General features: G+C 46.6%; 1 protein-coding gene across 1 annotated transcript; it reads right to left on the reverse strand.

Moving 5' to 3' along the window:
* Positions 1 to 31,054: 31,054 nt before the first annotated feature.
* On the reverse strand, positions 31,055 to 54,391 carry LOC130367232 (olfactory receptor 6B1-like). The gene is made up of 2 exons (XM_056569635.1): positions 53,513 to 54,391; positions 31,055 to 31,138 (listed from the first exon to the last, which is right to left on the reverse strand). The coding sequence occupies exons 1-2, from the start codon at positions 54,389 to 54,391 to the stop codon at positions 31,055 to 31,057; spliced, it is 963 nt and encodes a 320-aa protein (XP_056425610.1).
* Positions 54,392 to 72,089: the final 17,698 nt, after the last annotated feature.

The following is a 72,089-nucleotide window of genomic DNA, read 5'->3' on the forward strand; positions in this document are numbered from 1 at the left end:
CAGTCAGGCTTTTCACCGCGGCGGTCCCGAACAGCCCGATGGAATAGCATGCTTAGTGCTTACAGGACACCGGGAGGGACCTTACCTGCCTCCTCGGTGTTTTCTCCGTTCAGGGATCCGCTGTATGGCCGGCGCTCTCCTTCCTCATCATCACGTCGTCGCGTACGTGCGTCGGCGTGTGTAACGACGTGATGGCTGCGATGGAAAGCGAGGATACCCGGCCGGCAGCAGAGACGTTCCGGAGCGACGGGGACACGGCGACAGCGATGGAGTGACATCCAGGGCAGCCGTGACGGGTCCGGAGCAGCGGGGACACGTGAGTATTACCTCCTATGCAGTGGTCTTCAATCTGCGGACCTCCAGATATTGCAAAACTACAACTCCCGGCATGCCTGGACAGCCAACGGCTGTCCAGGCATGCTGGGAGTTGTAGTTTTGCAACATCTGGAGGTCCGCAGGTTGAAGACCACTATTGGGTTCAAAATCGTATTTTTTTTAGATTTTGCACCTATAAATTGGGTGCGTGTTATACGCCGATGCGTCCTATAGTCTCTGTTCTTCCCCAGTAACCCATCTGCAGCCTGCAATTATATCACAGAGCTGCAGATGGGTCCCCCAGACTAGTGATGAGCAGCATAGGCCATATTCAAATTTGCGACATTTCGCACATATATTGACGAATATTCGTCCTATATTCACAAATTTCTGCATTACGTTCACTTTTTTTCATGCAAAATTTGTAACGAAATTCGCAAAAGCAGGGAGCAGCAGTGTCAGCGCAAACTATCCATCGACATTTAAATGAAATGAAACTCTATAGCAGGAGACCCAGGAGACCCCCACTATGGAGGAGACCCAGGAGGACCCCACTATGGAGGAGACCCAGGAGGACCCCACTATGGAGGAGACCCAGGAGGACCCCACTATGGAGGAGACCCAGGAGGACCCCACTATGGAGGAGACCCAGGAGGACCCCACTATGGAGAAGAGCCAGGAGGACCCCACTATGGAGGAGACCCAGGAGGACCCCACTATGGAGGAGACCCAGGAGGACCCCACTATGGAGGAGACCCAGGAGGACCCCAGTATGGAGGAGACCCAGGAGGACCCCACTATGGAGGAGACCAAGGAGGACCCCACTATGGAGGAGGCCCAGGAGGACCCCACTATGGAGGAGACCCAGGAGGACCCCACTATGGAGGAGACCGAGGAGGACCCTACTATGGAGGAGACCCAGGAGGACCCCACTATGGAGGAGACCCAGGAGGACCCCAGTATGGAGGAGACCCAGGAGGACCCCACTATGGAGGAGACCAAGGAGGACCCCACTATGGAGGAGACCCAGGAGGACCCCAATATGGAGGAGACCCAGGAGGACCCCACTATGGAGGAGACCCAGGAGGACCCCACTATGGAGAAGAGCCAGGAGGACCCCACTATGGAGGAGACCCAGGAGGACCCCACTATGGAGGAGACCCAGGAGGACCCCACTATGGAGGAGACCCAGGAGGACCCCAGTATGGAGGAGACCCAGGAGGACCCCACTATGGAGGAGACCAAGGAGGACCCCACTATGGAGGAGGCCCAGGAGGACCCCACTATGGAGGAGACCCAGGAGGACCCCACTATGGAGGAGACCGAGGAGGACCCTACTATGGAGGAGACCCAGGAGGACCCCACTATGGAGGAGACCCAGGAGGACCCCAGTATGGAGGAGACCCAGGAGGACCCCACTATGGAGGAGACCAAGGAGGACCCCACTATGGAGGAGACCCAGGAGGACCCCACTATGGAGGAGACCCAGGAGGACCCCACTATGGAGGAGACCCAGGAGGACCCCACTATGGAGGAGACCCAGGAGGACCCCACTGCTGACAATGAGACATAAAAAAGTAAGACTACATTTTGCCAAAATGAACTTGAGTAACCAAAATCCTTCTGGGAAAACGTCTTGTGGACAGATGAGACCAAGATAGAGCTTTTTGGTAAAGCTCATCATTCTACTGTTTACCGAAAACAGAATGAGGCGTACAAAGAAAAGAACACAGAACCTACAGTGACATATGGGGGAGGATCAATTATGTTTTGGGTTGTTTTGCTGCCTCTGGCACTGGGGGCCTTGAATGTGTACAAGACATCATGAAATCTGAGGATTACCAATGGATTTTGGGTCGCACTGTACAGCCCAGTGTCAGAAAGCTGGGTTTGCGTCCGAGATCTTGGGTTTTCCAGCAGAACAATAACCCCAAACATATGTCAAAAAGCCCCAGAAATGGATGACAACAAAGAGCTGGAGAGTTCTGAAGTGGCAGCAATGAATCCAGATCTAAATCCCATTGATCACCTGTGGAGAGATCTTAAAATTGCTGTTGGGAAAAGGCGCCTCCCAATAAGAGAGACCTGGAGCAGTTTGTAAAGGAAGAGTGGTCCAACATCCCGGCTGAGAGGTGTAAGAAGCTTATTGATTGTTATAGGAAGCGACTGATTCCACTTATTTGAAGGGTGTGCCACCAAATATTAAGTTAAGGGTGAGAATAATTTTGTCCAGCCCATTTTTGGAGTTTGGTGACATTATGTCCAATTTGCTTTTTTTCCTCCCTTTTTTGGTTTAGTTCCAATACACACAAAGGGAATAAACATGTGTATAGCAAAATGTGTGTTACTGCAATCCTTTTCTGTGAGAAATACTTAATTTTCTTCAAAAATGTCAGGGGTGCCAACATTTACGGCCATGACTGTATATCTTTCAACTAACTGCTTTCCTATTGGTTTCTGGGTATGTTGCTAACCTCTGACAACTGTATTTGCATCCTTCTCATTGACCCACAAGCTAAAAGATCGGATGGATCAGTGACCTCTGGGCGTTTTGAAGTTTTGAATTTTTGCCTTCTTTTGACCACAATCTGGAAGCAGGGAGGGATGATCACTTTTTATTTATACAGTACACATCATTGTGATGTGTACTGTGGGGAAAAAATGAATTTTCGTCATAATGAATATATTTCGCTATACTGCAAATGTTTGTTAAATCGCGAAGTTCCGATATTCGCAATAAAAATTAGCTATTCAAATATTCGTGCTCAACACGACCTCAGACACCAGGGATGACTGGCATTTAATGTTTAACCTCTTCAAGACGCAGGACGTATGCATACGCCCCGCATCCTGAGTCCTTAAGGACGTAGGGCATATGGGTATGCCCATGGGAATTATGGTCCAGGATGACTGCTGATATCTACCAGTAGGCATCCCATGCATATGCCCAGGGGAGATCGCCGGAAATCACCAGTCAATTCATGAAAATCCGACGATTTTCGTGGTTTCCGAGTCATACAGGTGTCTGTTGACCTGGAAAATCAGGGGGATCGAGGGTGTCCAGGACACCACCAGGTCCCCCTGAAGGGATAGGATTTAGGTGGCAGGGGTGCCAACCCTCCTATCCCTGCTATTGGTCAGTCAGAAGACTGACCAATAGCAGATCGGGGGCGGGGGGGGGTTAGGTTCATTCCCCCGTTCTGCCCACCGACGGTAATCCGGGCAGAACGGGGGAACTGTAGCGTGACCGCGGCGGTGGAGGTCCTTTATCTGATCGGCAGCGGGCAGCGATGACGTGCAGCTCCCTCGTGCGGCTCCCTGGTGAAGACTACAAAAGCCAGTGAGTAGTTGCCTAGCAACATTTGGGGGGGTTAAAGTTTGGAGACGGTGGTCTCTAAACTGTAGCCCTCCAGATGTTGCAAAACTACAACTCCCAGCATGCCCAAACAGCCGTTTGGGCATGCTGTGATTTGTAGTTTTGCAATATTTAGAGGGCAACAGTTTGGAGATCACTGTGCAGTGGTCTCTAAACTGTGGCCCTACAGATCTTGCAAAACTACAAATCCCAGCATGCCCACACAGCAGTCTGCTGTCTGGGCATGCTGGGATTTGTAGTTTTGCAACATCTGGAGGGCCACAGTATGTTATAGAGCCCTCCAGATGTTGCAAAATTGCAAATCCCAGCATGCCCAACAGCAAACAGCTGTCTCGGCATGTTGGGAGTTGTAGTTGCGTATCTCCAGCTGTTGCATGACTACATCTACATCTTTTGAAACAGCTGGAGGCACACTGGTTGGAACATACTGAATCAGGTAACAGAACCTAACTGAAGATTTTTCAACCAGTGTGCCTCCAGCTGTTGCAAAAGTACAACTCCCAGCATGCACGGTCTGTCAGTGCATGCTGGGAGTTGTAGTTTTGCAACAGCTGGAGGTTTGCCCCCCCATGTGAATGTACAGGGTACAGGGTTAATTCACACTGGCAACTTTACAGTGTGTTTCCCGCTTCAAGTTTTAGCTGCGGCACATTTTCTGCCGCGGTGCAAACTCCTAGCGGGAAACTCACTGTAACCCCCCGCCTGTTTGAATGTACCCTAAAAATACTACACTACACTAACACAAAATAAAGGGTAAAACACTACATATACACTCTCTTACACTGTCCCCCAAATAAAAATAAAAAACATATCGTATGGCAGTGTTTCCAAAACTGAGCCTCCAGCTGTTGCAAAACAACAACTCCCAGCATTTCCGGACAGCCACTGACTGTCCAGGCATGTTGGGATTTTAGCAACAGTTGGAGGCACCCTCTTAGGGGTATTCTACGCCAGTGATTCCCAATGTCCACCCCTATGCAATCCCTATTTTAGTCCTCAAATGCGCATGGCGCTCTCTCATTTCGGAGCCTTGTTGTATTTCAAGGAAACAGTTTAGGGCCACATATGGGGTATTTCCGTACTTGGGAGAAATTGAGTTACAAGTTTTGGGGGGCTTTTTCTCCTTTTACCCCTTATGAAAAGGAATAGTTGGGGTTTACATCAGCCAGTTAGTGTAAAAAAATTTTTTTACACTAACATGCTGGTGTTGCCCCATACTTTATTTATTTTCACAAGAGGTAAAAGGAAAAAAAAGACCCCAAAAATTTGTAACACGATTTCTCCTGAGTACGGAAATACCCCATATGTGGGCATAAAATTCTCTGTGGGCGCACAAGGCTCAGGAGTGAGAGCGCACTGTGTACATTAGAGGCCTAAATTGGTGATTTGCACAGGGGTGGCAGATTTCTGACATAAACGCAAAAAAATAAATACCCACATGTGACCCCATTTTGGAAACTACACCCCTCATGGAACGAAACAAGGCTTATAGTGAGCTTTAACACCCCACAGGTGTTTGAAGAATTTTCGTTAAAGTCGGATGGGAAAATAAAAAATAAAATTTTTTTTACTAAAATGCTGGTGTTATCATAAATTTTTCAGTTTCACAAGGGGAAATAGGAAAAAAGCCCCCTAAAATTTGTAACCCCATTTCTTCTGAGTAAGAAAATACCCCATATGTGGATGTAAAGTGCTATGCGGGTGCACTACAATGCTCAGAAGAGAAGGAGCGCCATTGGGATTTTGAAGAGAAAAATTTGTCCGGAATTGAAGGCCACTACAAAGCCCCCATAGTGCCAGAACAATGGACCCCCCCCCCCACATGTGACCCCATTTTGGAAACTACACCCCTCACAGAATGTAATAAGGGGTACAGAGAGCATTTACACCACACAGGTGTCTGACAGATTTTTGGAACAGTGGTCCGTGAAAATGAAAAATGTAATTTTTCATTTGCACAGCCCACTATTCCAAAGATCTGTCAAATGCCAGTGGGGTGTAAAGGCTCACTGCACCCCTTATTAAATTCTGTGAGGGGTGTAGTTTCCAAAATGGAGTCACATGTGGGAGGGGGGGTGTCCACTGTTATGGCACCACGGGGGGCTTTGTAAATGCACAAGGCCCCCAACTTATATTCCAACCAAATTCTCTCTCCAAAAGCTCAATGGCGCTCCTTCTGTTCTGAGCATTGTAGTTCGCCCGCAGAGCACTTGATGTCCACACATTGGGTATTTTCATACTCAGAAGAAATGGGGTTACAAATTTTAGGGGGCATTTTCTCCTATTACCCCTTGAAAAAGTGTCAAATTTGGGGAAAAACCAGCATTTTAAAAATGTACACATCCAACTTTAGCTAAAAGTCGTCAAACACCTGTGGAGTGTTAAGGCTCACTGTACCTCTTGTTTCCAAAATAGTATGCCATGTGTTTTTTCTGCTTTTCTGGCACTATAGGGGCTTCCTAAATGTGACATGCCCCCCCCAAAACCATTTCAGAAAAACCCACTCTCCAAAATCCCATTGTCGCTCCTTCCCTTCTGAGCCCTCTAGTGCACCCACAGAACACTTGACATAAACATATGAGGTATTTCCTTACTCGAGAGAAATAGGGTTACACATTTTAGGGGGATTTCTCTCCTTTTACCCCTTGTAAAAATTCCAAAACTGGGTCTTTTCTCCTTTACCTAAAGGGTTAACACACTTACTGAATGTCATTTTGAATAATTTGAGTGGTGCAGTTTTTATAATGGGGTCATTTATGTGGTATTTCTAACATGAAGGCTCTTCACATTGACTTCAAAACTGAACTGGTCCCTGAAAAATTCAGATTTTGAAAATTTTGTGATGAATTGGAAAATTGCTGCTGAACTTTGAAGCCCTCTGGTGTCTTCCAAAAGTAAAGACTTGTCAACTTTATGATGCAAACATAAAGTAGACATTTTGTATATGTGAATCAATAGATAATTTATTTGGAATATTCATTTTCCCTATAAGCAGAGAGTTTCAAAGTTAAAAAAAATTAAAATTTTTCTAATTTTTCATAAAATTTTGGGATTTTCACCAAGAAACGATGCAAGTATCGACAACTTTTTATCACTAACATAAAGTAGAATATGTCACGAAAAAACTTTCTCGCATCCCAAATTTATTAATGCTTAAAGTGATAGTGGTCAGATTTGCAAAAAAGGGCTGCGTCCTTAAAGGGGTACTCCGGTGAAAACCTTTTTTCTTTCAAATCAACTGGTGGCAGAAAGTTAAATATATTTGTAAATTAAACAAAATAGAGAACTTCGGCACTGCCTACTTCTGTACCTCTCGTCGCTGGATACAAAGTCACTGCCGCAGTTATACTTGTGGATAAGTGGTGCTCTGACTTGTAGAAGTGTAATATTGAAACAGATTTGATAGAAGAAATGAAAAAGTCAGCAACTCACCAATCTTCCAACTTCTGCAAATTTATTTGCACGTACTCACAACAATCAGTACATCATGGGGGGACGCATATAGGGGAGTACCACTGAGAGGCCTCTCAGTGGTACCCCCCTATAACATCAGTGCATCCCCCCATGATGTACTGATTGTTTTGAGTATCAAATCTGTTTCAATATTTGTAAATTACTTCTATTAAAAAATCTTAATCCTTCCTGTACTTATTAGCTGCTGAATACTACAGAGGAAAATATTTTGTTTTTGGAATGCTCTCTGATGACATCACGAGCACAGTTCTCTCTGCTGACGTTATTATAATAATAATAATAATGCATTATTTATTGTTGTCCTTAGTGGGATTTGAACCCAAGGCTGCAGTGCTAACCACTGAGCCACCATGCTGCCCTTAGCATACATCTGCTATGCATGGTTGCTAACATTGACAGAGATGTCAGCAGAGAGCACTGTGCTTGTGATGTCATCAGTGTTCAAAAAAGAAATTAATTTCCTCTGTAGCATTCAGCAGCTAATAAGTACTGGAAGGATTAAGATTTTTTAATAGAAGTAATTTACAAATATGTTTAACTTTCTGCCACCAGTTGATTTAAAAGAAAAAAGGTTTTCACCGGGGTACCCCTTTAACCCCTTAAGGACTCAGCCCATTTTGGCCTTAAGGACTCAGACAATTAAATTTTTACGTTTTCATTTTTTCCTCCTCGCCTTCTAAAAATCATAACTCTTTTATATTTTCATCCACAGACTAGTGTGAGGGCTTATTTTTTGCGTGACCAGTTGTCCTTTGTAATGACATAACTCATTATATTATAAAATGTATGGCGCAACCAAAAAACACTATTTTTGTGGGGAAATTAAAATGAAAAACGCAATTTTGCTAATTTTGGAAGGTTTTGTTTTCCCGCCGTACAATTTATGGTAAAAATGACGTGTGTTCTTTATTCTTAGGGTCAATATGATTAAAATGATACCCATTATTATATACTTTTATATTATTGTTGCGCTTAAAAAAAATCACAAACTTTTTAACCAAATTAGTACGTTTATAATCCCTTTATTTTGATGACCTCTAACTTCTAGCTCATTTTTTGCGCCATGATCTGTACTTTTTTTTGATACCACATTTGCATATAAAAAACTTTTAATACACTTTTTATAATTTTTTTTTAAATAAAATGTATAAAAAAAGTAGGAATTTTGGACTTTTTTTTATTTTTTTTCGTTCACGCCGTTCACCGTACGGGATCATTAACATTTTATTTTAATAGTTCGGACATTTACGCACGCGGCAATACCAAATATGTCTATAAAAAATGTTTTTTACGCTTTTTGGGGGCAAAATAGGAAAAAACGGACGTTTTACTTTTTTATTGCGGGAGGGGATTTTTCACTTTTTTTTTACTTTTACTTTTACATTTTTTTACATTTTTTTTACACTTGAATAGCCCCCATAGGGGACTATTCATAGCAATACCATGATTGCTAATACTGATCTGTTCTATGTATAGGACATAGAACAGATCAGTATTATCGGTCATCTCGTGCTCTGGTCTGCTCGATCACAGACCAGAGCAGGAGATGCCGGGAGCCGCACGGAGGAAGGAGAGGGGACCTCCGTGCGGCGTTATGAATGATCGGATCCCCGCAGCAGCGCTGCGGCGATCCGATCGTTCATTTAAATCGCGAACTCCCGCAGATGCCGGGATCTGTATTGATCCCGGCACCTGAGGGGTTAATGGCGGACGCCCGCGAGATCGCGGGCGTCGGCCATTGCCGGCGGGTCCCTGGCTGCGATCCCTGGCTGCGCATGACACGGGCATCGCTCCGATGACCGCGGTTATGCTTAGGACGTAAATGTACGTCCTGGTGCGGTAAGTACCACCTCACCAGGACATACATTTACGTCCTGCGTCCTTAAGGGGTTAAGGTGAAAATGAGCTGCGTCCTTAAGGTGAAAATGAGCTGCGTCTTTAAGGGGTTAAATGCCGTGATCGCTATTGATCACAGCATTTAACCATTTAAATGACAGATATTGGAGCCAGCTCCAATTTCCATCATTACTGGTCAGCTGCTGAAAGCAGTGGGCATCTGCCGGTTATGACGCAGACCCAAACCAGACCCAACGCCCGCGCCATATACCCCTCACCCGACCCATGATATACTGGTACTCATGGGTCAGGAAGAGGTTAAAAATCTTCTAAGGGTGGTAATTTGCTGCCCCTGTGAAGGTGCATTGTAGGGCCGGCACTGGCTGAAGGCACCCTGTTCCAAAACTACAACTCTCATGATGGGAGTTGTAGTTTAGCAATAGCTGGAGGTAACCTGATTCTTAACTACAACTCCCATTATGGAGGTACAATGGTGTAAGAATGCCACTTGCCCGCTGTTGCAAGACTACAACTCCCAGCATACTTTCACATTAGGACATGCTGGGAGTTGTAGTTTTGTCATAACTTGGCCCTGGTGGGTAAGGCCTACTTTCAGTGACTCAACACTCCAGGACCGGACCAGCAGCAAGTCATATGCAGGCCGGCGGCACAGCAAGCTCCTCTATGGGCACCCTCAGGCGACATCACAGTAGGACGTGACCTCAGCTCCTCTGCCAGGGATCCACTGCGGTTCTCTTAAAGGCCACAGTTGCTGCCGCTGCGGAGGGGGACGCAGCTCCACAACGGCCGATGTGGGCCCTCTCTGCTCTGCTCCCCCCATATGATCGGTGGCTCCCTCATGTGATCGGTGGCAGCGGCGCTATAATGGAAAAAATCTCGGGCAGCAAAGTGCCGTCTCTGACAGAGTTCCCGTGGGACAAATAGACCTACCGGTACCCATGGTAGGGCCAGACCTGCATACACAACCTATGCACATCACCAGTCCAGGAACCATATTATTGTTGTTGTTTTTTTTTATTTCAAAATTACAATAATAATTAAAAATTTTCAAGTCTAATTTAAAAACCACCACCTTCCTGCTACTACTAGTCCGCCATTCCATGCTGTATGCTAGTGACATCAGTAAGCCAACACCTGCTGTTCGCTGGCTCCTACTAATAACACCAATCCACCATTGGAGGGGGGACTTAGTAATGTACCCAGGGGTGGAGCGGAGGGAGGGGTTAGAATAGTTAATAGGGATAAACTTCATAGGAAGAAACAAAATACACCATTGTATTGCATGATGACAAATGCCAGAAGTCTGACCAATAAAACTGACGAACTGGAGTGGTTGATGTCTGAGGAGAATTATGACATAGCGGGTATAACGGAGATTTGGTTGGATGATAGCTGTGACTGGGCAGTGAACATACAGGGATTTAGTCTATTCAGGAAGGATCGGACAAAAGGGGGAGGAGTTTGTCTTTATGTGAAATCAAGTCTGAAGGCCGCACTGCGGGAGGATATATGGGAGGGAAACGATAATGTGGAGTCATTATGGGTAGAAATATATGGAGATAAAAATTAAAAAAATTCTGATAGGGGTTTGTTATAAGCCACCAAACATAATGGAAGAGACAGAAGATCAATTACTGAGGCAAATAAACAAGGCAGCAAATCAGAATGAGGTGATAATAATGGGGGACTTTAAAGGGGTATTCCAGGCCAAAACTTTTTTTATATATCAACTGTCTCCGGAAAGTTAAACAGATTTGTAAATTACTTCTATTAAAAAATCTTAATCCTTCCAATAGTTATTAGCTTCTGAAGTTGAGTTGCTGTTTTCTGTCTAACTGCTTTCTGATGACTCACGTCCCGGGAGCTGTGCAGTTCCTATAGGGATATTTTCCCCTCATGCACAGCTCCCGGGACGTGACATCATCATTGAGCAGTTAGACAGAAAACTTCACAAGCTAATAACTATTGGAAGGATTAAGATTTTTTTAATAGAACTCATTTACAAATCTGTTTAACTTTCCGGAGCCAGTTGATATATAAAAAAAAGTTTCTTGCCTGGAATACCCTTTTAACTATCCTGATATAAACTGGGAGACTGAGACCTGTGAATCTCATAAAGGAAACAGGTGTCTGACTATAGCTAAAGACAATTATCTGTCCCAAATGGTGCAAGGCCCGACCAGAGGGGGCGCCCTACTAGACTTAATATTAACCAACAGCCCTGATAGAGTTACTGATGTGCAAGTAGAAGGACACCTAGGAAATAGTGACCATAATATAATACATTATAACTTGTCCTTCAATAAGGGAATCTCTCGAGGGGCCACAAAAACAATGAACTTTCGGAAGGCAAAGTTCAATCAACTCAGAGAAGCCCTTAACAATATAAAATGGGATAATGTCCTCAAAAACAAGAATACTGACACTAAATGGGAGACTTTTAAAGATATCTTAAATTCTCACTGTAAGATGTATAAACCTTATGGGAATAAAAGGGTCAGAAAAAAAAAACAATATGGATGAATAAAAATGTTAAGGGGGCAATAAAGGACAAAAAGAAAGCATTTAAAATACTAAAACTGGACGACAGTGAGGAAGCATTAAAAAGCTATAGAGAAAAATGTGTAAAATATGTGAGGAGAAAAAACACAGAAGTGGCGCCTTGATGGTGCCTTTACCTTTCTAGTTATAGGAGGTAAGGGGGGGGGGATTTAGCAGGGAAGGACAGGGAGATTTTCTGCTCACCTTTCAGAGTTGTGCTGCATAACAGGCACAACTCTGCGATGCGTATAGGCTGGTATGCGGCAAGGTTCCGGGGCCGCTGACTGCTGGATCTGCTGGCTGATGTTCTTGCTTGTCTCCGGTGCTGCGGGGTGGGTGTCACCTGGTGCGGGTGATGTGGAGCGCTGCTTTTCTGGAGTAGACACCGTCCTCTGGTGTACTCCAGATGTTCAGATGTGATCCGCTTGGCAGAGTCGGCAGATGCGGTCAGCTGGATGATCCCCTCGATGTGTGCTGGTACCTTGCGGCCAGTGCGCGGTGGAGATCAGGGTGAGCAGTCGGGTGCCACTATCCTTTAAGTCCCGATGATGTGGCGAGGAAAAGAGCCTTAGGTTGGTGATCGGGAGCAGTTTTCTGCCGTGACCGCTGGCAGGCGGTGGCAATAGTACAGGAGCAGGTTGCGGGAGATCCCACACGGGGATTTATCCCAGAAAAAACCTCGGCGTGTGAAAGCGCTTCTCCGTTGCAAAAAATAAGGTTGCTGGAAACTTCTTGGATAAGAAGGGGGGATTTATTGACGGTTGGGTTTACAGAAATAAAGAACACAAAAGGTAAAAAATAGAAAATAAAAAAATATAAAGCATAAAGCAAACAGGATTGGACAACGCGTTTCAAAAGGGTATCCCTTTCTTCTTCAGGTCTGCTGGCTTAATGTAACAAGTGTGCTTATATACACAGTGTGAGGGGTGTGGTCACAGGAGGCTGGGCTGTGACGTCCGCCCATCCAGGCTTCTGGGGGGAGTGTCTGGAGACTAGAACTGAGGTCCCTTTAACATAACTGAAATCTCTCCATTAGAACCAATAGACTAGTGTGGGTCTATGGTAGATGCTGTGGGCTGGGAAACAAGCTAAGCAGTACTTGTGATGGTTTGAGGCTGTATGGGAGATGTCTGAGAGCTACCTAACTAGAGGTATATTCTTTAATTGAAAATTACACTTAGGGTTAAAGGTTAATTGGTATGTGGCTCCTGTGTAGTAATGGTTACATTTATACCATTGTGGTAAGTATGATTGACAAGTGAGGAAGTAATTCATAAACAATGTTACATGGTAATCGATAGTGGAAGGATATGGTTGACATTATAACATTGCAACAGATGTATGAGTATGATGGACATGACTGGGATGTAGTCAATAAGGTTTTGGTTTGAACTATTGTGGTAAGTGCAGTTGGTTAACAAAGAGCTGCAGAGGCTAGGTTAGCCCTTTTAGGCGGTGCTAAAAGGTTGGAAATGGATGGCAGGAGAAAAAAGATTTTTTTGCATGGATTCAGGTTTCCTTTTTATGTGATCAGTTCTGTGGCATCATTAAGCCCATATGGCTGCAAAGTTTCAAGGCGGTAGATCCAGAACATCTCTCGTTTTTAGAGTGGAAAATCTATCATTTTGGTGTGGTGGGATATGGTCTATGGGGCAGATTTTAATTGTTTTTTTTTCTTCTCTATGCATTTCTGAGCAGTGTTTGGAGAGACTGTGCAGAGCGAAGTTCCGTTTGATGTTATTCCTGTGTTGGTTTAGTCTGATGTGGAGTTCTTGGGTGGTCCGACCGACATACTGTTTGTTGCAAGTGCAGGTGATTAAGTAGATAACGAAACTGGATTTGCAGGTGGGTGGATATTTGATGTTATGTTTTTCGTTGGTTCTTAGATTTAAGAAGGTGGTTTGCTTGTGGTCAATTGTGGCACAGCAGAGGCACCTTTTTGGTTCCACATCTGGAAGCACCTTTGGTTTTTGTACTGGAGTGGTTGGTGTGGCAATTGGTATGTCGCTTGAGTCTGCTGGGGGCGATTAGATTTTTGATGCTTGGTGCTCTCCTGAAAGTTACTCCTGGATTGCTCGGTAGGGATTTTTGTAGGATGGGGTCATTTTGAAGAATGTGCCAATGTTTTTGGAGTATGGTTCTGATTGCATTGTGAGATGAGTTGTAGGTAGTGATAAAGTTCAGTTTGATTTGGTTGTCTGGGTTTTCTGTGTTTTTCTTTGGTTGTAAGCAGTCATCTTGCGTTAGGGTTTTGGTCTTGTTGTAGGCTTCGTTCAGAATTTGTTTTGGGTATCCTTTTGAGAGAAAACGTTTTTGTCGAATCTTCGCTTGGGATTTGAAGGTGTGATCTGAGGTACAGTTTTTCTGGATACGTTTGTACTGGTTGAATGGGATATTGAGTTTCCACTTTTTGTAGTGTCCACTGTTGTAAGGGAGGTAGCTGTTGGAATCAACTTTTTTGAAATGAGTTGCGGTGATGATGCTGTTGTCCGTATGAGAGATTTCGAGGTCCAGAAAGTCTATGGTTTCTGCAGATATGTTTGATGTAAGTATGATCCCCCAGTTGTTTTTATTGATGCTGTTGATGAGTTCTTGGATGAGTTGGGGAGGTCCATTCCATAGCATGAACAGATCATCTATATATCGACGGTACAGTACCGTGTGTTGTTGGAAGAGTGGATGTGATGTTATGAAGGTTTTCTCAAAGGTGCCCATCACTAGATTTGCATACGACGGTGCCACCCGAGTCCCCATCGCGGTGCCCCTCGTCTGGTGGTAGGTGGCACCATCGTATGTGTAGATTTCAGTTATGTTAAAGGGACCTCAGTTCTAGTCTCCAGACACTCCCCCCCAGAAGCCTGGAGGGACGGACGTCACAGCCCAGTCCCCTGTGACCACACCCCTCACACTGTGTATATAAGCACACTTGTTACATTAAGCCAGCAGACCTGAAGAAGGAAGGGATACCCTTTTGAAACGCGTTGTCCAATCCTGTTTGCTTTATGCTTTATATTTTTTTATTTTCTTTTTTTTACTTTTTGTGTTCTTTATTTCTGTAAACCCAACAGTCAATAAATCCCTCCTTCTTATCCAAGAAGTTTCCAGCAACCTTATTTTTTGCAACGGAGAAGCGCTTTCACACGCCGAGGTTTTTTCTGGGATAAATCCCCGTGTGGGATCTCCCGCAACCTGCTCCTGTAATAGAGAAAAATGTAAAATATGTAAAAAAAAAAAACAGATAAAATAAATAAAGGGGTACTCTTTTGGAAAACTTTTATTTATTTATTTATTTATTTTTAAATCAACTGGTGCCAGAAAGTTGAACAGATTTGTAAATTACTTCTATAAAAAAAATCTTAATCCTTCCAGTGCTTATTAGCTGCTGAATACTAGAGAGGAAATTATTTTCTTTTTGGAACACAGAGCTCTCTGCTGACATCATGACCACGGTGCTCTCTGCTGACATCTCTGTCCATTTTAGAAACTGTCCAGAGCAACATATGTTTGCTATGGGGATTTTCTCCTACTCTGGACTGTTCTTAAAATGGACAGAGATGTCTGCAGAGAACACTGTGGTCGCGATTCAGCAGAGAGCTCTGTGTTCGAAAAAGAAAATAATTTCCTCTGTAGTATTCAGCCGCTAATAAGTACTGAAAGGATTAAGATTTTTTAATCAAAGTAATTTTCAAATCGGTTTACTTTTCTGGCACCAGTTGATTTAAAAAAAAAAAAAAAGTTTTCCACCAGAGTACCCCTTTAATAGTAAATTAGCTGTAGTGACCAGTGGGGGCATCAATAGGGGCATAGATGCCCACGACAAGGTAATAATTCTACTACTGTACAAATCACTAGTCAGACCACACATAGAATACTGTGTACAGTACTGGTCAGACCACACATAGAATACTGTGTACAGTACTGGTCAGACCACACATAGAATACTGTGTACAGTACTGGTCAGACCACACATAGAATACTGTGTACAGTACTGGTCAGACCACACATAGAATACTGTGTACAGTACTGGTCAGACCACACATAGAATACCGTGTACAGTACTGGTCAGACCACACATAGAATACTGTGTACAGTACTGGTCAGACCACACATAGAATATTGTGTACAGTACTGGTCAGACCACACATTGAATACTGTGTACAGTACTGGTCAGACCACACATAGAATACTGTGTACAGTACTGGTCAGACCACACATTGAATACTGTGTACAGTACTGGTCAGACCACACATAGAATACTGTGTACAGTACTGGGCACCAGTGTGCAAGAAAGATATAGTGGAGCTGGAGAGGGTTCAAAGACGGGCAACCAGAGTAATACGGGGAATGGGAGGACTACAGTACCCAGAAAGATTATCAGAATTAGGGTTATTTAGTTTAGAAAAAAGAAGGCTTAGGGGAGACCTAATAACTATGTATAAATATATCAGGGGACAGTATAGAGATCTCTCCCATGATCTATTTATACCCAGGACTGTATCTATAACAAGGGGGCATCCTCTACGTCTAGAGGAAAGAAGGTTTCTACACCAGCACAGACTGGGGTTCTTTACTGTAAGAGCAGTGAGACTGTGGAATTCTCTGCCTAAGGAAGTGGTTAGAGATGAATAAATTTTAGAAAAATTTCATTCGGCTAATTCGCCAAATTTTTCTAAAAAATGTGGCTCAATATGAATTTATTTGTGGCAAATATATATTAAAAACTGCTATTTCTGGCCTACAGAGAGCCTCAATAGGGGTGTCACGATGCCGGCTGGCAGGTAGTGGATCCTCTGTGCCAGAGAGGGATTGGCGTGGACCGTGCTAGAGGATCGGTTCTAAGTCACTACTGGTTTTCACCAGAGCCCGCCGCAAAGCGGGATGGTCTTGCTGCGGCGGTAGTGACCAGGTCGTATCCCCTAGCAACGGCTCAACCTCTCTGGCTGCTGAAGATAGGCGCGGTACAAGGGAGTAGACAGAAGCAAGGTCGGACGTAGCAGAAGGTCGGGGCAGGCAGCAAGGATCGTAGTCAGGGGCAACGGCAGGAGGTCTGGAACACAGGCTAGGAACACACAAGGAAACGCTTTCACTGGCACGATGGCAACAAGATCCGGCGAGGGAGTGAAGGGGAAGTGAGGTGATATAGGGAAGTGCACAGGTGTAAACACTAATTGGAACCACTGCGCCAATCAGCGGCGCAGTGGCCCTTTAAATCGCAAAGACCCGGCGCGCGTGCGCCCTAGGGAGCGGGGCCGCGCGCGCCGGGACAGAACTGACGGAGAGCGAGTCAGGTACGGGAGCCGGGGTGCGCATCGCGAGCGGGCGCTACCCGCATCGCGAATCGCATCCCGGCCAGAGGCGGTATCGCAGCGCCCCGGGTCCGTGGAACCGACCGGAGCGCTGCAGTGAGAGGAGTGTAGCGAGCGCTCCGGGGAGGAGCGGGGACCCGGAGCGCTCGGCGTAACAGTACCCCCCCCCTTGGGTCTCCCCCTCTTCTTGGAGCCTGAGAACCTGAGGACCAGACTTTTGTCCAGGATATTGTCCTCAGGTTCCCAGGACCTCTCTTCTGGACCACAACCCTCCCAATCCACTAAAAAGAAGGTTTTCCCTCTGACCTTTTTAGATGCTAAGATTTCTTTGACGGAGAAGATGTCCGAGGAGCCGGAGACAGGAGTGGGGGGAACAGATTTGGGAGAGAAACGGTTAATGATAAGTGGTTTAAGAAGAGAAACATGAAAGGCATTAGGAATACGAAGAGAAGGAGGAAGAAGAAGTTTGTAAGAGACAGGATTAATCTGGCGCAAAATCTTGAAAGGACCAAGATAGCGTGGTCCCAACTTATAGCTAGGGACACGGAAGCGGACATATTTAGCGGAGAGCCATACCTTGTCTCCAGGGGAAAAAATGGGAGGAGCTCTTCTTTTCTTATCCGCGAATCTCTTCATGCGTGAAGAAGCCTGTAAGAGAGAATTTTGGGTCTCTCTCCATATGAAGGAAAGATCACGAGAAATTTCATCCACAGCGGGCAGACCAGAGGGCAAGGGGGTAGGGAGGGGGGGAAGAGGGTGACGGCCGTACACCACGAAAAACGGGGATTTGGAGGAAGATTCAGAGATTCTGAAATTATACGAGAATTCGGCCCAAGGTAGAAGATCTGCCCAGTCATCCTGGCGGGAGGAAACAAAATGTCGTAAATAGTCACCCAAGATCTGGTTAATTCTTTCTACTTGTCTATTGGATTGAGGATGGTATGCAGAAGAAAAATTTAATTTAATCTTGAGTTGTTTACAGAGAGCCCTCCAGAATTTAGACACAAATTGGACGCCTCTATCCGAGACGATCTGCGTAGGCAACCCGTGAAGACGAAAAATGTGTACAAAAAATTGTTTAGCCAACTGAGGCGCTGAAGGAAGACCAGGAAGAGGGATGAAATGTGCCATTTTGGAGAATCGATCAACGACCACCCAAATAACAGTGTTGCCATGGGATGGGGGTAAGTCAGTAATAAAATCCATACCAATCAGAGACCAAGGTTGTTCGGGGACAGGCAGAGGAAGAAAAAAACCAGCGGGCTTCTGGCGAGGAGTCTTATCCCGGGCACAGATAGTACAGGCTCGCACAAAGTCCACCACATCAGTCTCTAGAGTCGGCCACCAATAGAAGCGAGAGATGAGTTGCACAGATTTCTTGATGCCCGCATGACCTGCGAGATGGGAGGAGTGACCCCATTTGAGGATTCCGAGGCGTTGGCGTGGAGAAACAAAGGTCTTTCCTGGAGGAGTTTGCCTGATGGAGGCTGGAGAAGTGGAAATCAGGCAGTCAGGAGGAATGATGTGTTGAGGAGAGAGTTCAATTTCAGAAACATCTGAGGAACGAGAGAGAGCATCGGCCCTAATGTTCTTATCAGCAGGCCGAAAGTGAATTTCAAAATTAAATCGGGCAAAGAACAGAGACCACCTGGCCTGACGAGGATTCAGCCGTTGGGCAGACTGGAGGTAGGAGAGGTTCTTGTGATCGGTGTAAATAATAACTGGAAATCTTGATCCCTCCAGCAGATGCCTCCATTCCTCAAGTGCTAATTTAATGGCTAGAAGCTCTCGATCCCCGATGGAGTAGTTCCTCTCCGCCGGAGAGAAGGTCCTAGAAAAAAAACCACAAGTAACAGCATGCCCGGAAGAGTTTTTTTGTAGAAGGACAGCTCCAGCTCCCACTGAGGAGGCATCAACCTCCAATAGGAAGGGTTTAGATGGGTCAGGTCTGGAGAGCACGGGGGCCGAAGAAAAGGCAGACTTGAGTCGTTTAAAGGCGTCTTCCGCTAGAGGAGGCCAAGACTTGGGATCGGCATTTTTTTTGGTTAAAGCCACAATAGGAGCCACAATGGTAGAAAAATGTGGAATAAATTGCCTGTAATAATTGGCGAACCCCAAAAAACGTTGGATGGCACGGAGTCCGGAGGGGCGTGGCCAATCTAAGACGGCTGAGAGTTTATCTGGGTCCATTTGTAGTCCCTGGCCAGAGACCAAGTATCCTAAAAAAGGAAGAGATTGGCATTCAAACAGACATTTCTCAATTTTAGCATAGAGTTGATTGTCACGAAGTCTCTGAAGAACCATACGGACATGCTGGCGGTGTTCTTCTAGATTGGCCGAAAAAATTAGGATATCATCTAGATATACAACAACACAGGAGTATAACAGATCACGAAAAATTTCATTAACAAAGTCTTGGAAGACAGCAGGGGCGTTGCACAGGCCAAAGGGCATGACCAGATACTCAAAGTGTCCATCTCTGGTGTTAAATGCTGTTTTCCACTCATCCCCCTCTCTGATGCGGATGAGGTTATAGGCGCCTCTTAAGTCCAATTTAGTAAAGATGTGGGCACCTTGGAGGCGATCAAAGAGTTCAGAGATGAGGGGTAAGGGGTAGCGGTTCTTAACCGTGATTTTATTAAGACCGCGGTAGTCAATGCAAGGACGTAGGGAGCCATCTTTTTTGGACACAAAGAAAAATCCGGCTCCGGCAGGAGAGGAGGATTTACGGATAAAGCCCTTTTTTAGATTCTCCTGGACGTATTCAGACATGGCAAGAGTCTCTGGGGCAGAGAGAGGATAAATTCTGCCCCGGGGTGGAGTAGTGCCCGGGAGGAGGTCGATAGGACAATCATAAGGCCTGTGAGGAGGTAGAGTCTCCGCTTGTTTTTTGCAGAAAACATCCGCGAAGTCCATATAGGCCTTAGGGAGACCGGTTACTGGAGGAACCACAGAGTCACGGCAAGGGTTACTGGGAACCGGTTTTAGACAGTCCTTGGAACAAGAGGGCCCCCAACTCTTGATCTCCCCAGTGGACCAATCCAGGGTTGGGGAGTGAAGTTGAAGCCAGGGAAGTCCAAGGAGAATTTCCGAGGTGCAATTGGGGAGGACCAAAAGTTCAATCCTCTCGTGATGAGATCCGATGCTCATTAGAAGGGGCTCCGTGCGGAAACGTATGGAACAGTCCAATCTTTCATTGTTTATACAATTGATGTAAAGGGGTCTGGCGAGACTGGTCACTGGGATGTTGAACCTGTTGACGAGAGAGGCCAAAATAAAATTTCCTGCAGATCCAGAGTCCAAGAAGGCCACAGAAGAGAAGGAGAAGGCAGAGGCAGACACCCGCACAGGCACAGTAAGACGTGGAGAAGCAGAGTAGACATCAAGGATTGTCACACCTTTGTGCGGAGTCAGCGTACGTCTTTCCAGGCGGGGAGGGCGGATAGGACAATCCCTCAGGAAGTGTTCGGTACTAGCACAGTACAGGCAGAGGTTCTCCATGCGGCGTCGTGTCCTCTCTTGAGGTGTCAGGCGAGACCGGTCGACCTGCATAGCCTCCACGGCGGGAGGCACAGGAACAGATTGCAGGGAACCAGAGGAGAGAGGAGCCGAGGAGAAGAAACGCCTCGTGCGAACAGAGTCCATATCTTGGCGGAGCTCCTGACGCCTTTCGGAAAAACGCATGTCAATGCGAGTGGCAAGGTGAATAAGTTCATGAAGATTAGCAGGCATTTCTCGTGCGGCCAGAACATCTTTAATGTTGCTGGATAGGCCTTTTTTAAAGGTCGCGCAGAGGGCCTCATTGTTCCAGGATAATTCAGAAGCAAGAGTACGGAATTGTACGGCATACTCGCCAACGGAAGAATTACCCTGGACCAGGTTCAACAGGGCAGTCTCAGCAGAGGAGGCTCGGGCAGGTTCCTCAAAGACACTTCGGATTTCCGAGAAGAAGGAGTGTACGGAGGCAGTGACGGGGTCATTGCGGTCCCAGAGCGGTGTGGCCCAAGACAGGGCTTTTCCAGACAGCAGGCTGACTACGAAAGCCACCTTAGACCTTTCAGTGGGGAACTGGTCCGACATCATCTCCAAGTGTAATGAACATTGGGAAAGAAAGCCACGGCAAAACTTTGAGTCCCCATCAAATTTATCCGGCAAGGATAGTCGTAGTCCAGAAGCGGCCACTCGCTGCGGAGGAGGTGCAGGAGCTGGCGGAGGAGATGATTGCTGGAGCTGTGGTAGTAACTGTTGTAGCATAACAGTCAGTTGAGACAGCTGTTGGCCTTGTTGCGCTATCTGTTGTGACTGCTGGGCGACCACCGTGGTGAGGTCAGCGACAACTGGCAGAGGAACTTCAGCGGGATCCATGGCCGGATCTACTGTCACGATGCCGGCTGGCAGGTAGTGGATCCTCTGTGCCAGAGAGGGATTGGCGTGGACCGTGCTAGAGGATCGGTTCTAAGTCACTACTGGTTTTCACCAGAGCCCGCCGCAAAGCGGGATGGTCTTGCTGCGGCGGTAGTGACCAGGTCGTATCCCCTAGCAACGGCTCAACCTCTCTGGCTGCTGAAGATAGGCGCGGTACAAGGGAGTAGACAGAAGCAAGGTCGGACGTAGCAGAAGGTCGGGGCAGGCAGCAAGGATCGTAGTCAGGGGCAACGGCAGGAGGTCTGGAACACAGGCTAGGAACACACAAGGAAACGCTTTCACTGGCACGATGGCAACAAGATCCGGCGAGGGAGTGAAGGGGAAGTGAGGTGATATAGGGAAGTGCACAGGTGTAAACACTAATTGGAACCACTGCGCCAATCAGCGGCGCAGTGGCCCTTTAAATCGCAAAGACCCGGCGCGCGCGCGCCCTAGGGAGCGGGGCCGCGCGCGCCGGGACAGAACTGACGGAGAGCGAGTCAGGTACGGGAGCCGGGGTGCGCATCGCGAGCGGGCGCTACCCGCATCGCGAATCGCATCCCGGCCAGAGGCGGTATCGCAGCGCCCCGGGTCCGTGGAACCGACCGGAGCGCTGCAGTGAGAGGAGTGTAGCGAGCGCTCCGGGGAGGAGCGGGGACCCGGAGCGCTCGGCGTAACAAGGGGTATAGAACACTTTTTTTTGTGCTAACACGCATATGGAGTGTGCTGGGGTAGTGAAATAATTCTGTTATCGCTCTTAGAATCACTGCCGCACAGCAGCACAATGACAGAGCCTGGAAATGGCATCAGTGTCAGGAGACCATATAGTGACTGAAGGACACAGCGTGGAGGTGTTGGCAGCATGAGGAGACCATATAGTGGCTGAATGACACAGCGTGGAGGTGTTGGCAGCATGAGGAGACAATATAGTGGATGAATGACACAGCCTGGAGCTGGCAGCAGCATGAGGAGACACTAGGGCTTCACAATCCCTAAGATTAAAAGATGAATTTTGAAATTTAAATTGAAGATTTATAGTAGCTAGTGCTGCCTTAAAAAAATTTAAGCCCAGGCCCAGCAGCGTCAATAAACCATATATTGGCTGAATGACACAGCCTGGAGGTGGCTGAAGCATGATAAGGCCATATAGTGGCTGAATGACACAGCCTGGAGTTGTCAGAATAATGAGGAGACCATTGAAATTTAAGATTTTGAAATAGAAATTTAAGATTTAGAAATTTAAGATTTAGAAATTTAAGCCCAGGCCCAGCAGCGTCAATAAACCATATATTTGCTGAATGACAAAGCCTGGAGGTGGCTGAAGCATGAAGAGACTATATAGTGGCTGAATGGCACAGCCTAGAGGTGGCTGAAGCATGTGGAGACCATTAAATTTTAAGATTTTTAAATTTAAGATTTTAAAAATGAAATTGAATTTTTAACTCCCAAGTTATAATGCTCTGGGCCCCAGTGTGTGGGTACAAAGGACCAAATTTAACAAGGAGTCACATGGGAGCACAATGACAGAGCATGGAGGTGGCATAAGTATGAGGAGACCATATAGTGGCTGAATATATACCTGGAGTTTGTGCAGAATGGGGAGACCATATAGTGTCGGAATGGCACAGCCTGGATTTGGCTGAAGCATGAGGAGACCATATAGTGGCTGAATGGCACAGCCTGGAGGTGGCTGAAGCATGAGTAAACCATATAGTGTCTGAATGGCACAGCCTGGAGGTGGCTGAAGCATGAGTAGACCATATAGTGTCTGAATGGCACAGCCTGAAGGTGGCTGAAGCATGAGGAGACCCTATAGCGGCTGAATGGCACAGCCTGGAGGTGTTGGCAGCATGAGCAGACATTAGGGCTTCACAATCCCGAAGATTAAAAGATGAATTTTGAAATTTAAATTGAAGATTTATGGTAGCTAGTGCAACCATAAACATTTTAAGGCCCAGGCCCAGCAGCATCAGTAAAGCATATAGTGGCTGAATGACACAGCCTGGAGTTGGCTGAAGCATGAGAATAGACCATATAGTGGCTGAATGAGACAGCCTGGAGGTGGCAGCAGCAGCATCAGGAGTCCTGGTAGTGACCCTGTGACAGAGTGGTACGGTAGTTGGCAAAATCAGTACCCGGTGACAAAGGTGGGTGAAAAAAGGTCTGATGCCGAGGAATGTTTGTAACTGGGGAGCAGCCCCTTAAATCTGTTTGGCACTATCCATATTTGTGAAGTGTTGGTGTGGCACCATGGTTAATCTACTCGGATGCATCAGGCATTGGTGGTTGGAAATCCTGGCTGATCCATGCCTGATTCATCTTCACAAAGGTCAGACTCTCAATATTTTTTGTGGACAGACGAGTTCTCCTTGGGGTGACTATGGCCCCGGCCACACTCAACACCCGCTCTGATGGCACACTACTGGCCTGGCAGGGCAGCTTTTCCAGGGCAAACTCTGCTAGTTGCAGCCACAAATCAAGTTTGGCTGCCCAGAAGTCCAGTGGATCTTCAAGGTATGCCATCACCTGCTGGTTCTGCTCCAGGTCTACCTGCTGCTGATGAGTTACTTCACTATGCGGGTGAAGAAAGGTACTCATAAGCGAATGTAGACTCAGGCTGCTGCTTATGCAGCTGGTACTGCTCCTGCCACCCCTCTCCTCCCCAGCAGCCATGACAGTGGAAGGTGAGCGCAGAGGGCCCCCCGAGTCAGACCTGCGAGAGGATGGACGATGGTGCAGATAGGCATCGGCCAACTGACTACATAGGATGCCTCTGTAGTAGGTCACTTTGTCTCAGTGGGTGTAAAAATGGCCCCTATTTTGTGGCGTAGCGAGGGTCCATTAAGGTAGAGTTCAGAAGTCATCCCGCTGCCGAATGGTGACAATTCGTCTGTCACTTCGCAAGCAAGTGAGCATGCATCGTGCCATTTGTGCAAGTGACTAGGAGGAGCTCCCTGCCTCCATCTCCACTGCATACTGCTACGGTGTGTCTGGGACCTGTGTCTCGCCTTCCTCATAACCCTCAAGCTCCTCTGGCTGCTCCTGCTCCTCCTCTCCTGTCAGATTATTAGAAAAACTGCCCATTTGGCAAAACCTAAACTTTGCTCAACTGTGCCCCTCCCCCTCCTCCTCCTCCAGTTCAGCCCCCACAGGGCTCATGTGGCCGTGAGATGTAGGAGCCACATCTCCAGTGCCCTGGCCAGCCATCATTTCCAACACGTGTTGTAGTAGTTGAAGTAGTGCAATGACATTGTTGATCCCGTATTCCTGGCGACTGACTAATAATGTGGCTTCCACAAAGGGCCTGAGCAAACGGCAGGTGTCATGTATGAGCTGCCAATGTTCATATTGAAGTTACACAGGGGAGTCCCCCTATCCGCTTTGATCATCAAGAAATCGGTGATGGCATTTCTCTGTTCGTCCAGTCGGTCCAACATAGGGGAAATCCAACGTGTGGCAAGGTCACAAATCAGACTATGTTGGGGGATGCCGTTCTGATGCTGCAGCTCGAGGAGGGTGTGCTTTGTGGTGTACGAGTGGCTGAAGTGCTTGCACAGTTGCTTTGTCATTGTCAGGATATTTTGCAAATGAGGGGAACACTTCAGGATTTGCTTCACACCCAGATTGAACATGTGTGCCATGCAGGGCGCATGGCTCAGCCTTCCCAGTCGCAGTGCTTGCAAAATGTTCTTCCCATTGTCAGTCACCATGGTTTCAATTTCCAGTTTTCGTGGAGTCAGCCATGCTCCGATTTCTTTATGAAATACTTTTAGCAGTTCCTCCCCTGTGTGACTCTTTTTGCCAAGGCAAACCATGTGAAGAACAGCGTAACACCGCCATGCCCTGCACAGAGGGTATGCTGAAGGGCCACTGAGACTTTTCCGTGCAGTGGAGGCTGAGGACACGACGGAGGATGAGGAGGCAAAGTCGCACACTGTCACAGGACCAACGGCCTGAGAGCGTGGAGAAGGAAGCGGCGAGACCTGTCCAAGTTTGGCTTGTGGCTGTGCAGGAAACACATTTACCCAGTGGGCCGTAAAGAACATATATTGTCCCTGCCCGTAGTTACAGCTACAGACGTCGGTGCTGCCATGCACTTTTGAACACACCGCCAGGCTCAAGGACTGGCCCACATTCTCTTCCACAAAATTGTGCAGGGCTGGTACCGCCTTCTTCGCAAAGAAATGACGGCTTGGGACTTTCCATCTCGGCTTGGCACAAGCCATCAGTTCTCTGAAAGGTGCAGAGTCCACCACTTGAAAAGGGAGGGACTGCAGCACCAGCAACTTGGCCGAATGGCTAAAGTAGGAGGAGCGGGAGCATCAGGAGCAAAAGAAGGAGAGTATGACACACAGCTCCCTTCGACTGAGGTGGTGGAGCCTGGGCTGGCTGAAAGAGGGAATGGCGAGCCACTGGATGATGCAGCAGGCTGGACCAATACATCAGAGCCACGGTTCTCCCAGGTCGCTTTATGGTGGCGCAGCATATGTTGACGCAGGGCTGTGGTACCGACAATGGGACCCTGGCCACGCTTCACCTTCTGCCAACATATCTTGCATGTGGCTATGTGAACCTCCTTCAGATGCTTGATGAAAAACTGCCAAACAGCTGATTTTCTAACCAATAGTCCACACTAATTGACTGCTACTTCCGCCATCTCCAGGAACCCCTGTTCCACTATCTCATGGGAAGGTAGGCTGCCGCGAAGCAGGTGGTCTCCCCAGGGCACGTTTGGCTCCTGAATTTCCCCTTCTGCCACCATGCTGATTGCTACCTTCTTGCTGGCTCAGCTGTTGCCTCACGGGCAACCTGCAACTCTCTTCTCTTGATGATGATGAAGCCCCTTCTGCACCCGGCTCCCAATTGCAATCGACTTCATCCTCATCAACAAGCTTCTGCACGTCACTCATGTCCTCCTCAGGTTCCTCAACAGTATCTGCTTCAGGACCCCGAATCCTGGCAACACCGCCTCCCACGTCACTCTTCTCATCACTACTTTCCTGCCTAGCGGAGGAAGCAGCAGATGTCTCCTCCTCTTTTTGGCTGGGCAGTAGCTGCTGACTGTCCTCTATTAGATCATCCTCAGTAAATAGTGGAGCTGAACCCACAGCATAAGATACTTCTCTAGGAGAGGGAACAGCATAGGACAAAGGCAATGGCAGAACAGGGACTGCTCCCGGGTCATGCCAACTAAGGGTTGTGTCTGAGGAACCCACCGACTGTTGACTGGGGGTGTCAGATGTCACTTGTGATTAAGTGGATGAGCGTTTTAACCAATCGATGACGGCAGATGGGTTGCTGGTTGAGACATGACCGCTAGCTGATACTGGCAGCTCAGGCCTCTCTCTGCGACTCCTGCTGCCACTCGCACCTAGTCTGCTGCAACCTCTGCCTGATGAATTTAGGCCTCTGCCACTCATCTGTGCATGCCCTGGCACTCCTCTGCCTGACATACTTAGTGCGTATACGAGGGAGGTACAATACACTTCACTACCCTTAAAACAGTATTTGTCTATAACAGCAGTAGTTGTGTACTTTTGACTGTCCTTTCACAGTATGTAGGCCCCTGACAGATTAAAAGGTACATAATGTTACACTACCAAGATGTACGTACATGGTATGCACTTATGAGGACAGAAAAATATGGTACAATTTGCTTACAAAAATGTATTTTAGTAAAAAAAAACAGCCTATGATAAGTTTTGCCAGGACTTTCAAAGTATCTAGGCACTTGACAGGTTAACAAGTACACAATAGTACACTACTTAGATGTACGTATGTGGTATGCACTTATGATGGCAGAAAAATGAGCTACTGGACGCTTCAAAAATTATTTTAGTAAAACTCCAGCCGGCGATTACTTTTGGCTGTCCTTTCACAGTATGTAGGCCCTTGACTGCTTAACAGGCACAAAATAGTACACTACTTATATGTAGGTATGTGGTATGCACTTATGAGGGCAGAAAAATGTGCTACAGTATGCTTAAAAAAAGACATATTTTTGCACAGCACCAGCAGTACACAACAGTGCTGCAGCACAAAAAAAGCTGAGAACTAAACACAAAATTGCACTCTGTCAAAGACTATTAGGAATGGACTGCTGGATATTATACCATCTACAGACTAGTATAACCAGTAGATGATTTGTTGTGGAACAAATACACAGAATTGCGCTGAAAAATTATTCCGGCCTCCTCTGCTAAGGTTTATGAAGTTGAGGCAGCTTGTTGAAATGTATGAGGCAACACACAGCTCTCTCTGTAATACAATGCTGAAGAAAGTGACTGGGAGGTTAATGGCTGCAGTAAAAATCTGTTTCAGTTTAAAAAAAAAACAAAACACTGCTCTCTGTCCACCAGAACGCTGATGTGACTAGGATGTGAAACGCTGCTGGAATTAGCTTTTCTGTGTAACACACACATAGGCTGTCCATCCTATCTCTCTGCAGTGTAATGAATGATGTGACGAGCTGCAAAATGGCTGCTGATTATATAGGGCTGTGACATCACAGGGGTGACTGGCTGCTGATGGGCTGCATCCTGCATGTGATTCAGGGTCATCACGCCTACTTCCCTTCCCGCCCTCCCAGCGTTCCTTGCCCCATATACTGACATGTGGATCCGCCATTTTAGATGCCCTGGAGCCTGGACTGCATTAAATAGAGTTCAATGAAGCGATTCGAGCGATAGAATTGCGGCAATATTCTCATTTGTTGCAAATCGAATATTTCATGAAATTTGTAACAAATTCGGGTTTGTCAGCTTCAATTCGCTCATCTCTAGAGGTGGTCATGGTGAACTCTGTAAAATAATCTAAAAGGGGTCTGGCTGCATTTTTGGAGAATAATAACATTACATGTTATGGATTCTAGATTTATATGGACATAAGGTTGATCCAGGGATTTATTCTAATGCCATATTTGGAGTCGGAAGGAATTTTTTCCCCTAGTATGAGGGTTTTTTGCCTTCCTCTCTATCAATTCAGTAGAGACTTATTAGGGAAATAGGTTGAACTTGATGGACTCTGGTCTTTTTTTGACCTTATGAACTATGTAAGGCAGCACCGAAGACGAATGCGGCAGCTGTGGGGTTTTTCAAGATGGCAGCACCCTGGGAACTTCCTGCTCTGGGCCATTCTACAGAATCTTCCCCTGCGCAACACATTTGGGCATCAGGGTCACCTAGGGCACTCTGCAAGGCTCCCCCTAAAGTAACAGTAACACTGAAAATAATTATAACATAGCAGAAAACACAGTACATTACAACAGAACATCTTAAAGTAGTGGGCCCAGAACAGTGACTCCAGAGGCACCTGAGGCAACATTTAGCCAACAGAACGACATCTTGTACAGGGACGTTAAAGTGTTAAGTGCGCTCAGCTGCTGAGCGCACTTCAAACAGAGGGAAAAGGACTAGTGTACATGTACACTGATGTCCCCAAAGGGTTAAATGGGCACTTTCATTTGCAAAAACAATTAATATAATGTAGATAATAATATTATATGAATATTTGTAATGTACATTGGGTATAAAATGTCTACATTTTTGTGTGAAAAAAATGCTTTAGAACTCTTACCACTAGGGGTCCTTCCACTTTTCAGAACACTTCCTTGTCCATGCAGCAATTGCCTGTGTGTGTGTGTCGTGGCAATAAAATACAGGAAGTGAAGGCAAGACAAGCAGGGCTTGTCCTCAGTACACACAGCCATGCTTGTCCTCGGTGAAAAGAGCCCTGCTTGTCCTCGGTGTGCAGAGCCCCGCTTGTCCTCGGTGTGCAGAACACCACTTGTCCTCGGTGTACAGAGCCCCGCTTGTCCTCGGAGTGCAGAGCCCGCTTGTCCTCAGTGTACAGAGCCCCGCTTGTCCTCAGTGTACAGAGCCCTGCTTGTCCTCAGTGTACAGAGCCCTGCTTGTCCTCAGTGTACAGAGCCCTGCTTGTCCTTAGTGTGCAGTGCCCTGCTTGTCCTCAGTGTACAGAGCCCTGTTTGTCCTCAGTGTACAGAGCCCTGCTTGTTCTCAGTGTACAGAGCCCTGCTTGTCCTCAGTGTACAAAGAAGCCCTGCTTGTCCTCAGTGTTCAGAGTCCCGCTTGTCCTCAGTGTACAGAGCCCCGCTTGTCCTCAGTGTACAGAGCCCTGCTTGTCCTCAGTGTACAGAGCCCTGCTTGTTCTCAGTGTACAGAGCCCTGTTTGTCCTCAGTGTACAGAGCCCTGCTTGTCCTCAGTGTGCAGTGCCCTGCTTGTCCTCAGTGTACAGAGCTCTGTTTGTCCTCAGTGTACAGAGCCCTGCTTGTCCTCAGTGTACAGAGCCCTGCTTGTCCTCAGTGTACAGAGCCCTGCTTGTCCTCAGTGTACAGAGCCCTGCTTGTTCTCAGTGTACAGAGCCCTGCTTGTCCTCAGTGTACAGAGCCCTGCTTGTCCTCAGTGTACAGAGCCCTGCTTGTCCTCAGTGTACAGAGCCCTGCTTGTCCTCAGTGTACAAAGCCCTGCTTGTCCTCAGTGTTCAGTGCCCTGCTTGTCCGCCCACACGTCCTATATTTTGTCTCAGAAATACGCAGGAAACTGTTGCGGGGACGGCATTTTATAATCCAAAATATACACTTTTTTAACCAATGTACATTACAAATATACATATAATGCTATTATCTACAAACAGTTTTTTCTTGTGTTAATATAATAATGGTAATTATCAGAAAGAGGAGGTGATAAGGAGAATAATAAATCATAATATTGTAACAGTAATAACATATAGATAGAAATATGAAAATTCCCATTATATGACTACAAGTGATGATCCTCTGAGCTGTCTTCATTGATATATAACCACAGAATAAACATAAGAAGTAGATAAATAAACGTTAGCTCTGGGTCATTGCGACCCAATCACTTTATCTCTAACATTCTCATTCCCGATGTTTGTCTATAGAGGTCGGAGGTCATTAGGTCACTACGGTTTGGAGCTTATGTGTATTTATCTTGTGTTTATGTTTTATTATGATGTTTATTCGATATGACTTTCCCTCACACTGGAAAGAACCCTTGATTGTCATTTGATGAACCATGGGCAGTCATGTAAGGGACCATGGACAGTCATGTGATGAACCATGGACAGTCACGTGATGAACGATGGGCAGTAATGTGAAGAACCATGGACAGTCATGTGATGAACCATATACAATCACGTGATGAACGATGGGCAGTAATGTGAATAACCATGGACAGTCATGTGATGAATGACGGACAGCCATGTAAGGAACCATTGATATTCATGTGATGAACTGTGGACAGTCATGTAAGGAATCATGGGCAGTCACTTAACCCCTTAATGATCACGGACGTATATTTACGTCCGATGCCGACTCCCGTTATGTGAAGCATGCTCAGGAGCTAAGCACGCTTTGTACCTGCTAAATCCCGGTTGCTATCATTAACCAGGACCCGCAGCTAATACCGGACATTGCCGATCCGGCTGATGTCCAGTATTAACCCGTTAGACGCCGTGATCAAAGTTGATCGCGGCGTCTAAACCTTGGGAATAGACTGTTGGTTAGCTAAGTGGAGCTGTTCGAGACGGCCGCGGTGAAATCATAGCAACTGGAACAGCTGAGAAGACAGCGGTAGGGTGCTTACCTTGCTCTTTGCTGTCCGATTGTCGCACCATTGCTCCAAGCCTGAGATACTCACCTCACCCGCTCCCCTTCCCTAGCTTCTGTTTTTTTTTACAAAGCCTGATTTTGTTGTGCAGCACTTCTTGGTTTTGGGGTCTGCACGTGGTATTGTCCATTCAGCCAAGGCCAGATACAGCAATGTCGTGTGCCGACCCCAAACCCTGAAAGTGGGGCACATCGAGAGCGGCCTCCAGGACAACCTCGGGGAATAAAAAATATATAGAAAAGAGAGAAAATATGTAACAAGACTTAAAGGGTCACCATTATTTATATATCAAACAACAATTACAAATTGTAACTGGGGCAACTCAGACACCATTCGAAAAGATACATAAGTCATTGTACTGACATTTTACTGCAGGGGGAACTGATGACCGATTTCCTTTAATTTTGTTATGTTGCAGCCTTCGGCTTAAAAAAAAAAGTTTCTCCCTTTGAAAGATCTAGCCCTGTCTATATAAGTGTAACACTCATCTTTCAGAAGACAGTAACACTGGTGGATGTGGATCTGCTAGACCTGTGTGGCAGATGACTCAGATCGTACGAGGGAGCAGAGTCTAAGGTGCCACTGATTTTCACCTGAGCCCACTGCAAAGCGGGATGAACTTGCTGCGGCAGGCGGCACCCAGGTCGCTACTCCTGGCACGGATTGACCACACAGGCGGCTGAGGAGATGCAAGGCACAGGAGGGATGAGGCAGCTCTTAGTCAGGATAGCAAAAGGACAGGGCAGGCGGCACAGTAGCGTAGTCAAGACGTAGCAGGAGTTCAGTAGGCAGGCAGCAGAGGAGCAAGGTCTAAGTCACAAAGCAAGGGATCAGAAACACAGCAAGGCAATACTGAGGAACACTTTCTCTAAGGCACAAGGCAACAAAGATCTGGCAGGGGAGTGAGGAGGGTGGAGGAATTTATAAATGAGCCACAGGTGGATTACACTAATGAGTGTACTGGCCCTTCAAGTCTTAAAGCTCCGGCGTGTGCGCCGTAGGGGACAGGAAAACGGGTGCCGGAGCAGAGAGGCAGAGGCAGAGGTGGAGGCAGGAGAAACACCCAGAGAGTGACGGACTGGGGCTCGCATGCGGGCGCGTCCCGCGATGCGAGTCCCAGCCCCGTCGGCAGCAGCGGGTAAGGGGATCATACGCTCACGGCCAGTGCGTGTGGCCGGAGCGCAATACGTAACAATAAGCTCTCAAAGCTGACAAAGACATGAGGGGAAAGAACTGCCTATAGATCTCAGAGACAGGATTGTGGGGTGGCACAGATCTGAAGATGAAAACAAAACGGTTTTCCCTGCAGTGAAACTTCACATGGAACTCAGTATCGTTTCCTACAGTGATCATGGTGGGGGCAGCATTATGTCTAGAGGAAATCAGGCACTGCCCATCACCTGCCCAGTACCATCTCTACAGTCACCATTAGAGATGAGCGAATCAAACTTGACGAACCCGAATTCATTACGAATTTCATGAAAAATTCGATTCGCAACGAATACGAATATCACCGCGATTCTATCGCACAAATCGCTTCATTAAACTCCATTTTACAGCGTTCCAGGCTATTGTAGAGCTAAGATGGCGGATTCACATGTGAGTACATGGGGCAGGGGATTATGAGAGGGAAACAGCGGCGGGAATGAAGGTAGGCGGGCTGACCCTGAACCACATGTGAGATGCAGCCTATCAGTGTTCACTGACCCCTGTGATGTCACAGCCCCTATATAATCGGCGGCCATCTTGCCTCTCTTCATTTCATCTATGCACTCAGAGATAGAGAGGACAGGACTGCGTGTGTGAATAGCTCATACCACAGTGTTACACTGCAACTGCTAGTCACATCAGCATTAGGGAAAGGCAGGAGTGCAGAGTGCTGTGCTGTTACTCTGAGAAGGATCATTGATTGTTAAACCTCCTATTCACGTTATTGAGCATTGCAGCAGAGAGGGGCAGATAGCTGTCAGCTGCCTCATACAGATCTCCAAGCTGCCTGAACTTTATCAACCATCTTATCTCCTCATTTTTCAGCTCTATTGAGTTTGTTTTTCTCCACAAAAGAGTGCAATTTAGGGTTTAATCCCTGGATTTTTTGTTGTTGTGGTGCTGCACTGTTGGGTCCTGCTGCTGTTCAGAAATAGGTCATATTAGTGTGGACTTTAGTGCCTTTTTACCATTTTTCACCTGTTACTCTGTCTCTGTGCTACATTCAGTGTTATACCACACATTATATACCTGCCGGTGTATTAAAGAAAAAAAAGTTTTTCCTGAGTACAAATACGCTTTTTCAGTGGCCTTATCATTGCAAAGGGCCTACATACAAGCAAATAGCGTACTATTTAGTACCTGTATTTCTGTCTTGGTGCTAAATTCAGTGCTATTCCACACATTAGTATACACTGGCTGGTGTATACAACAAAAAAAGAGTTTTTTTTCTGCGTATAAATACGCTTAACAGTGCGCTCATCATTGCAAAGGGCATACATACAACAAAGGAGTGTACTATTTAGTAACTGTTATTCTGTCTAGGGCCTATATACTTTGAAAGGACAGCCGTAAGTAATCACCTGCTGCTGTTCTCTACCCTCATAAACGCACTAAGTATGTCAGGCAGGGAAGTGCCAGGACGTGCACAGAGAAGGGGCAGAGGCCTACATACGTCAGGCAGAGTTGGCAGCAGACTTGGGGCGAGTGGCAGCAGGAGTCGCAGCAATAGGCCTTAGCTCCCATTAACACCCAGCGGTCGTGTCGTCGACCCATCTCTCCTCGTCAATTGGTTTGCACACTCATCCCCATCATCACAAGCGACATCTGACAACCCCAGTCAAGAGTCGGTGGGTTTCTCAGATACAACCCTCAGTTGGCATGGCCCGGGAGCAGTCCCTGTAATCCCATTGCCTCTGTCCTATGCTGTTCCCTCTCCCAAAGAAGTATCTCATGCTTTGGGTTCAGCTCCACTATTTAGTGAGGACGATGTAATAGAGGACAGTCAGCATCTAATGGGCAGCCAAGAATGTGAGGAGACATGCGTCCCTTGCTCCGCAAGGCGGCCAAGTAGTGATGCGGAGAGTGACGTGGGAGGCGGTGTTTCAATTGTTCAGGCACTGTTGTGAAACACGAGGAGGACATCAGTGACGTGCACACATCTTTTGATGATGATGAAGCCAATCGCAATTGGGAGCCGGGTGCAGAAGCCAGGGCTTCATCATCATCAGGAGAAGAGATTTGCTCTTTGTCTATGAGGCAGCAAGGCGGTAGCACGGTTGGCAATCAGCGTGGTGGTGGCAGTAGTGGAAATTCAGGAGCCAAATGTGCCAGGGGGAGACCACCTGCTTCGCGGCAAGCTACCATTCAGGGAGGTAGTGGAACAGGGGTTCCTGGAGACGGCGCCAATAGCAGTGAAATAGTGCGAACTACGAGTGGGAAAATCAGCTACTCTGCGGTGTGGTTGTTCTTCATAAAGAATCCGGAGGACCTTAGCATAGTCACATGCAAAATCTGTGGGCAGAAAGTGAAGCGTGGCCAGGGTCCCAATCTCGGCACCATGGCCCTGCGTCAACTCATGATTCACCACCATAAAGCGGCCTGGGATAACCGTGGCTCCGATGTAGTGGCCCAGCCTGCCGCATCACCCAGTGGCCATCCGCTCCCTCCATCATCCAGCCAAGGCTCCACCACCTCAGCCGAAGGGAGCATTGTGTCAAACCATCCTTCTTGCGCTCCTGCTTCCTCCGCTCGTAGTCAGCCATTCCGCCAACAATCGATCTGCTAAGCAATGTCCAAGAGACAACAGTATGCGCCCAATCATCCAACGGCGCAGAAGTTGAATGTGCTCCTGTCCAAGTTGCTGGTGTTGCAGCCCCTCCCTTTCCAACTGGTGGACTCTGCAGCTTTCAGGGAATTGATGGCTTGTGCCGAGCCGAGGTGGAGAGTCCCAAGCCATCATTTCTTTGCGAAGAAGGCAGTACCAGCCCTGCACAAGTTTGTACAAGAGAAGGTGGGCCAGTCCTTGAGCCTGTCGGTGTGTTCAAAAGTGCACGGCAGCGCCGATGTGTGGAGCTGTAACTACGGGCAGGGGCGATACATGTCTTTTACGGCCCACTGGGTAAATGTTGTTCCTGCACAGCCACAGCAGCAACTTGGACAGGTCACACCGTTTCCTCCTCCACGCTCTCGCTCCCAGGCAGTTGGTCCTTTTACAGTGTGCGCCTCCTCCTCCCCTGTGTCCTCGGCCTCCACTGCACATCCAAACCTCGTTGGCCCTTCATCGTACCACGTGTGTAGGGCACAGCGGTGTCAAGCCGTCCTTCACATGGTTTGCCTTGGCGAACGGAGTCACACAGGGGAGGAACTGCTGAAGTTCATTAGGGAAGAAATCCGAGTATGGCTTACTCCACGAAATCTGGAAATGGGAACCATGGTGACCGACAATGGGAAGAACATTGTGGCCGTGCTGCGACAAGGAAGTGCAAACCATTCGCCCTGCATGGCAAACGTGTTGAATCTGGTTGTCAAGAAGTTCATCAAGTCTTCACCCCATTTGCAAGACGTCCTGACAATGGCAAGGAAACTGTGCATGCACTTCAGCCACTCGTACACCGCCAAGCACACTTTGCTTGAGCTGCAGCGTCAGAACGGTATCCCACAACATAGTCTCATTTGTGACATTGCCACACGTTGGAATTCCACCCTCCATATGTTGGACAGACTATACGAACAAAGAAAAGCCATCACAGATTTTTTGATGATACAAGCAGATAGGAGTACTCCCCTGTGTAACTTCAATGTGAACGAGTGGCAGCTCATACGTGACATCTGCCGTTTGCTGAGGCCCTTTGAGGAAGCCACATTTTTGTTAGTTGCTCGAATTACACCATGAACAACATAATTCCACTCCTACATTTCCTACAAAAAATGATTGAAAACATGGCTGGTCACGGCAATGGAGATTTTGCGCCTACATCAGAAGGCTACATGAGTCCTGTGGGGGATGAACTGGAGGAGGAGGATGAAGGGCAGAGCGGAGCACAGTTTACGGTGGATGAGATGGCCGGTGTTTCTGGTCATTGGACAGGAGGGGAGGAGCAGGAGCAGCCAGAGGAGCTGGAGGGTTATTACGAGGGAGGCGAGACAGAGGACCCAGACACACCCTGGCAGTATGCAGTGGAGATGGAGGCAGGTAGTCCCAGTGAGTCACTGTCACAAACGGCACGATGCATGCTGAGTTGCTTGCGTAGTGACCCCCGAATTGTCAAAATTCGTCAGCGCGATGACTTCTGGATCTCCACCTTATTAGACCCTCGCTACCGGCCCAGAATGGGGGCCTTTTTTACACCCACTGAGAGGGAGGACAAACTGACCTACTTCAGGGAGCTTCTACATAGTCGGTTGGCCGATGCCTATCGGCCACATGATCCATCCACTCGCAGGTCTGACTCGGGGGGCCCTCTGTGCTCACCCTCCACTGCCACAGCTGCTGGACAGGGAAGGGGTGGCAGGAGCTGTGTCGGCTCAATCAGCAGCAGCCTGAGTCTACAGTCGCTGATGAGTAGCTTCCTTCAGCCGCATAGTGAAGCTACTCATCAGCAGCAGGTGGACATGGAGCAGGACCTGAACCAGCAGGTGGTGGCATACCTCGACGTGACCCTGCCAACAACCATTGAAGATCCGCTGGACTTCTGGGCAGCCAAACTCGATTTATGGCCGCAACTAGCGGAGTTTGCCCTGGAAAAGCTGTCCTGCCCGGCCAGTAGTGTGCCATCAGAGCGGGTGTTTAGTGCGGCCGGTGCCATAGTCACCCCAATGCGAACCCGTCTGTCCACTTAAAATGTGGAGAGATTGACGTTTGTCAAGATGAATCAGGGATGGATCAGCCAGGATTTCCAGCCACCAATGACAGATGGGTCTGAGTAGATTGACCATGCTCCTACAACAACATTTTCTCTGTTGTGGTTGGTTATAAAACCCTCTGGGGCAGACCTGGGGATTGTACGGACCGCTTGACACATACGGCCCTTTGATTGGCTCTGACCGGCCCGCGCTGATTGGGGGACAACTATGCTACCTAATCTGGGTGACATAAATGCTGCCTAATCTGGGGGACAACTATGGTCCTAATCTGGGGGACATCTATGCTGCTTAATCTGGGGGACAACTATGCTCCTAATATGGGGAAAACTGAAGCTTCTGGCTTTGGGCCTATAATTTTTTGAAGTTTAGCAGTAGCTAAATACATGCTTAATGCAAATGTCAACATTGATCTTTAAATGTAAGGGGTTATGAAACCCTCTTGGGTACTGCAAATTACTGCTCCAGACTCATTCTGTGTCTTTCACAAACTACTTGCCTCCCTGGTGCCTCAGGCCTTGGGCCTATAATTTTTTGAAGTTTAGCAGTAGCTAAATACATGCTTAATGCAAATGTAAACATTGATCTAAAATGTAAGGGGTTATGAAAACCTCTTGGGTACTGCAAATGCATGATCCAGACTCATTCTGTGTCTTTCAGGAACTACTTGCCTCCCTGGTGCCTCTGGCCTTGGGCCTTAAATTTTTGGATGTTTAGCAGTAGCTAAATACATGCTTAATGCAAATTTCAACAATGATCGTTAAATTCTCGGCGCTCTGCCAGGGCCTTCTCCTACCCCGCCTGGGCCGATCCGAGGACCTCACTAACCAACTCACTAACTAATCCAATCGCTTATAGCGACGGCGGTGTGTACAAACGCCAGATTATGACCCTCACTTACTGTTAATTCCTCATTTTAACCCCTTAAGGACGCAGGACGTAAATGTACGTCCTGGTGAGGTGGTACTTAACGCACCAGGACGTACATTTACGTCCTAAGCATAACCGCGGGCATCGGAGCGATGCCCGTGTCATGCGCGGCTGATCCCGGCTGCTGATCGCAGGCAGGGACCCGCCGGCAATGGCCGACGCCCGCGATCTCGCGGGCGTCCGCCATTAACCCCTCAGGTGCCGGGATCAATACAGATCCCGGCATCTGCGGCAGTTTGCGATTTAAATGAAAGATCGGATCGCCCGCAGCGCTGCTGCGGGGATCCGATCATTCATAACGCCGTACGGAGGTCCCCTCACCTTCCTCCTTGCGGCTCCCGGCGTCTCCTGCTCTGGTCTGTGATCGAGCAGACCAGAGCAGGAGATGACCGATAATACTGATCTGTTCTATGTCCTATACATAGAACAGATCAGTATTAGCAATCATGGTATTGCTATGAATAGTCCCCTATGGGGACTATTCAAGTGTAAAAAAAAATGTAAAAAAATGTAAAAGTAAAAGTAAAAAAAAAGTGAAAAATCCCCTCCCCCAATAAAAAAGTAAAACGTCCGTTTTTTCCTATTTTACCCCCAAAAAGCGTAAAAAACATTTTTTATAGACATATTTGGTATCGCCGCGTGTGTAAATGTCCGAACTATTAAAATAAAATGTAAATGATCCCGTACGGTGAACGGCGTGAACGAAAAAAAATTTAAAAAGTCCAAAATTCCTACTTTTTTAATACATTTTATTAAAAAAAAATTATAAAAAATTTATTAAAAGTTTTTTATATGCAAATGTGGTATCAAAAAAAAGTACAGATCATGGCGCAAAAAATGAGCCCCCATACCGCCGCTTATACGGAAAAATAAAAAAGTTATAGGTCATCAAAATAAAGGGATTATAAACGTACTAATTTGGTTAAAAAGTTTGTGATTTTTTTTAAGCGCAACAATAATATAAAAGTATATAATAATGGGTATCATTTTAATCGTATTGACCCTCAGAATAAAGAACACATGTCATTTTTACCAGAAATTGTACGGCGTGAAAACAAAACCTTCCAAAATTAGCAAAATTGCGTTTTTCGTTTTAATTTCCCCACAAAAATAGTGTTTTTTGGTTGCGCCATACATTTTATGATATAATGAGTGATGTCATTACAAAGGACAACTGGTCGCGCAAAAAACAAGCCCTCATACTAGTCTGTGGATGGAAATATAAAAGAGTTATGATTTTTAGAAGGCGAGGAGGAAAAAATGAAGGCGAGGAGGAAAAAATGAAGTAAGGAGTCCTTAACCCCTTAAGGACACATGACGTACTGGAACGTCATGTGTCCACTCCCGATCTATAACGCGGGGCCACGGCGTGGCCCCGCGTCATAGCGGGTCGGGCCCGGCCTCTAACAACGGCCGGGACCCGTGGCTAATAGCGCGCGGCATTGATCGCTGTGCCGCGCGCTATTAACCCTTTAGACGCGGCGTTCAAAGTTGAACGCCGCGTCTAAAGTGAAACCGAAAGCATCCCGGCTAGCTCAGTGGGCTGTTCGGGATAGCCGCGGTGAAATCGCGGCATCCCGAACAGCTGACAGGACAGCGGGAGGGCCCCTACCTGCCTCCTCGCTGTCCGATCGCCGAATGACTGCTCAGTGCCTGAGATCCAGGCATGAGCAGTCATCCGGCAGAATCGTTGATCACTGGTTTCTTATGAGAAACCAGTGATCAACATAGAAGATCAGTGTGTGCAGTGTTATAGGTCCCTATGGGACCTATAACACTGCAAAAAAAAAGTGAAAAAAAAAAGTGAATAAACATCATTTAACTCCTCCCCTATTAAAAGTTTGAATCACCCCCCTTTTCCAATAAAAAAAAAAACACAGTGTAAATAAAAATAAAAATAAACATATGTGGTATCACCGCGTGCGGAAATGTCCGAATTATAAAAATATATCATTAATTAAACCGCTCGGTCAATGGCGTGCGCGCAAAAAAATTCCAAAGTCCAAAATAGTGCATTTTTGGTCACTTTTTATATCATTTAAAAATGAATAAAAAGTGATCAATAAGTCCTATCAATGCAAAAATGGTACCGTTAAAAACTTCAGATCACGGCGCAAAAAATGAGCCCTCATACCGCCCCATACACGGAAAAATAAAAAAGTTATAGGGGTCAGAAGATGACAATTTTAAACGTATTAATTTTCCTGCATGTAGTTATGATTTTTTCCAGAAGTCCGACAAAATCAAACCTATATAAGTAGGGTATCATTTTAATCGTATGGACCTACAGAATACATATCAGGTGTCATTTTTACCGAAAAATGTACTACGTAGAAACGGAAGCCCCCAAAAGTTACAAAACAGCGTTTTTTTTTCAATTTTGTCGCACAATGATTTTTTTTCCCGCTTCACCACAGATTTTTGGGCAAAATGACTGACGTCATTACAAAGTAGAATTGGTGGCGCAAAAAATAAGCCATCATATGGATTTTTAGGTGTAAATTTGAAAGAGTTATGATTTTTTAAAGGCAAGGAGCAAAAAACGAAAATGCAAAAACGGAAAAACCTCCGGTCCTTAAGGGGTTAAGGGGTTAAGATTAAATAATTTCTATCACAGATCCCTATCACGAACTGGTTTCAGCGTGCAACACGCACCTGTCCTTGAAAGATAGAGACACGCTAATCCGTTCAGTGGAGCGCTAGTGCGGCCCAGGACATCTGAGGCCATAACACACCTGTTATTGCTCGATCTCGCAATTGATCGGGCAAGGTAAGGGGTTATTGAAGCCTCTTGGGTACTGCTGAGGCCTACTCCTGACTGCTCCTGGTGCAATGTATGGGGTAATTAAACACTCTTAGGTAGTGCTATTGTTAAATTTACTGGTAATTTTATCAGTAATAAAATTGAATTTTGCAGAATGCTAACCGTTACACAACGGAACGCTTGTTGCGTGTGATTTTTTAATGAAAAAAAATAAATAGATGGCGAGGGATTAACTCTGCTTAATCATTTTTGGCGAATAGAATCCTTTTGCCATCTGATTTTTTGGAGACAGATGCGCTTACACACATGTAATAATTTTTTTAACCAAATTTCAAACATTATGTGGTTTATTACTTTTGAGAAGAATGTCTTTGGGTGGTCCACCCTCCTGCATTATAGAGTCTTCTGAACTGCTGTATATGCGCTTGTTGTTACGATTCGGCAGGCTGGATGTGGATCCTCTGTGTCAGCGAGGGATTGGTGTGGACCGTACCGGTGGACCGGTTCTAGGTTGCTACTGGTATTCACCAGAGCCCGCCGCAAAGCGGGATGGACTTGCTGCGGCGGTAGCAACCAGGTCGTATCCACCTGCAACGGCTCAACCTCACTGACTGCTGAGAAGGCGTGGGATAGAAGTGTTACGCCGAGTGCTCCGGGTCCCCGCTCCTCCCCGGAGCGCTCGCAACATCCTCGCTACTGCAGCGCCCCGGTCAGATCTACTGACCGGGTGCGCTGCGATACCGCCCCCAGCCGGGATGCGATTCGCGATGCGGGTGGCGCCCGCTCGCGATGCGCACCCCGGCTCCCGTACCTGACTCGCTCTCCGTCGGTCCTGTCCCGGCGCGCGCGGCCCCGCTCCCTAGGGCGCGCGCGCGCCGGGTCTCTGCGATTTAAAGGGCCACTGCGCCACTGATTGGCGCAGTTGGTCTAATTAGTGTGTTCACCTGTGCACTCCCTATGTATACCTCACTTCCCCTGCACTCCCTCGCCGGATCTTGTTGCCATTGTGCCAGTGAAAGCGTTTCCTTGTGTGTTCCTAGCCTGTGTTCCAGACCTCCTGCCGTTGCCCCTGACTACGATCCTTGCTGCCTGCCCCGACCTTCTGCTACGTCCGACCTTGCTCTTGTCTACTCCCTTGTACCGCGCCTATCTTCAGCAGTCAGAGAGGTTGAGCCGTTGCTAGTGGATACGACCTGGTTACTACCGCCGCTGCAAGACCATCCCGCTTTGCGGCGGGCTCTGGTGAATACCAGTAGTGACTTAGAACCGGTCCACTAGCACGGTCCACGCCAATCCCTCTCTGGCACAGAGGATCCACCACCTGCCAGCCGAATCGTGACAGTAGATCCGGCCATGGATCCCGCTGAAGTTCCACTGCCAGTTGTCGCCGACCTCACCACGGTGGTCGCCCAGCAGTCGCAACAGATAGCGCAACAAGGCCACCAGCTGTCTCAACTGACCGTGATGCTACAGCAGCTACTACCACAGCTTCAGCAATCTTCTCCTCCGCCAGCTCCTGCACCTCCTCCGCAGCGAGTGGCCGCTTCCGGCCTACGACTATCCTTGCCGGATAAATTTGATGGGGACTCTAAGTTTTGCCGTGGCTTTCTTTCACAATGTTCCCTGCACTTGGAGATGATGTCGGACCAGTTTCCTACTGAAAGGTCTAAGGTGGCTTTCGTAGTCAGCCTTCTGTCTGGGAAAGCTCTGTCATGGGCCACACCGCTCTGGGACCGCAATGACCCCGTCACTGCCTCTGTACACTCCTTCTTCTCGGAAATTCGAAGTGTCTTTGAGGAACCTGCCCGAGCCTCTTCTGCTGAGACTGCCCTGCTGAACCTGGTCCAGGGTAATTCTTCCGTTGGCGAGTACGCCATCCAATTCCGTACTCTTGCCTCAGAATTATCCTGGAATAATGAGGCCCTCTGCGCGACCTTTAAAAAAGGCCTATCCAGCAACATTAAAGATGTTCTGGCCGCACGAGAAATTCCTGCTAACCTACATGAACTCATTCATCTAGCCACTCGCATTGACATGCGTTTTTCCGAAAGGCGTCAGGAGCTCCGCCAGGATATGGACTTTGTTCGCACGAGGCGTTTTTTCTCCCCGGCTCCTCTCTCCTCTGGTCCTCTGCAATCCGTTCCTGTGCCTCCCGCCGTGGAAGCTATGCAAGTTGACCGGTCTCGCTTGACACCTCAAGAGAGGACACGACGCCGCATGGAGAATCTTTGCCTGTACTGTGCCGGTACCGAACACTTCCTGAAGGATTGTCCTTTCCGTCCTCCCCGCCTGGAAAGACGTACGCTGACTCCGCACAAAGGTGAGACAGTTCTTGATGTCAACTCTGCTTCTCCACGCCTTACTGTGCCTGTGCGGATATCTGCCTCTACCTTCTCATTCTCTACCATGGCCTTCTTGGATTCCGGATCTGCAGGAAATTTTATTTTGGCCTCTCTCATCAACAGGTTCAACATCCCGGTGACCAGTCTCGCCAGACCCCTCTACATCAATTGTGTTAACAATGAAAGATTGGACTGTATTGTGCGTTACCGCACGGAGCCCCTCCTAATGTGCATCGGACCTCATCACGAAAAAATTGAGTTTTTGGTCCTCTCCAATTGCACTTCCGAAATTCTTCTTGGACTACCGTGGCTTTAACGCCATTCCCCAACCCTTGATTGATCCACAGGAGAGATCAAGAGCTGGGGTACTTCTTGTTTCAAGGACTGTCTTAAACCGGTTCCCAGTACTCCCTGCCGTGACCCTGTGGTTCCCCAGGTAACCGGTCTCCTTAAGGCTTATATGGACTATGCTGACGTATTTTGCAAAAAGCAAGCTGAGACTTTACCTCCTCACAGGCCTTATGACTGTCCTATTGACCTCCTCCCGGGCACTACTCCACCCCGGGGCAGAATTTATCCTCTGTCCGCCCCAGAGACTCTTGCTATGTCTGAATACATCCAGGAAAATTTAAAAAAGGGGTTTATCCGCAAATCCTCCTCTCCTGCCGGAGCTGGATTTTTCTTTGTGTCCAAAAAAGATGGCTCCCTACGTCCTTGCATTGATTACCGCGGACTTAATAAAATCACGGTAAAGAACCGCTACCCCCTACCTCTTATCTCAGAACTCTTTGATCGCCTTCAAGGTGCCCACATCTTTACCAAACTGGACTTAAGAGGTGCTTATAATCTCATCCGCATCAGGGAGGGGGACGAATGGAAGACTGCATTTAACACCAGAGATGGACACTTTGAGTATCTGGTCATGCCCTTTGGCCTGTGCAACGCCCCTGCCGTCTTCCAAGACTTTGTTAATGAAATTTTTCGTGATCTCTTATATTCCTGTGTTGTTGTGTATCTGAACGATATTCTGATTTTTTCTGCCAACTTAGAAGAACATCGCCAGCATGTCCGCATGGTTCTTCAGAGACTTCGAGACAATCAACTTTATGCCAAAATGGAGAAATGTCTGTTTGAATGTCAATCTCTTCCTTTCCTAGGATACTTGATCTCTGGCCAGGGACTACAAATGGAACCAGATAAACTCTCTGCCGTCTTAGATTGGCCACGCCCCTCCGGACTCCGTGCTATCCAACGTTTTTTGGGGTTCACCAATTATTACAGACAATTTATTCCACATTTTTCCACTATTGTGGCTCCTATCGTGGCTTTAACCAAGAAGAATGCCAATCCTAAGTCCTGGTCTCCCCAAGCGGAAGACGCATTTAAACGGCTCAAGTCTGCCTTTTCTTCTGCTCCCGTGCTCTCCAGACCTGACCCATCTAAACCCTTCCTATTGGAGGTTGATGCCTCCTCAGTGGGAGCTGGAGCGGTCCTTCTACAAAAAAATTCTTCCGGGCATGCTGTTACTTGTGGTTTTTTTTCTAGGACCTTCTCTCCGGCGGAGAGGAACTACTCCATCGGGGATCGAGAACTACTGGCCATTAAATTGGCACTTGAGGAATGGAGGCATCTGCTGGAGGGATCAAAATTTCCAGTTATCATTTACACCGATCACAAGAATCTCTCCTATCTCCAGTCTGCCCAACGGCTGAATCCTCGCCAGGCCAGGTGGTCGTTGTTCTTTGCCCGTTTTAACTTTGAAATTCATTTTCGCCCTGCCGACAAGAACATTAGGGCCGATGCTCTCTCTCGTTCCTCGGATGCCTCGAAAGTAGAGGTCTCTCCGCAACACATCATTCCTCCTGACTGTCTGATCTCCACTTCTCCAGCCTCCATCAGGCAAACTCCTCCAGGGAAGACCTTCGTTTCTCCACGCCAACGTCTCGGGATTCTCAAATGGGGTCACTCCTCCCACCTCGCAGGCCATGCGGGCATCAAAAAGTCCTTGCAACTCATCTCTCGTTTCTATTGGTGGCCGACTCTGGAGACGGATGTTGTTGATTTTGTGCGGGCCTGTACTGTCTGTGCCCGGGATAAGACTCCTCGCCAGAAGCCTGCTGGTCTCCTTCTTCCTCTGCCTGTCCCCGAACAGCCTTGGTCTCTGATTGGTATGGACTTTATTACAGACCTACCCCCATCCCGTGGCAACACTGTTGTTTGGGTGGTCGTTGATCGATTTTCCAAGATGGCACATTTTATTCCTCTTCCTGGTCTTCCTTCAGCGCCTCAGTTGGCAAAACAATTTTTTGTACATATTTTTCGTCTTCACAGTTTGCCCACGCAGATCGTTTCGGATAGAGGCGTCCAATTCGTGTCAAAATTCTGGAGGGCTCTCTGTAAACAACTCAAGATTAAATTAAACTTCTCTTCTGCTTATCATCCTCAATCCAATGGGCAAGTAGAAAGAATTAACCAGGTCCTGGGTGACTATTTACGGCATTTTGTTTCCTCCCGCCAGGATGACTGGGCAGATCTTCTACCATGGGCCGAATTCTCGTACAACTTCAGAGTCTCTGAATCTTCTGCTAAATCCCCATTTTTCGTGGTGTACGGCCGTCACCCTCTTCCCCCCCTCCCTATTCCCTTGCCCTCTGGTTTACCCGCTGTGGATGAAGTGACTCGTGATCTTTCCACCATATGGAAAGAGACCCAAAATTCTCTTTTACAGGCTTCATCTCGCATGAAAAAGTTTGCCGATAAGAAAAGAAGAGCTCCCCCCATTTTTGCTCCCGGAGACAAGGTATGGCTCTCCGCTAAATATGTCCGCTTTCGTGTCCCCAGTTACAAACTGGGACCACGCTATCTTGGTCCTTTCAAAGTCTTGTGCCAAATTAATCCTGTCTCTTACAAACTTCTTCTTCCTCCTTCTCTTCGTGTTCCCAATGCCTTTCATGTCTCTCTCCTTAAACCACTCATCATCAACCGTTTCTCTCCCAAACTTGTTTCTCCCACTCCTGTTTCCGGTTCTTCTGACATCTTCTCCGTGAAGGAGATACTGGCCTCCAAGACGGTCAGAGGGAAAAAAAATTTTTTGGGTTGATTGGGAGGGCTGTGGTCCTGAAGAGAGATCCTGGGAACCTGAGGACAACATCCTAGACAAAAGTCTGGTCCTCAGGTTCTCAGGCTCCAAGAAAAGGGGGAGACCCAAGGGGGGGGGGTACTGTTACGCCGAGTGCTCCGGGTCCCCGCTCCTCCCCGTAGCGCTCGCAACATCCTCGCTACTGCAGCGCCCCGGTCAGATCTACTGACCGGGTGCGCTGCGATACCGCCCCCAGCCGGGATGCGATTCGCGATGCGGGTGGCGCCCGCTCGCGATGCACAACCCGGCTCCCGTACCTGACTCGCTCTCCGTCGGTCCTGTCCCGGCGCGCGCGGCCCCGCTCCCTAGGGCGCGCGCGCGCCGGGTCTCTGCGATTTAAAGGGCCATTGCGCCACTGATTGGCGCAGTTGGCCTAATTAGTGTGTTCACCTGTGCACTCCCTATGTATACCTCACTTCCCCTGCACTCCCTCGCCGGATCTTGTTGCCATTGTGCCAGTGAAAGCGTTTCCTTGTGTGTTCCTAGCCTGTGTTCCAGACCTCCTGCCGTTGCCCCTGACTACGATCCTTGCTGCCTGCCCCGACCTTCTGCTACGTCCGACCTTGCTCTTGTCTACTCCCTTGTACCGCGCCTATCTTCAGCAGTCAGAGAGGTTGAGCCGTTGCTAGTGGATACGACCTGGTTACTACCGCCGCTGCAAGACCATCCCGCTTTGCGGCGGGCTCTGGTGAATACCAGTAGTAACTTAGAACCGGTCCACTAGCACGGTCCACGCCAATCCCTCTCTGGCACAGAGGATCCACCTCCTGCCAGCCGAAGCGGGACAATAACTTTTAAATTTTCATCCACAGACTAGTATGAAGGCTTATTTTTGCGCGACCAGATGTCCTTTGCAATGGCATCCGTCATTTGACCATAAAATGTATGGTGCAACCAAAAAAAAATAATACTGTTTGTGTGGGGAAATTAAAAAGAAAATGGCAATTTAGCTAATTTTGGAAGGTTTAGTTTTCACGCCGTACAATTTATGGTAAAAATTAAATTTTTTCTTAATTCTGTTGGTCAATACAATTAAGATGATACCCATGATTACCTACTTTTCTATTATTGTTGCGCTTTTTAACCAAATTAGTTTGTTTAAAATCCTCTATTTTGACAACCTATAACTTTTTCATTTTCTGTATAAGCGGCGGAATGAGGGCTCATTTTTTGTGCGGTGAACTGTACTTTTCATTGATACCACATTTCATATAAAGTTTTTATAAAATTTTTTTTATAATTTGTCCTCAGTATACAGAGCCCTGCTTGTCCTCAGTGTACAGAGCCCTGCTTGTCCTCAGTGTACAGAGCCCTGCTTGTCCTCAGTGTATAGAGCCCTGCTTGTCCTCAGTGTGCAGTGCCCTGCTTGTCCTCAGTGTACAGAGCCCTGATTGTCCTCAGTGTACAGAGTCCTGCTTGCCCTCAGTGTACAGAGCCCTGCTTGTCCTCAGTGTACAGAGCCCTGCTTGTCCTCAGTGTACAGAGCCCTGCTTGTCCTCAGTGTACAGAGCCCTGCTTGTCCTCAGTGTACAGAGCCCTGCTTGTCCTCAGTGTACAGAACCCTGCTTGTCCTTAGTGTACAGAGCCCTGCTTGTCCTCAGTGTACAGAGCCCTGCTTGTCCTCAGTGTACAGAGCCCTGCTTGTCCTCAGTGTGCAGTGCCCTGCTTGTCCACCCACACGTCCTATATTTTGTCTCAGAAATACGCAGGAACCTGTTGCGGAGACGGCATTTTATAATCCAAAGATATACACTTTTTTAACCAATGTACATTACAAATATACATATAATGCTATTATCTACAAACAGGTTTTTTTTGTGTTAATGTAATAATGGTAATTATCAGAAAGAGGAGGTGATAAGGAGAATAATAAATCATAATATTGTAACAGTAATAACATATAGATAGAAATATGAAAATTCCCATTATATGACTACACGTGATGATCCTCTGAGCTGTCTTCGTTGATATATAACCACAGAATAAACATAAGAAGTAGATAAATAAACGTTAGCTCTGGGTCATTGCGACCGAATCACTCCTATCTCTAACATTCTCATTCCCGATGTTTGTCTATAGAGGTCGGAGGTCATTAGGTCACTACGGCATGGAGCTTATGTGTATTTATCTTGTGTTTATGTTTTATTATGAGGTTTATTCGATATGACTTTCCTTTACACTGGAAAGAACCCTTGATTGTCATTTGATGAACCATGGGCAGTCAAATAAGGGACCATGGACAGTCATGTGATGAACCATGGACAGTCACGTGATGAACGATGGGCAGTAATGTGAAGAACCATCGACAGTCATGTGATGAACCATATACAATCACGTGATGAACGATGGGCAGTAATGTGAATAACCATGGACAGTCATGTGATGAACGATGGACAGCCATGTAAGGAACCATTGATATTCATGTGATGAACTGTGGACAGTCATGTAAGGAATCATGGGCAGTCACTTAACCCCTTAACCCCTTAAGGACTCAGCCCATTTTGGCCTTAAGGACTCAGACAATTTAATTTTTACGTTTTCATTTTTTCCTCCTCGCCTTCTAAAAATCATAACTCTTTTATATTTCCATCCACAGACTAGTATGAGGGCTTGTTTTTTGCGCGACCAGTTGTCCTTTGTAATGACATCACTCATTATATCATAAAATGTATGGCGCAATCAAAAAACACTATTTTTGTGGGGAAATTAAAACGAAAAACGCAATTTTGCTAATTTTGGAAGGTTTTGTTTTCACGCCGTACAATTTCTGGTAAAAATGACATGTGTTCTTTATTCTGAGGGTCAATACGATTAAAATGATACCCATTATTATATACTTTTATATTATTGTTGCGCTTATAAAAAATCACAAACTTTTTAACCAAATTAGTACGTTTATAATCCCTTTATTTTGATGACCTATAACTTTTTTATTTTTCCGTATAAGCGGCGGTATGGGGGCTCATTTTTTGCGCCATGATCTGTACTTTTTTTTGATACCACATTTGCATATAAAAAACTTTTAATACATTTTTTTTAATTTTTTTTTAATAAAATGTATTAAAAAAGTAGGAATTTTGGACTTTTTAATTTTTTTTTCGTTCACGCCGTTCACCATACGGGATCATTAACATTTTATTTTAATAGTTCGGACATTTACGCACGCGGCGATACCAAATATGTCTATAAAAAATGTTTTTTACGCTTTTTGGGGGTAAAATAGGAAAAAACGGACGTTTTACTTTTTATTGGGGGAGGGGATTTTTCACTTTTTTTTTACTTTTACTTTTACATTTTTTTACATTTTTTTTTACACTTGAATAGTCCCCATAGGGGACTATTCATAGCAATACCATGATTGCTAATACTGATCTGTTCTATGTATAGGACATAGAACAGATCAGTATTATCGGTCATCTCCTGCTCTGGTCTGCTCGATCACAGACCAGTGCAGGAGACGCCGGGAGCCGCACGGAGGAAGGTGAGGGGACCTCCGTGCGGCGTTATGAATGATCGGATCCCCGCAGCAGCGCTGCGGGCGATCCGATCGTTCATTTAAATGGCGAACTGCCGCAGATGCCGGGATCTGTATTGATCCCGGCACCTGAGGGGTTAATGGCGGACGCCCGCGAGATCGCGGGCGTCGGCCATTGCCGGCGGGTCCCTGCCTGCGATCAGCAGCCGGGATCAGCCGCGCATGACACGGGCATCGCTCCGATGCCCGCGGTTATGCTTAGGACGTAAATGTACGTCCTGGTGCGTTAAGTACCACCTCACCAGGACGTACATTTACGTTCTGCGTCCTTAAGGGGTTAATGATCACGGATGTATATTTACGTCCGTGGCCGGCTCCCATTATGTGAACCATGCTCAGGAGCTGAGCACGCTTTGTACCTGCTAAATCCCGGTTGCTATCAACAACCAGGACCCACAGCTAATACCGGACTTAAAGGGTCACCATTGTTTATATATCAAACAACAATTACAAATTGACAAATTGTAACTGGGGCAACTCAGACACCATTTGAAAAGATACATAAGTCATTGTACTGACAGGTTACTGCAGGGGGAACTGATGACCGATTTCCTTTAATTTTGTTATGTTGCAGCCTTCGGCTTAAATAAAAAAAAAAAAAAGTTTCTCCCTTTGAAAGATCCAGCCCTGTCTATATAAGTGTAACACTCATCTTTCAGAAGACAGGAACACCGGTGGATGTGGATCTGCTAGACCTGTATGGCAGATGACTCGGATCGTACCAGGGAGCGGAGTCTAAGGTGCCACTGATTTTCACCTGAGCCCACTGCAGAGCGGGATGGACTTGCTGCGGCAGGCGGCACCCAGGTCGCTACTCCTGGCACGGATTGACCACACAGGCGGCTGAGGAGATGCAAGGCACAGGAGGGATAAGGCAGCTCTTAGTCAGGATAGCAAAAGGACAGGGCAGGCGGCACAGTAGCGTAGTCAAGACGTAGCAGGAGTTCAGTAGGTAGGCAGCAGAGGAGCAAGGTCAAAGTCACAAAGCAAGGGATCAGAAACACAGCAAGGCAATACTGAGGAACACTTTCTCTAAGGCACAAGGCAACAAAGATCTGGCAGGGGAGTGAGGAAGGTGGATGAATTTATAAATGAGCCACAGGTGGATTACACCAATGAGTGTACTGGCCCTTCAAGTCTTAAAGCTCCGGCGCGTGCGCCTAGGGGACGGGAAAACGGGCGCCGGAGCAGAGAGGCAGAGGCAGAGGTGGAGGCAGGAGAAACACCCAGAGAGTGACGGACTGGGGCTCGCATGCGGGCGCATCCGGCGATGCGAGTCCCAGCCCAGTCGGCAGCAGCAGGTAAGGGGATCATACGTTCACGGCTGGCGGGTGCGGCCGGAGCGCATTACGTAACAATAAGCTCTCATAGCTGACAAAGACATGAGGGGAAAGAACTGCCTATAGATCTCAGAGACAGGATTGTGTGGTGGCACAGATCTGAAGATGAAAACAAAACGGTTTTCCCTGCAGTGAAACTTCACATGGAACTCAGTATCGTTTCCTACAGTGATCATGGTGGGGGCAGCATTATGTCTGGAGGAAACCAAGCACTGCCCATCACCTGCCCAGTACCATCTCTACAGTCATCATGGTGGGAGCAGCATCATGTCTTGAGGAAACCAAGCACTGCCCATCACCTGCCCAATACCATCCCTACAGTGATCATGGTGGGGGCAGCATCATGTCTGGAGGAAACCAGGCACTGCCCATCACCTGCGCAATACCATCCCTACAGTGATCATGGTGGGGGCAGCATCATATCTGGAGGAAACCAGGCACAGACCATCACCTGCCCAATACCATCCCTACAGTGATCATGGTGGGGGCAGCATCATGTCTGGAGGAAACCAGGCACTGCCCATCACCTGCCCAATACCATCCCTACTGTGATCATGGTGGGGGCAGCATCATGTCTGGAGGAAACCAGGCACTGCCCCTCACCTGCCCAATACCATCCCTACAGTGATCATGGTGGGGTCAGCATCATATCTGGAGGAAACCAGGCACTGCCCATCACCTGCTCAATACCATCCCTACAGTGATCATGTTGGGGACAGCATCATATCTGGAGGAAACCAGGTACTGCCCATCACCTGCCCAATACCATCTCTACAGTGATCATGGTGGGGGCAGCATCATGTCTGGAGGAAACCAGGCACTACCCATCATCTGCCAAAGAATGGTGACAACAGCAATTATGTTATGGGGGGATTTGTTTTTGTGTGTGTGCTTAGAGTCATTGTCTTGTTTTAGGGTGAACCTTTGACCCAGTCTGAGGTCCAAAGTGCACTGGATCAGGTGTTAAATAAGAATATCTATATATTTTGCTCCATTCAGCTTTCCCTCAACCCTGACTACTCTGATGTTTTTTCATCAAGACAGGCAACTGGTCATTGTTGAAAAAAAGCTGAATGGAGCAAAATACATAGATATTCTTATTTAACACCTGATCCAGAGCACTTTGGACCTCAGACTGCATGGAAGGTTCACCTTCAAACAAGACAATGACTCTAAGCACACACACACAAAAACAAATCCCCCCATAACATAATTGCTGTTGTCACCATTCTTTGGCAGATGATGGGTAGTCTGTGGGACTATTTATGTCACCAAATTTTAGTCGCACAACCGAAACTTTAGAAAACACTCGGAGTGTTTTTTTTTTCATTTTGAAATGGGCGTGTTTTATGCAAAAATTGGCGTTTTTCCAACAAAAACCAAAAAGTACTCTGAGTACTTCAAAAATCACTTTAGAAAAATAGTGAGTTTGCTTCGCACAATAACCGACAGCCAAGAAGCCGAGTGAAACTCCAAAAATGGAGCAATTTCTATCAAGGGACTGTTTGCCATTGTGTTTTGTGTGAAAGTAACTTGTTTTATAACCTGAAAACATTTTGTACAGTTCAACACTTTTATTAATAAAGTATTTAATGCTTTTGTGATAGTTAATGTTTATATATATATATATTTTTTCTTTTGAACACATTTGCAATATTAGGTTTAAATCAATTTTACACCCAAGATGACAGACAAGGAGAATTGTCGTAATGTTTGAAAAATTATAACACATGAATACTTTTGATTCATGAAAACATTTTTAAACAAATAAGTCTAAACCATTTTGACTCACACAACTAATTTCTTTATCCCGGAGTTTGTGCGACACAAATAACCGTGCGACAGAAAAATAACCGACACGTGCGACAGAATAGTAAATAAGCCTAAAAAAAAAAGACGAGTGATATTGAAATCACTCCAGAATAAACACTCCACTCTTAGTAAATCAGGGCCAAATCAGGGCCAATATGTTTGTTTATAAATTTTTGTTTTTACACTTTGTGTGGATAAAATGGGAAAAAGGAACATTACATTATTGAGGGAGGGGATTTTTCCCATTTTTACAACTTTTTTTTTTTTTTTACACTTTTTATGTCCCCATAGGGGACAATCATTTAATTAATACTGTTCAGTGCTATGCATATGGTATAGCAATGATGAGTATTATCAGTCATCTTCTGCTCTGGTCTGCTCGATCTCAGACCAGTGCAGAAGAAGCTGGGATGGTGGTGGAGGCAGGTGAGGGGACCTCAGTCCACCAAGTTAGCAGATCTGATCCCAATCAGATCAGCATAAAATGTAGCTGTGCTGCCGCAGATGCCGTGATCTGTATTGATCACGGCATCTGAGGGGTTAATGGCAGACATCTGCACGATCGTGGATGTCGGCCATTACCGGTGGGTCCCTATCAGCAGCCGGGACCTGCCGCACATGAACCGATCATAGCTATGATGCTTGCGGTCATGTACAGGATGTAAATTTACGTCCTGGTGCGCAAAGTACCGCCGCACCAGGACGTACATTTACGTCCTTTGTCGTTAAGGGGTTAAACAAGTCAGTAAGTAAATTTATCAAAATGACTCTTATTTGGCGGTTCCTTAAGCAGTATATGATGGGGTTAAACAGCGGTGTCACCACAATATACAAAAAAGACATCAGTTTGTTGACAGTCAGAGTTTGCCCACTAACTGGAATCATGTAAATGGTGATCAATGCCCCAAAGTACAGGCTGACCACAGTCAGGTGGGAGCTGCAGGTGGAGAATGTCTTCTTTTTGACTTTCACAGAGGAAATTCCAAGGATTGTTGTGAAGACACAGATATAACTAATGACGACTAAAACAAAGGGTAAGATTATTATAGGGATAGCACCGATAAAGATCTCCAGCTGCAGGGCCGACTTGTGAGAACACGAAAGCTCAACAAAAGGAACAAGATCACAGAAAAAGTGATCGATCACAAGAGGGCCACAGAAATGAAGCTGACAAAGAAAGTTTAGAGTTATCTGGGTCAAAAGAAACCCAAAAACCCAACAATAGATGATCAAGGAATGCTGAAGTCTGGTGTTCATGATGGTGTTGTATCGAAGAGGGTTACAGATGGCCAAGTATCGGTCATAGGCCATGACTGTGAGGAGGTGACATTCTGCACACCCTATGGCACAATACAAATAGGTCTGGACTATACATCCTATAATGGAGATGGTGGCTCCTTCTAACCATATAACCCGAAGCATGTGAGGAACTATCACAGACAGGAATGTGGATTCTACAAATGATAACTGCTGGAGGAAGAAGTACATGGGGGAACGGAGCTGAGGCTTGATGGACACCAACACAGCGATTGTAGAGTTTATCCCGAGAGTCATGATGTAGATTATCAGCATAACATAAAATAGAACAACGGCCCTGGATCCTTTAACATCTGGGAATCCCAAAAGTAAGAACTCGGTGACGGTTGAGTGAGATTCATTTTGCTCATAGAAGCTTTTATTATATTCCATGGTCCTTCGTGAAGACCTGAAAAGTTCTAGTGGAATTTCCACCTCACATAAAGTTATTAGACTCATCAACGGTCGCCATTTTATTTATATAAGGCCTAAGGTAGAGTTATCATAAAAATGCAGCTCAGAAGACTCCTCATGGACATTTTACTCACAGTGTGTGGTGCATTGTATTAACCACAGATGCCCAACAGTAACAAAAAAAAGGGGGAAATGAATGACTGAAAAAGTAGACTACAGACTTGATTTGTTTGAAGTCTGTATCTACTCCGGTTTGTACTGCATGGGAGAAAAAGTTAGAAGTGGAGTGGTGTCCGTTTTAGGTCCTCGCCGGATGAATTTGTTCATTTCTTCTGATCTGCACAAGATTGTTCACAGAGAGAAAATAGTTAATTCAAGTGCTTGAAGTGAAAATTTAAGGGGGGTTCCGGCCAAAAGAGCAGCACCCATATTTTATGCGAGGCTAAGTCTCCAGTCTTGGAAAGCTCTTTGTTACCGGGACTGGAGAAATGACGTAACGCCACACTTCCTCCACACCCCCTCATGACATAACACCACATCACCTTGTGACGTCATGCCACGCCCCCTCCATTTATGTCTATGGGAGGTTGATAAGTTATATTATACTACAGTATTCCTGCGTGTATGGATATAGATCTAGCCCTCTGCCTGTTGTGTCATAGATTCCTACATCCACCTACTTCCTTCCCCCTCCCCAGTGAAGACCTTGGAGACACCATTAGGTCTTTTCCTCCATGTTCTACCTTATGTCTTATACAATGTTTGTTGGTTGTATTCCCTTTTCCTGTATTGTTAAAATAATTTTTAATAAAAAAATAAAAAAAATAAACATATTTTGAAAAAATAAATAAAATGTAACTACAGTATGTGTCTAATTGTATCACCTATTTATTTCCAATATTTTATTCCTGGGGTTCTAGGACACTTTGTGATGAATATGCTGATAGATGTCGGGACTGATCGTTTTGCTTTGTGAGCAAAGAGCAGGCACTGCTGCCTCGCTACACCCAGAAAGCATCGGTACCTAAGCTCTGATCAATGAGCAGATCTCTCACCCTCGGCAGCTATTAGCATGTTCATCACCAGGGCAGACTGGACAGGGAAATTGGAGGAGGCAGGGGAGCTTGGCATGCTTGCTCCCTACCTCCATTGCGCAGAGCTGTGCAATAGAAAGAGAAGACTATCCTGCAATCTCTCTGCAAACACTAGACAGATTAAAGTAAGTGACAACCTTTTTAAAAGCTGTTCTCTTGCATTATGATCCAATATATTAGGTTAATGCAGGTGAACAGCATGTCAATTTCTCTTTAACCCCTTAAGGACCCGGGTTTTTTTCCATTTTTGCATTTTCGTTTTTTCCTCCTTACCTTTAAAAAAATCATAACTTTTTAAATTTTGCACCTAAAAATCCACATGATGGCTTATTTTTTGCGCCGTCAATTCTACTTTGAAATGACATCAGTCATTTTACCCCAAAATCTACGGCAAGATGGAAAAAAAATCATTGTGAGACCAAATTGAAAAAAAAAATGTCATTTTGTAAATTTGGGGGCTTCCGTTTCTACACAGTACATTTTTCAGTAAAAATGGCACCTTATCATTATTCTGTAGGTCTATACAATTAAAATGATCCCCTATTTAGATAGGTTTGATTTTGTCGGACTTCTGGAAAAAATCATAACTACATGCAGGAAAATTTATACGTTTAAAATTGTCATCTTCTGGCCCCTATAACTTTTTTATTTTTCCACATACAGGGCAGTATGAGGACTAATATTTTGTGCCATGATCTGATGTTTTTAGCGGTACCATTTTTGCATTGAAAGGACTTATTGATTAATTTTTTCATGATATAAAAAGTGACCAAAAATGCACTATTTTGGAATTTGGAATTTTTTTGCGTGCACGCCATTGACCGAGCGGTTTAATTAATATATTTTTTATAATTCGGACATTTCCGCACGTGGTGATACCACATATGTTTATTTTTATTTTTATTTACACTGTTTTTTTTATGGGAAAAGGAGGGTGATTTAAACTTTTATTAGGGGAGGGGTTAAATGATCTTTATTCACTTTTTTTCTCACATTTTTTGCAGTGTTATAGCTCCCATACAATGATCATTGTTATCCCATAGGGACCTATAACACTGCACACGCTGATCTCTTATACTGATCATTGTTATCCCATAGGGACCAATAACACTGCACACACTGATCTCTTACATTGATCATTGTTATCCCATAAAGGCTATAACACTCCACACACTGATCTCTTATACTGATCACTGTTATCCCATAGGGGGCTATAACACTGCACACACTGATCTTTTACATTGATCAGTGGTTTCTCATAGGAAACCACTGATCGATGATTCTGCCGCTTGACTGCTCATGCCTGGATCTCAGGCACTGAGCAGTCATTTGGCGATCGGACAGCGAGGAGGCAAGTAGGGACCCTCCGGCTGTCATGCAAGCTGTTCGGGATCAACTGGCTCCAGAAAGTTAAACAGATTTGTAAATTACTTCTATTAAAAAATCTTAATCCTTTCAGTACTTTTTAGCTGCTGAAGTTGAGTTGTTCTTTTCTGTCTAAGTGCTCTCTAATGACATCTGTCTTAGGAACTGTCCAAAGTAGAAGCAAATCCCCATAGCAACCCTCTTCTACTCTGTGCAGTTCTCGAGACAAGCAGAGATGTCAGCAGAGAGCACTGTTGCCAGACAGAAAAGAACAACTCAACTTCAGCAGCTGATAATTATTAGAAGGATTAAGATTTTTTAATAGAAGTAATTTACAAATATGTTTAACTTTCTGTAGCCAGTTGATATATAAAACAATGTTTGTTCCTGGAATACCCCTTTAAGGGAATCTGTCTGCTATTTGCTGCTACAGTACCTCAAGCCTCTTGCAAATTCTCTGGTGGATTATGATCTACCAGTAATTGTGAGATGCACCAAATATGTTACAAAGGAGAGAAGTTGGTCTCGGCACCATCCCACTGCCGCTGTTTAGAAAAGGATACCGCACCGGTTGTCATACAAAGTCCCTAGAAGTCACACCTGTGACCTGTCTGGTGCTAGTCACGCAATGCAGTACAGTGAGGCAATGGATGTAAAAGAAGAATGCGGAGCACTCACCAGGTTCTTGAAACAGGGACTTCTTTATTTCATTTTGAATGCGGTGCGGGTTCACATGCAGGGGAGCGAGGCCAGCTTGAATACCCCCACATGTATTCCATCTCGCTCCCCTGCATGTGAACCCGCACCGCATTCAAAACTAAATAAAGAAGACCCTGTTTCAAGAACCTGGTGAGTGCTCCGCATTCTTCTTCTTTTACATCCACCAAATTTGTTGGTTTAGCCCCCACTTACCTATATACAGTATATGGTATTTGTGCCCTTGTTACTTTGACTTAATTTCATGTAACATACCAGTCTTTTCCATTCTTTGACTTTCCTCCCAGCATGTCCTGACAGCCACAAGACATAGACCATGTCATAGAACGATATCAAAGAAATTATGGAAACCCTTCTAGCAATATTCCAAGGTGTTTGTTACCAGAAAAACAAGAAGAAATTCTGTTTAATAATAACTCATCAGATCTTTTGTAGTTAATCTTAACCTTGGTTCCTCAATGTCGTCCTTCAGATGTGATGTCTATGTCCTCCATTCCGGCAGTAACAGAGGACGTGGAGGACTGGAGACGCTTTTCAATATATGTTCTGGCACATAAAGCCCTGGAAGCATTTTATGCCTGAAGAAATACCATGAGGATCAGTTGTTATTGAAATAATAATGCGCCTAATGAGCCGTACAGAGACAATTGTTTCATGTACCAACTAGGGACCTTTTCTTTATTGAATAAATGTATTTATGGATGCTGTTTTTTTTGTAGCCAAAAAAATAGAGAAACCACCAGAAGTGTATGAAGGTATCGTTCCCAATCAGGGACATGTTCAGGTTGACTAGAAAGGTGGCTTGAGCCCCTGCCCTTTTGATGTTCCTCCTATAAGGGCCCTGGACAGTCTGGCATTAGAGATGAGCGAACTTTAGAAAAATTTGATTCGGCCGATTTGCCGAATTTCCCCAAAAAAGTTTGTTTCGATCCGAATTTTCTATAAAAAGGCTATTTCTAGCCTACATACAGCCTCTATAGGGGTATAGAACACTTTGCTGTGTTCTAAAACGCATATGGAGTGTGCTGGGGTAGTGAAATAATATTGTTATTCAGAATAGCATGCAGATTAGAATCACTGCCGCACAGCAGCACAATGACAGAGCCTTGTGGTGGCATCAGTGTCAGGAGACCATATAGTGGATGAATGGCACAGCGTGGAGGTGTTGGCAGCATGAAGAGACCATATAGTGGCTGCATGACACAGCGTGAAGGTGTTGGCAGCATAAGGAGACCATATAGAGGCTGAATGACACAGCGTGGAGGTGTTGGCAGCATGAGGAGACCATATAGTGGATGAATGGCACAGTGTGGAGGTGTTGGCAGCATGAGGAGACCATATAGTGGCTGAATGACACAGCGTGGAGGTGTTGGCAGCATGAGGAGACCATATAGTGGCTGAATGACACAGCGTGGAGGTGTTGGCAGCATTAGGACACCATATAGTGGATGAATGACACAGCATGGAGGTGTTGGTAGCATGAGGAGACCATATAGTGGCTGAATGGCACAGCCTGGAGTTGCCAGCAGTATGAGTAGGCACTAGGTCTTCACAATCCCTAAGATTAAAAGATAAAATTAGAAATGTAAACCGAAGATTTTGCATAGCGGGTGCTACCTATGATAAAATTAGAATTTCCCAGGCCCAGCAGCAACATCAGTAACCCATTTATTGCCCGAATGACACAGCCTGGAGTTGGCTGATGCAGGAGTACATACCAGGGCTACACAATCCCCACAAAAAACCCAACAATTTAAGAAATGTATGAAGAAGATTTTGGATAGCGGGTGCTACCTATGAGAAAATTTGAAATTACCAGGCACAGCAGCGGCATCAGTAAACCATATATTGCCTGAATGACACAGCCTGGAGTTGGCTGATGCATGAGGAGACCATTGAAATGTCCATAAAGCAACAAGTTAGACCACAGGTGTGCACATATGGGTGGCTTCCCTATGTTTCATTCAGGGCTCCTTCTCCTGAACAAAAGTCCAATGTAGAAAAAAGAGACATACTCTGGGAATTGCAACAATGTTCACTTTTATCTCACTTATTCATCAAGTCATTACAACAGAGAAATGAACATATTCACCCGGTGCAAATTGCAATGCAGAGATCCTCTCAGCGCGGTGTCTTAAGAGCGGTTCATCCAGAGCTTTCTCAAGGTTGAGAAAGGGAGGGGACTCCTGAAACGTGCCTCCAGCTGCTCGCACGGCAGCAAGCTTCTTCCACACCTTTGGGATCAGCGTCTCCATGCGGCCAGGAGTGAACCGTCCTGCAACAGCAAGCTCAGGATGAACCGCTCTTAAGACACCGCGCTGAGAGGATCTCTGCATTGCAATTTGCACCGGGTGAATATGTTCATTTCTCTGTTGTAATGACTTGATGAATAAGTGAGATAAAAGTGAACATTGTTGCAATTCCCAGAGTATGTCTCTTTTTTCTACATGAGACCATTGAAATGTCAGATTTTTTTATTTGAAATTTAAATCAAACTTTGAGTGTCCCGGACCCTGTGTGTGGGTACGAAGGACCAAATCCAACAAGCCTCCACAGGGCTCATGTAGCCGTGAGATGTATTCGCAACGTCTCCATTGCCCTGACCGGCCTTTTGTTTTTTTGTACCTTTGTTTAAGAACAAGCGCATATCCAAGAGTCCAGAAGACTCTATAATGCAGGACGGTGGACCAAAAAATACATTCTTCTCTAAAGTATTGTTTTCTGAAAGTGTTCATCCATCTCCGTATCATTTTTGAAAATGTTAATTAAAAAAATCACACATAACAAGCGTTCAATGGTGTAAGGGTTATTCTGGAAAATTCAGGTTAATTATTGAGAAAATTATCTGAAAATTTGAAAAAAAAAAACAGTACCCAAGAGGGTTTAATAACCCAATACATTGCACCATAAATGTTGAAATTTTAATTAAGCATGTATGCATCTATTTAAAAAATCCTAAAATTAAAGGCCCAAGCCCAGAAGCATCATGAAGGCAAGTAGTTCCTCAAAGATACAGGAGCAGTCAGGAGTAGGCATCAGCAGTACCCAAGAGGCTTTCATAACCCCTTACATTGAACGATCAATTGCGAGATCGAGCAATAACAGGTGTGTTATGCCCTCAGATGTCCGGGGCTGCACGCGCACTACACAGAACGGACCAGCGTGTGTCTATCCTTCACCGACAAGTGCGGGTAACCCGCTCAACCGCGTTCCTTATAGGGATCGGGGATTGCAATTATTTGCCATGAAAGAAGAATTCCAACTAAGTGCGGGTCATAAGCTCGGGTTCATTAAGTCCCTGCCCTTTGTACACACCGCCTGTCTCTACTACCAATTGGATGGTTTAGTGAGGTGCTCGGATCGGCCCCGTCAGGGTAGGAGAAGGCCCTGACAGAACACCGAGAATTTAAAAATCATTGTTGAAATTAGCATTAAGGATGTATTAGCCACTGATAAACTTCCAAAAATTAAGGCCAGAAGCATCAGTGAGGCAAGAAGTTCCTGATAGACACAGGATGAGCCAAGAGCAGGCATTCGCAGTACCCAAGAGGGTTATATAACCCCTTACATGTAAAGATCAATGTTGAAATTTGCATTAAGCATGTATTTAGCTACTGCTAAACTTCCAAAAATTAAAGGCCCAAGGCCCGAAGCGTCAGTGAGGCAAGTAGTTCCAGAAAGACACATGATGAGCCAGGAGCAGGCAATCGCAGTACCAAAGAGGGTTTCATAACTCTAATTGATAACCCAAGAGGGTTTCATAACCATAATTGGCACGTGTTGGTGTAGCAGCATGGTCAATCTACTCTGAGGCATCTGGCATTGGTGGCTGGAAATCCTGGCTGATCCATGCCTGATTCATCTTGACAAACGTCAGTCTCTCCACATTTTTAGTGGACAGACGAGTTCACCTTGGGGTGACTATGGCCCCAGCCGCACTAAACACCCCCACTGACTGCACACTACTGGCCGGGCAGGACAGCTTTTCCAGGGCAAACTCTGCTAGTTGCGGCCATAAATCAAGTTTGGCTGCCCAGAAGTCAAGCGGATCTTCAGCTACCTGCTGCTGATGAGTTGCTTCACTATGCGGGTGAAGAAAGCTACTTATCAGCAACTGTAGACTCAGGCTGTTGCTGATTGAGCTGGTACTGCTCCTGCCACCCCTCCCCTCCCCAGCAGCCGTGGCAGTGGAAGGTGAGCGCAAAGGCCCCCCCCGAGTCAGACCTGCGAGTGGTTGGACCATGTCGCCGATAGACATCGGCCAACTGACTACGTAGGATCTCTCTGTAGTAGGTCAGTTTGTCCTCCCTCTCAGTGGGTGTAAAAAAGGCCCCCATTTTGGGACGGTAGCGAGGATCCAATAAGGTGGAGATCCAGAAGTCATCCCACTGACGGATTTTGACAATTGGGGGTCACTACGCAAGCAACTGAGCATGCATCGTGCCATTTGCGCCAGTGACTCGGAGGGACTACCTGCCTCCATCTCCACTGCATACTGCCACGGTGTGTCTCGGTCCTCTGTCTCGCCTTCCTCATAGCCCTCCAGCTCCTCTGGCTGCTCCTGCTCCTCCTCTCCTGTCTGATGACTAGAAACACAGGACATCTCATCCAACCTAAACTGTGCTCCGCTCTGCCCCTCATCATCATCCTCCTCCTCCTCCAGTTCAGCCCCCACAGGGCTCATGTAGCCTTGATATGTAGGCACAACATCTCCATTGCCCTGACCAGCCATGGTTTCAATCATTTGTTGTAGGAAATGTAGGAGTGGAATTACGTCGTTCATGGCGTAATCCAGGCGACTTACAAATAATGTGGCTTCCTCAAAGGGCCTCTGCAAACGGCAGGTGTCACGTATGAGCTGCCACTGGTTCACATTGAAGTTACACAGGGGAGTACTCCTATATGCTTGGATCATCAAGAAATCGGTGATGGCTTTTCTTTGTTTGTATAGTCTGTCCAACATATGGAGGGTGGAATTCCAACGTGTGGCAACATCACAAATAAGAATATGATGTGGGATACCGTTCTGACGCTGCTGCTCAAGGAAGTTGTGCTTGGCGATGTACGAGTGGCTGAAGTGCATGCACAGTTTCCTTGCCATTTTCAGGATGTTTTGCAAATGGAGTGAAGACTTGCGGAAGTGCTTGATAACCAGATTCAACACTTGTGCCATACAGGGCGCATGTTCCACACTTCCTTGTCGCAGCACGGACACAATGTTCTTCCCGTTGTCGGTTACCATAGTTTCCATTTCCAGATTCCGTGAAGAAAGCCATTCTCGGATTTCTTTACTAATGAATTTTAGCAGTTCCTCCCCTGTGTGACTCCGTTCGCCAAGGCAAACCATGTGAAGAACAGCTTGACACTGCTGTGCCCTACATACATGGTACGATGAAGGGCCACCGAGATTTCTACGTGCAGTGGAGGCCGAGGACACTGTGGAGGATGAGGAGGCGGCGTCGCACACTGACACAGGACCAACTGCCTGAGAGCGAAAGTGTGGAGGAGAAAGCGGTGTGACCTGTCCAAGTTGCTGTTGTGGCTGTGCCGGAACCACATTTACCGAGTGGGCCGTAAAGGACAAGTATTGTCCCTGCCCGTAGTTACAGCTCCACACGTCGGAGCTGCCGTGCACTTTTGAACACACCGACAGGCTCAAGGCCCACCTTCTCTTGTACAAACTTATGCAGGGCTGGTACTTTTTGCTTCTTTGGATGTACCTATTTCCTATGTGTGTGAGCCATAATGGCTTCCCATTGCTTCAGCCACCTCAATGATGTGGCATTCAGACACTCTATAGTCTAGAATCTGCTATCAGGTGATCTTGAGTTAAATAACTTAAATCCTCTAATTAATTGATATTTCAATCTTATTGCTTATTAAATGCCCCTGTGTACTGCAGATGCCTTTTCCTGACTGTTTTTATCCAGAACTAATTTAATTAATGCTGCTTCTGGCCTTGGCCCTCAAATTTTGGGACATTTAGCACTAGCTAAACACATGCTTAATTGAAATTTCAACATTGATCTTGCAATGCAAAGGGGTTATGAAACCCTCGGGTGTGCTGCTGATGCCTGCTCCTGTGTCTTTCAGGAATGACTTGGCTTACTGATGCTTCTGGGCTTGGGCCTTAAATTTTTGGATGGTAGCACTACCTAACATGCATCTTCAATAGAGATTTCAACGTTCACCGTTTAATTTTAGGGCTTGTGAACCCCTCTTGTGTACTCAATGCTGCTTCCTGCTCCACTCTGTCAGCCCGTTGGTCCTTTGACAGTGTGCAACTCTGCCTCCACATCCTCCACAGTGTCCTAAGCCTCCATTGCCTGGACAAGTCTCAGTGGCCCTTCCGCATACCATGTGTACAGGTCACGGCGGTGTCACGCTGTTCTTCACATGGTTTGCCTTGGCGAAAAGTCTTGGAAACAATGGCCGGTCAGGGCAATGGAGACGTTGCTCCTACATCTCACGGCCACATGAGCCCTGTGGGGGCTTGTTAGATTTGGTCCTTTGTACCCACACGCTGGGGTCTGAGACACTCAAACTTTGATTTCTTCCTGTGACGAGAGAGGGGAGGACTATGGGATCTAGTCATAAAAAATCCTATTCTTCGCTGGAGAGTTATAGGTATGACTATAAAATACTTTAAAACTGCTTATGTGACACTTTTATTTTTCAAGATGACCTATAATGATCTACCGGATATGTATATAATATCCTCAACATCCAAATACATGATTCTGCAAATTAATATTTGTACATACAGCTTAGTGATTGCTTTAGTAATATATATATATATATATATATATATATATATATATATATATATAACTGTGTTATATTTGTTATGTATTGTTCCTTGGCCACGTTGTTTTCTTTGGCCAATCTTTCCTTTGTTGTAAATTTCTCAAAAAAAAACATCCAATAAAAATTATTTAAACCTAAATTTAAAATAAAAAAAATCTGACATTTAAATGATCTCCTCATGCTTCAGCCAACTCCAGGCTGTGTCATTCAGGCAATATATGGTTTACTGATGCCGCTGCTGGGCCTGGGTCTGGGAATTTCAAATTTTCTCATGGGAAGTACCCGCTATCCAAAATCTTCTTCAAAAATTTCTAAAATTGTTTTGTTTTTTTGGAGGGATTGTGAAGCCCTGGTGTATACTCGTGCATCAGCCAACTCCAGGCTGTGTCATTCAGGCAATATATGGTTTACTGCTGCTGCTGCTGGGCCTGGGTCTGGGAAATTCAAATGTTATCATAGGTAGCACCCGCTATCCAAAATCTTTGGTTTAAATTTCTAAATTCATCTTTTAATCTTAGGGATTGTGAAGGCCTAGTGCCTACTCATGCTGCTGGCAACTCCGGGCTGTGTCATTCATCCACTATATGGTCTCCTCGTGCTGCCTCGTGCTGTGTCATTCAGCCACTATATGGTCTCCTCATGCTGCCAACACCTCCACGCTGTGTCATTCAGCCACTATATGGTCTCCTCGTGCTGCCTCGTGCTGTGTCATTCAGCCACTATATTGTGTCCTCATGCTGCCAACACCTCCACGCTGTGCCATTCAGCCACTATATGGTCTCCTCATGCTGCCAATACCTCCACACTGTGCCATTCAGCCACTATATGGTCTCCTGACACTGATGCCACCACCAGGCTCTGTCATTGTGCTGCTGTGCGGCAGTGACTCTAAGAGCGATGCCAGTAATCTGCATGTTATTCTGAATAACAGTATTATTTCACTACCCCAGCACACTCCATATGCGTTTTATGACACAGCAAAGTGTTCTATACCCCTATAGGGGCTGTATGTAGGCTAGAAATAGCCTTTTTTAATATAGATTTGGCGCAAAAAAAATTCGGATCGAAAGAAACTTTTTGGAAAATCCGGCGAATCGGCCGAATCGATTTTTTTTAAAGTTCGCTCATCTCTAGCTAGAACATACATCCATTAGTACACATGCACTTTGTCATTACGTTAGCACATATATTATGTGGATTTACACGCACATCAGGAAGGAACGAGGAATAGTATACAATATTTATACTCGTCCACTCACATTATGATGTCCTTAACATTGGTGAGACTCAAGCCAGAGTATTATATCCTTTTACATTGGCGAGCCAGGCCCAACTGTTTTTTTTTAATTTATTTATTAGTGTTTTTGTTTTAGTAGGATTGTGTTATATTGTGAACTAAGATAGGCGGAGAGGCGTGGACAGGTAACCTACGAACACGGGGAAGTGTTATGTTATACTGTGCGTCTAGACCTTTAAGTTTGGAAAATTAGCATGGTTTTGTTTAAAACAGGATACAGGAATATGTTTAGGAACACCAAACCTATTTGTTTTACAAATTTTTTTCTAAGGTGTTAACAATTTTTTTTTTCCTTTGCGGCAAAATGGTGAATGATTCACTTACAAAGGCAAACAAGAGTAAATTGTTAACACTTGGAAAAGGATATATATGGGAGTTTCAATATAAAAGGATATACCGTATATACTCGAGTATAAGCCGACCCGAATATAAGCCGAGGCCCCTAATTTCACCCCAAAACCCAGGAAAAGTTATTGACTCGACTATAAGCCTAGGGTGGGAAATACATCATCCCCCCCCCTGTCATCATCCAGACCTCCCCCCCTTCATCATCACCACCTGTCAATCCCTTCATCAGTGGTCTTCAACCTGCGGACCTCCAGATGTTGCAAAACTACAACTCCCAGCATGCTGGGAGTTGTAGTTTTGATACCTCTGGAAACACGCTCCAAGCCGGCCCCGGACTAGTGACATTGCCTTGACGACGACGCACAGGGACGTTCATGCGCAGGGACTTCACGGACGTCTTCTGCGCACGGACGTCCCTGTGCGTCATTGTCAAGGAAATGTCACTAGTCCGGGGCCAGCCCGGAGCGGAGAAGAGGGCCTCCCGTTGAAGATGGACAGCCCGAAACGACTAACCCTCCCCACCGGACGGTCCCTGCAGCATAGATGGCCCGGACCAGCTCACCCTTCCTTCCCACCGAGGGGAAGTGAGTAGAAAACTAAAGGGGGGTGTGATGATGACGAAGGCCGGAGTGGTCTTCAACCTGCGGACCTCCAGATGTTTCAAAACTACAACTCCCAGCATGCCCGGACAGCTGATGGCTGTCCGGGTATGCTGGGGGTTGTAGTTCTGCAACGTCTAGAGGTCCGCAGGTTCAAGACCACTAAGAAGGAATTGACAGGCGGAGAGTTCACTCGAGTATAAGTCGAGGGGGGCGTTTTCAGCACGAAAAATCCTGCTGAAAAACTCGGATTATACTCGAGTATATACGGTAACAACCTGGCTTAAGTCTCGCCAATGTAAAAGGGTATCCTAATGTGAATGGACGAGTATAAATATTGATATAAATATTGTATACTATTCCTCCTCCTCCTTCTTTTCTTTTCCAAGTGTTAACAACTTAGAAAAAAATAAATAAAACAAATAGGTTCGCTGTTCCTAAATATATTCCTGGCTCGCCAATGTAAAAGGATATAAGGGAATCCCAATGTAGGAGGACGTAGTAATGTTAAAGGGGTTGTGCGCTGCCCTGCCTCTCAGAGCTCCGCTTGCAGCGTCCGAAAGTTCATTACTCCGAACGCTGTGTGCGGGCTTCCGTGTTTGCGGCGCCCCCTTCCCATAGACTTTCATTGAGGGGGAAACACGGAAGCCCGCACACAGCGTTCGGAGTAATGAACTTCCGGACGCTGCAAGCGGAGCTCCGAAAGGCAGGGCAGCGGACAACCCCTTTAAAGGATATCCCAATGTGAATGGACGTGTATAAATATTATATACTATTCCTCCTTCCTTCCTTTTACAATGATAATAGGAAATTGTGTTATGCAACAAATGACCATGTTTATAAACAATATCTGTCCCCACTGACGCGGATGCGCACGCGCAAAGATGCGCACTCGCATTGGACATCACCGTTGCTAATGAACAAATACGTGCTTGGTCATGTGACATATTGATTGTCAACATACAAACAACCCCTTGTGATATAATGGCCCCTGGGAACGCCGATTTACACGTGGACAGGCTGGGACGGGACGCTCATTAATGCTTTTAATATGTTTTTAATCTGCACACCCGGAGCACTTTAATAATGCGCCTTATACATGCGGAATGTAGATACTGTACTGTTACACTGTGATGGATTGTATTGCTGTATTTGTGCACGGATATTGAATATGCACTTCATATGGCGGTTTTTATGTATACATTTTGATGTAATTGTTTTATTGGATTCCTGTAAACATTGATTGATTGTGCCCCTGATAATATGTAGCACTGGTGAGCATTACGGCGAGAATGACGGCGCCAGGCTGTCAAAACGTCGCATCCACTGCTGACCATGGGTCAATAAACACTTTTTGCTTGTTTTACTTCTGGAGTGCTGCTGGATTTTTCTTGGGATCTTGGATGTCTATACTTGGTCTGCGACTGGGACCAAGTTACCGACCACGAGCACCCGATACCTCGATTTATTTGGAAGGTTGTGCTGCTTCTGCCATTGATCTCTATCTATATATTCATTGTTACGCCGAGCGCTCCGGGTCCCTGCTCCTCCCCGGAGCGCTCACGGCGTCTCTCTCCCTGCAGTGCCCCGGTCAGACCCGCTGACCGGGAGCGCTGCACTGACATTGCCGGCGGGGATGTGATTCGCATAGCGGGACGCGCCCGCTCGCAAATCGCATCCCAAGTCACTTACCCGTCCCGGTCCCCGGCTGTCATGTGCTGGCGCGCGCGGCTCCGCTCTCTAGGGCGCGCGCGCGCCAGTTCTCTGAGACTTAAAGGGCCAGTGCACCAATGATTGGTGCCTGGTCCAATTAGCCTGATTAGCTTCCACCTGCTCCCTGGCTATATCACCTCACTTCCCCTGCACTCCCTTGCCGGATCTTGTTGCCTTGTGCCAGTGAAAGCGTTTAGTGTTGTCCAAGCCTGTGTTACCTGATCTCCTGCTATCCATATTGACTACGAACCTTGCCGCCTGCCCCGACCTTCTGCTACGTCTGACCTTGCCTCTGCCTAGTCCTTCTGTCCCACGCCTTCTCAGCAGTCAGCGAGGTTGAGCCGTTGCTAGTGGATACGACCTCGTTGCTACCGCCGCAGCAAGACCATCCCGCTTTGCGGCGAGCTCTGGTGAACACCAGTAGCCACTTAGAACCGGTCCACCGGCAGGGTCCACGCCAATCCCTCGCTGACACAGTGGATCCACAACCTGTAAGCCGAATCGTGACAGTAGATCCGGCCATGGATCCCGCTGAGGTGCTGCTGCCAAGTCTCGCTGACCTTACCACGGTGGTTGCTCAGCAATCGCAGCAAATTGCCCAACAAGGACAGCAGCTGTCGCAGTTGACCGCCACGTTACAGCAACTTCTGCCTCTGCTACAGCAGCAACCATCTCCTCCGCCAGCTCCTGCACCTCCTCCGCAGCGAGTGGCCGCTCCTAAACTCCGCTTGTCCCTGCCGGACAAATTTGATGGGGACTCTAGACTCTGCCGTGGATTTTTGTCTTAATGTTCCCTGCATATGGACATGTTGTCGGACCTATTTCCTACAGAACGGTCTAAGGTGGCGTTCGTAGTGAGCCTTCTTTCTGGAAAGGCCTTGTCTTGGGCCACACCGCTCTGGGACCGCAATGATCCTGCCACAGCCACAGTCCAGTCCTTCTTCGCTGAAGTCCGGAGTGTCTTCGAGGAACCAGCCAGAGCTTCTTCTGCCGAGACTGCCCTGCTGAACCTGGTCCAGGGTAATTCTTCTGTAGGCGAGTACGCCATCCGATTTCGTACTCTCGCTTCCGAATTATCTTGGAATAACGAGGCTCTCTGCGCGACCTTTAAAAAAGGCCTATCCAGTAACATCAAGGATGTGCTGGCCGCACGAGAGATCCCTGCCAACCTGCAAGAACTTATCCATTTGGCCACCCGCATTGACATGCGTTTTCCTGAGAGACACCAGGAGCTCCGCCAGGAAAAAGACCTAGATCTCTGGGCACCTCTCCCACAGTATCCTCTGCAATCTACGCCTGGGCCTCCCGCCGAGGAGGCCATGCAAGTGGATCGGTCTCGCCTGACCCAGGAAGAGAGGAATCGCCGTAGGGAAGAAAATCTTTGTCTGTACTGTGCCAGTACCGAACATTTCTTGGTGGATTGCCCTATTCGTCCTCCACGTCTAGGAAACGCACGCACGCACCCAGCTCACGTGGGTGTGGCATTTCTTGGTTCGAAGTCTATTTCTCCACGTCTCACGGTGCCCGTGCGGATTTCTCCTTCTGCCAACTCCTCCCTCTCAGCCGTGGCCTGCTTGGACTCTGGTGCCTCTGGGAATTTTATTCTGGATTCTTTGGTGAATAAATTCCGCATCCCGGTGACCCGTCTCGTCAAGCCGCTCTACATTTCCGCGATCAACGGAGTTAGATTGGATTGCACCGTGCGTTACCGCACAAAACCCCTCTTAATGTGCATTGGACCCCATCACGAAATGATTGAATTTTTCGTCCTTCCCAACTGCACCTCTGAGGTCCTCCTCGGTCTGCCATGGCTCCAGCTTCATTCTCCCACCCTTGACTGGACCACCGGGTAGATCAAGACCTGGGACTCTGCTTGCCACAAGAAATGCCTCTCCCCCCCTCCCAGTCCCGTCAGGCAAGCCTCAGTGCCTCCTCCTACACCTGGTTCCCCCAAGGCTTATCAGGACTGTGCCTTGCCTCCTCATGGCCCCCGTCCTGGTCACTCCCTGCCCCGTGCCAAGCTTCACCCTCTGCCCTCCCTCCCCATTCCCACTCCTGCTGTACGGCCTGCCTTTGAGGAAACCCTTCAATCACTCCCGGGGTCCTCATCCCATGGGAAGCAGTTGCCGGACAAAGAAAGGGGGAGACCTAAGGGGGGGGTACTGTTACGCCGAGCGCTCCGGGTCCCTGCTCCTCCCCGGAGCGCTCACGGCGTCTCTCTCCCTGCAGCGCCCCGGTCAGACCCGCTGACCGGGAGCGCTGCACTGACATTGCCGGCGGGGATGCGATTCGCATAGCGGGACGCGCCCGCTCACGAATCGCATCCCAAGTCTCTTACCCGTCCCGGTCCCCGGCTGTCATGTGCTGGCGCGCGCGGCTCCGCTCTCTTGGGGCGCGCACGCGCCAGTTCTCTGAGACTTAAAGGGCCAGTGCACCAATGATTGGTGCCTGGCCCAATTAGCCTGATTAGCTTCCACCTGCTCCCTGGCTATATCACCTCACTTCCCCTGCACTCCCTTGCCGGATCTTGTTGCCTTGTGCCAGTGAAAGCGTTTAGTGTTGTCCAAGCCTGTGTTACCTGATCTCCTGCTATCCTGCTACGAACCTTGCCGCCTGCCCCGACCTTCTGCTACGTCTGACCTTGCCTTTGCCTAGTCCTTCTGTCCCACACCTTCTCAGCAGTCAGCGAGGTTGAGCCGTTGCTAGTGGATACGACCTCGTTGCTACCGCCGCAGCAAGACCATCCCGCTTTGCGGCGGGCTCTGGTGAACACCAGTAGCCACTTAGAACCGGTCCACCGGCACGGTCCATGCCAATCCCTCGCTGACACAGTGGATCCACAACCTGTAAGCCGAATCGTGACATTCATTATCTGTCTCTGTGTCTATAGATTATCTATCTGTTTATATATCTATTATCTATCTCTCTGTCTATATATTATCTATCTATTTATATATCTATTATCTACCTCTGTCTATATATTATCTATTTATATATCTATTTTCTATCTCTCTGTCTATATATTATCTATCTATTTATATCTATTATCTCTCTGTCTATATATTATCTATTTATATACCTATTATATCTCTGTCTATATATTATCTATCTATTTATATATCTATTTTCTATCTCTGTGTCTATATATTATCTATCTATTTATATATCTATTATCTATCTTTCTGTCTATATATTATCTATCTATTTATATATCTATTATCTATCTCTGTGTCTATATATTATTTATTTATATATCTATTATCTATCTCTCTGTCTATATATTATCTATTTATATATCTATTATCTATCTCTGTGTCTATATATTATTTATTTATATATCTATTATCTATCTCTCTGTCTATATATTATCTATTTATATATCTATTTTCCTCATCGTCCCTCTGGCAGCACAGAAGGGATATTCTTAGTTTGCCATCCCAAATCAGGACCATCCCCTAGAATAAAACTCATTAACATAATTACTGGGCTGGGCCAGAGGCCCTATATAGGTAACCAGGACATACTGCACCTTGTGTTTTTTTTAATCCTCCTTCCAGATGTGGATCATCCCTACTTCCAAGAGGATTTCTTAGCCTTGCGGGGTCTCGGCTACTACTATACCAGTGCGGGGTCCCTGGTTGTTTTTTCGCATACCAGTGCAGTATCCTGGTAAAGAGTTAGGGCCGTTGCGGGGTCTCTGGCCTGGTCACCACCAGTGCGGTAGTCCTGGTAAGTGACGTTTTTTTAGTGGGGTCATTGCGGGGCTCTGACCTGCTATACAATACAGTAAGCCTGAGTGGAGT

This window comes from Hyla sarda, chromosome 4 (assembly GCF_029499605.1).
Source record: "Hyla sarda isolate aHylSar1 chromosome 4, aHylSar1.hap1, whole genome shotgun sequence".
NCBI classification, from domain to species: domain Eukaryota; kingdom Metazoa; phylum Chordata; class Amphibia; order Anura; family Hylidae; genus Hyla; species Hyla sarda.

Excerpts from the sequence above, each read along its gene's own strand:
- LOC130367232 (XM_056569635.1), bottom strand. The coding sequence starts at position 54,391 with ATGAGTCTAATAACTTTATGTGAGGTGGAAATTCCACTAGAACTTTTC. Across the intron at positions 31,139-53,512 it reads TCACCATTTACATGATTCCA|GTTGTCCTGGAGGCCGCTCT; the intron begins GTTAGTGGGCAA and ends TTATTCCCCGAG.